We start from the raw sequence: 54,578 nt of genomic DNA, 5'->3' as shown, positions 1-54,578 counted from the left end.
CTGTGAGCGTTGCACGGAACCGAACGGCTTTGAGACGTTGTCGGCAATAAAGCTTAATCGAAGGTTAACCAAGCGAAACCCAGACTCACCCACGCTACGCCAAGCCTTTGCTTTGCATATCCAAGGTTGGCTGAGCTAAGCAGCCGTCATTTTTTTTTTTTCGATAATTGATGCAGATGTTACGGGCGTTCTGATAGAATAGCGACGTACAGTACGCTAGAACTTGTCCCACCGGACCGGTCATCAGAAGTATATGTGGACGTGATCCGACGATACAAGTGCATCGTTGTAGTTAAAGTCGTGTCTCGCGTGCGGCGCTTGTTGCAGGATGAACATTGCAATCTCAAATCCGTCAACGACGTGGCAGCACTACTTCGGAACATGCTTAATGAAGTCCCCCCGCCAGTATTTCAAGGAAGTACAGAGTGTGTTGTCAGGATCATCTTGGTGATGCCGTTCTCTTCTAGTGAAGCGGAAGGATCATTCAGTGCCTTGAGAAGACTGGAAACATGGCTGCGTAGTGCAATGAGGGAGAGACGCCTCGACTGCATGGCATTGGCACAAATTAATCAAGACATTGTTGACCTCATAATATTGACAGACTTAACGAAAAACTTTGTCAGCGCGTGCAAGGACCATGCTCTCGTTTTTGGACCCTCTAAAAATGTCGAAAGCTCTCTTTACCGCTTCGCAGCAGGAACCAAACACGATCGCAACGAAAATGGCCCCACGGGAAGGCTTCTCGCACTGCATTGTTCGAAAAAATCGCCTTCTCCACAACTCCCACTTTTGAGAGACCATTAGATTGGTATTCCACAGTAAAGTTGATCGAAGCTTCTAGGGAGCACCTCCTAGGTAATCTTTACCTATATTGTACTGAATATTTCTTATTCATCTTTATTGAACGCCTGCAGCAGCACAGTGCAGCTACATGAGGTGTGAACCCATGCTAGTTTTTTTTTCGAAGCAGGATAGTAATTTTGATTGATTGATTGATTGTAGGGTTTAACGCGCCGACGCAACGCAGGCGATGAGGCGCGCCGTAGTGGAGGGCTTCGGATTAATTTTGACCACCTGGGGATCTTTAACGTGCGCCGAAATCTCATACATACGGGCATTTTTGCTTTAGGATAGTAATTTTAACAATATTGAAAATAAAATCTATATTTATAAAAACAAAATGGCCGTCATGGAACATGTGTTTCCCCCCTCGTTATTGTTCTGGAATTACGCCCCTGTTCACAACAATTCTCAAAGGCAGTTGAAAGTTTCCGCATTCACACGCCATGTTTTGGTGTCGCCGCTGCTGCCCAGTTTCGTTCTTATATCACTTGGCAAAAACAAAAACATTTTAATTTCAGGCCAAAAAACACCTTCGCGAGCGATAAATTTGATTATAACCTACGCACACGAGCCCAACATGCACAATAGAAGCAGTTATATTTCTGTTTGTTTGTTTTTTTTGCACCGACGGTTGAAAGCACCAAATTACTTTGTAATCGTAGAACGAGTGATAGTAAACAAAAACAAAAGAAAAATTATGAAGAGCGTGCTCTTTAAAAACCAAGTTTCACTGGAAAATAATTATTTTTGCAAATACGGCACGCAGAAACTGCGTGCGAGAGTACAAACGTCCGCGTTTCAGAGGCCTTTGAAAAACGTAGTGTAGCAGCTCAAATGACATTCGATTCAAAGGTCTTCGGAACGCTCGTGTAGCACGGGTATCAAGTGTCATTGGTGGTGCTCCTCAAATGGCATTTCAACCAGATGCCTTTGAAAAACGCCTTGTAGCAGTTGAAATGTAGATAATTCAAACAAAATCCTCGAACTTCCTCGACTCCTTCAATTCGAACTTCGGATAATTTAAACATCATCCTCGGGTCCCTTCGAGTTGGAATTTTCGCGAGTCTTATATATGTGTTTTTTATTCTTTAGAGCGACGGCCATTTTCTTGACCGAACAACAACGACGACGTTTTTTTCGCAGAATGGGGCACATAAAGCTCTCACCTTAAAATCTTCCAATAGATGGTTTCGGATATCGTGGCAACTGCTTCTCGAATTCTGCCCGCGATGCCTTAGGTGTCCGCGTGTGATGGTTGCGGAATGTCACGAGGCACCCCATTCTGTCATACAGAAGTCGTCCGTTCCTGCATTTCTGTAACGGAATGAAAGCCACATAAGGAACGAATTATGCCGGACACTGACAGAAAAGAAGAAGCATCCGCTCGAGCAATACATCTATACACAACCGCCGCCTGAATATCTTCCGTTGCGCAACAACGACTCTTCCCGAAAACAGCAGGTGTTGATGCACGGATGAGCTGTGGCCTTGGAATCCACTTTCGAACAGCCCGTCGTTCGCGCGCCACTTATTTTAGCACGCAACGGTTCTCCGCGGCGGTGTCGTTGCAGCGCGAACGCGCATGCTTCACTGAGAAGCTCTACTTGTTAGTATGCAACGACGCCCCCAACACACACCGCCAGCAGACGACGAAAAAAAGAGCAGACGACACGCAGGGAGACTGTTAGCAGAAGCCGCGCAGACGATGCGCGCACACACAAAAGCGTACGATACAAGCAGACAATACACGCAAGTACGCTAAAAAAAGCAAGCGAAAGAAAAATGCAATGTGCAACCAAGCGTGTTAGCTCTGCCGCCCGCGGCGTGAAGCCGTCATTAGGCCCGAACGACGAGGCAGTGCAACTTCGCTGGGCGGGAAACTTGAATGAATACAGGATGAGTGCGGGCGCGGCGGAGTGGAGGATTGAGCTGGCAAGGGGTGAAAGCTTATGACCCTTGGTGGCCCGAGTAAATTACTCCGGACAGTTTGGGCTGGCCGCATATATGGGTCACCGTGGGAACATCAACAGTCGCGGTCAGGCTTGAGCGAATTTCGAGCGAAGGTGGTGGTGGCACAACTTACCCGCTGCGGAGAAAGGGGTCGTCTGCGACAGCTCTTCCACGAATACAAGACAAGATGATCTCTGGGCCGTGTAAATGGGTATCATGCGTCAGCACATGAGTTGCGAGACTGCTTCCCTGAGGGTTCCGGCGAACCATTAGGAAACGAGATTACGTCCTCCTCACTGTGTGTTCCAAAATGGATGCAGCCGTAGTTTTAATGCGGTTAAAAAATGCAGGCTTTCCGCACCCATTGTGCGATGACGTTGCAGCGTCAACACGTTCGTGCAATGCCGGCTAAATGACTAGAATGCCGTTTAATTGTCGACTGAAAGGGACAAGACATTAAACAGCGAATTCGCCTTCGAGGCGATTTAGCACACGTATCAGATCATTTGTATACATCCGTAACGGACACTTCGAGTCATTAAAGGATTTTGCTTCGTCATACTCTTCAGGTGGCCTCTTTGTTTGAATGGCTGGTCGCGTGATGATACAACATGTACGAAGGTTACAGACGTTTTTCCCGCGCCTCGCAAACAAGCATTTTAACGCGTTTTCTTTTTTTCTTTTATTTTGCGGTTTCGGACCTCTGTGCTTTATACAATGTTGCTAAATGTCTCCTATTCATAATCATCATTCCTTCATCACCAATGGGTTGTTCACCATCGCGTTGCGGATCTGGTTACGACGCAGCGAGCTTGATCCTTGGCGGAGTTTTCCTCTCGTATTGAAGAGACCCAAATAAAAGTCCGGCGTTGGCTAGTTGGCTCATTGTTAATGTCAAGGTTCCAGCGCATATCAGACGATATATGATTCAGTAGAAACATCTATACGCACAGCACACACAGGTTTTTTGCGCTGCAACTTTCCCGCTCACCCGGGGAGTGGAGGCAAAGGTGCAAATTAATCCGCAGCCGTCCACCCTGACCCAGCTGTACTTGTTCATGCACAACCGTTCAGCAGCGGAAATTCAGCTTGCCGTCTTCCACACACGGCGCCGAAAGTGTCATGGTCTCCCGACCGCATAAACACACACCGCGCACGCGTATTACGAAGTCGACGTATACGCCAGACACGCGCCCCGCTGTTCCAATTATAGCTTTTACGGCCCGTGGCGCTTTTGTCGCTTCCTCTACTTATCGCAGGGCGACATATGTGTCGGTATAGCGCGTGCTGTCCGATCAGCCGAAACAAGTGAAGGTGCGCGTATGCAACTCCGCCGCCACATGTGTTGTCTATGCCAAGCTGCTCGCCTTGTCGCGCACGGAGGGGGCATTGTACTGTGGTACACACAGAACGGATAGATACGTATGAGCAGTCACAACTGCGGCGCTTCCGTAGGTTCACCTCCGAGCCGTTGTATTGGGGGCGTTCATTAAGGCGAGAAACACTTGTTGGCAACGAAAAAAAAAAGGGCTTTATTGCGGACATTGTAGCTGCAGACGATATGCCAACACATGGCGCGGTTTATGGGTGTCGGGGGGAAATTGAGCGCAGCTGTGGTGGCGTCGTCAGTAATTGACTCGCGCCCTGAGTCCTGACCCCTGACATTCTATTTGTAGATGCAAAGTACGTATGCGGGGGGACAGCGCGCTCTCTGTCAGAGAACATTGTGCAATTTCAAACTGCACAAAATTGCATTTTGTCAACCGGCTCTTCTGGAGCGTGGACGAGGTCAGGGGTTCGACTCGAGGCCGCTATTGCCACGTTTCGACGACGTTAGAGTGTTTGCAGCATAGCTCGGATTATTCCGTGGTTACGCAAACGAACATACGCGCAAAAAACTGCGACTTGACTTGACTTGACTTCTACAAAATAAAACTTCTATATTCTATAAAAAAAATAGGAAAATGAATTGATTAAGGGGTGTGCGAAAGATTAACCTTAAAACTTGCGCAAGCTAGGTATACGCTTTGGATGAGTTTGTGATTCAAAAACTGTATCCGTTTAGTGTGGTTGAGAAAACGCGAAGCTTTCTTCCATGCAACCTCAGTGTAAGCCCAAAATCCAAACTTCTTCGACCGTGCCGATTGGCGCAGTCGTATAGACGTCGGCTTCCTAACGGGAGGGAGGGACCCAGGTTCGAATCCTACCACAGGAAGTGTGTTTTTTTTTTCCCGAGGCGCTTGATGTGCCTTTGTTTATCAGTATTGTTCTGTGAATCCCCTTGCCTAAAGTTGGCTTTCCTGCAGGGCGGTTTACTCGGACGACCGACGTTATCAATCAGGCATAGAAAGCTTCGCTTTAAAACCGACGTGCTTAGCGCTCGACACTGTTTCGAACGTGAAGGTCGGTAAAGCTTGATGTCGTTGGTGTAACATATGCTTTTGAAGGGAAGTTGCACTTGGTATACTCACAGAGAGGGGACACAGGAGAAGAAAAAAAAAGTACACTTTCTCCCTCCCTCTCTCTCTCTCTCTCTCTCTCTCTCTCTCTCTCTCTCTCTCTCTCTCTCTCTCTCTCTCTCTCTCTCTCTCTCTCTCTCTCTCTCATTTTCAATCCTTTGGTTACACATGGTTGGAGTTGTGGTCGCCAAGGGTATCTAAAATCCTCTTTAATGATCGTCGGTAAAATTCTGATTGCGGCCTTTGCAAACCCGCCAATTTGGAGCCCCAGAAGATACGGCATGGCTTGGATGAAACGACCATCGGGTGGGGCCGGCACCCGTCCTGTTTTTCTTAGAGAACTCGTGTAGCTTTGTCCCTATGTTAATGTTCGCTAGCACCATGGATTTCCTTAGAATTGATAACGAAATAAAAATTGGCGCTTTCGAAACGGACAAAACCGTTAGAATTCAAATCACACCAGTTTATTATTTCCAACAACGTTGTTGGGGTGTCGCCAAGATGAAAAGCGGTTAGCCACGGTTTGAAGACGCCTTAGACTCCCAAAAATTTGACACTACTTGGTGAGCCAAATAAAGAAAACATTCCGTAAAGTGAATCTTACATCGTCTCGGGTTTTTTGCATGGGTAACACTCAACCCCCCATGGAATGTATAGACCTTTCTCTTTTTGCCACGTTTTTACTGGAAGGACGTCCGCGTGAAGTTTAAAAAAGAACGTTTTAACTCATGGAGGCACTGCCATTCTCTTTACTCGTTTAACTTCGTCCTGTCCAGGCCCTGCACGGTACATGGATCTGTACATCGGCACCAGCAAACAATATCCGCAAGGTCATGGTACAGACTTTTGCGCGACACGCTTGACAAGTATTCCAGCGTGAAGCGGGCCCGTGAAAACTTTGTTGCCAGAACCACCTCATGAAAATATCCTCTGGGTGCACCAAAAGTAAAAACGCAGAAGAAACAACAGCCTCATCTGACACACAGTGCGCAAGAAAAGATCATTCACGTCACGCAGAAACAAAAACCGATTGACAACTTGTCGCAAAAACAAATGCGAGAGAGAAAGACCCCCGACGCGCACCCGCCGAAACAAGTTCGTGCGGCTCGTTTGTTCCCACGCGGACCCCCATATAAACACTGCAAACAGCCTGTACGTTCTTGCGCGAACAGTGAAGTACCTGAAGAACGTACCAGAGTTTGCTCAGAAAAAACACATTACACACTGAGGCCCTGGCAAACATTGAAAGGCCAGTGCCTTTCCATTTCTCGGTTTTTTCTCGAAGTTAAACAGCGTGCCTGTGCCAATATGGATCACTATCAACATAATTTTCCAACGGAACCCCCCTCCCACAAAAACGGTCGTAGCCCAGTGGGTAAGACGACTGGCACTAACTCTGTCTAGCTGGCCTACCACACGCAGCCTCGAATCGTGCTGGTGCCTGTGTGATTTTTTTGCGATTGTGAATGCTATGCGCACGGACGCGGACGGACATTGTGAGGTCCTAAGGTGCTCCGAACCTAATAAAATAAAACAAATGTGAGCGGCCTCTCGTCAGACAAAGTAAGTAAGAAACATTGTAATGTATATTTAACACGCAGAAAAATACTACATGACACGTCAACACCATTTGACCCGGAGGCCGCGAAGATACTTTAAAAAACCTTCCGGCCTCTGAAACTGCAGAAGTGTAGAGGCCCTTTTGTTCGTGGACACTGTGAAAAACTCCATCCTGCGCAGTGCTGTGAATAGCCACGAAATGAAGATTACATCCTTCATCAAATAAATAAAGACGCAAGCCTGTTTTGTCAAGTAAACTTGGGTTCTGTTGTAATTGCACGATCTCATCTTCCCGTTAATTGAGCTTGAAATGAAACGAGGAGAAAGGTAAGATTTACCTTGCTTTTAGTGGGTTGGAAGCCTAAAAAATGCATTTTTATGTGAAGTATTTTTGCGCGAGCCAGATTTTCGATTTGTTAGAGCCGAATATCGGATATAGCGAACTTATTTGCGGTCTCGATATTACTTCGTCGTAACGAGGCTCGACTGCAGCCTCAATGGTATAAAAAATACAACAGGGTAATGAAAACGGTCAACACACAATGTTTAGGTAAATTTTCAAATTAATTTGCACTTAAATGGCTGATGCTGGCTCACAGATTAGGAAACAAAAAGAGTAAACACCAGCAAATACGAGCACAACGCAAATAAACACATGTACTCAAGTTTCTAATCATCAAAGCAAATGATCGAGGTTGACGTAATGACGCAAAAATAATTACCCCAAGTTAATCATTACAAAATATTCCCGCATAGCATTGCACGTACACGCATCGCAGTTGGATCAAAGTTTGCCGTGTATGGTTTAGAGATGATAACGGGTGAAAAAAAAAACACAAAAAACTTAGAAAAAACGGATTCTTCAGCTTTTTTTTTCAGCCAGGATAACACTGAAAAAAAAAAAAGAGCTTCTCCGGGGAAATTTGTTGTGATGCGACCAAACCGCGCTGAGGGAAACGCTTTCTGAAATCAATCCCTTGACGTGGAATCGCGCACATATTTTAAGAGATGGAGCTCTCAAAATCTGTAACAAATATGTAGCAAATGTATTATTGCCAGTGTTGACGAGAAAATTAAGCGGGTACTTAAGTCTCTCAAGAAATCCGAAGGCGAAAGCCAGCGATTAGCGAAGACTTCTTCACTGCTGCATCGTATTTACGCTGCCTTCCCGTTCACCTGTCATGCGGCACGCATTCAAATAATTTCCATCCAGGCTCGGTACCGGGTTAGCGCTGTAGTTACCGCGCTTGGCTGAGGCTTTGGCGACCCAGGGTTCAAATCCCATTCGCGCCCAAATTAGTTTCTATGCATATTTTATTTACTTATGTTCTTTTCACAATAGCCCTAATTTAGTTTCATTCGTGTAGTCTCCGGTAACTACGGTCACTTCTCACGTTTAATGATATTTGTATGAAAAAAAAAAAACAAAGAAAAATGTGTTTTTTTACGTCCCTCATAATTTCATGAAAAATTTCATGTCTAGTTTTGTCTAGGGTTTGCAGTACGTAGCCTGGAACCGACCACCTATCACCGCCAAGTTTGTGATAATCACTTTCTGAACATTAAACTCTGAAGCCGTTCTAAGAAATCTTTTAAACATTTCACTCGAAAAGGAAAGTGAAGGAACTAGACGGAAGTAATAAATATGCCTTACACTAGTTATTTTATCCACAATAAAAAACGTAGCCAGGAACCAACCGCCTATCACCGCCATGTTCGTGATAATCACTTTTTTGAATATTCAAGCCTGAAGCCGTAATAAATGCTTTAAATATTTCATTCGAAAAGGAAAATGAAGAAAGTAGACGAAAAGTATAATAAATATGCTTTACGCTAAGTATTTTATGCATAATAACAGCTGTGTCGATTCCGTGCATAAAAGCAAAACTGCGTGCATATTTCCAAGAGAAGGCGTGCCCCAGACAAGCATATACATCAGTTTATGCGCGAAGAAATGTAACAAGGCGTGATAGATAGAGATCCAGCTTCGGAAATGTCGACACCGTGATAGTGCATCTGTCACAGACGATAATGATCTAGTCACTGACTCGACATGACACATGTTACATGTTACATCAGCAAAAAAAAAAAAAAAGTGGCGCCTAGACTCTTATATTGGTTGAGAATGTCAAAAGACGCGTCCCTCAGTCGTTCATGAATTTGAGCTTCGTTTTCGACCCTAAGAAGGTTGCTTTAGGCTTACTAGAGCATTAATTTTCAGGTCGTTAGATTCTGGACCAAGTAAGAATCTTGTCTAGTTCTCCTTGAAACACTTATTCCAAATTCCAACCAAAAAACTTCTTCCAAATTCCAACCGTAAACAAACAAGCTAGTATCTAATATTGCAGCGCTAAAAAGAAAAAGTACACGGACGGAAACAGGATGACAAGGACAGTCTTGAAAACATGCCAACACGCTCAATTTCCTGCGTTAAAACGTAGTGAATGAAGAATATAAAAGTTTATTTTTAATTCTTTATTATTTCCTATGGTGTTAAAATACATTGAAGTTAGTACACAGACAATGGTCCCATAGTCAACAGACTGCAACGGGACCCTTGATTAATTGCTACAAAATAAAAAAAATGCACTGAAAGCAGCAAAACCAAACAAACAGTAACTAAAAAGAATGAACACAGCTTAGGGAGCGCTAAAGTACTATAAGAAAAAGCGAAGAACTCGGTTTAACAAGATAACCGTATCATCTGCGCTTAACTGCTAATCTTAACAATCTTTTGAACACATGCGTTAAAAAGGAGAGGCCCAAATACGCTGCCCTGAGGAATACCGCGTAAAATTGATTGGTAAGACGAAACACTATCGTCGATAGAGACTCGTAGAATTCTATCAGAGAGAGGATACAAGCAGCGAGTGAGCAACCCGGCGTACGAACGCCATGTAATAACACAATTAGCTTAACAACATCTCAGCAATGAAATGTCTTGCTTTAGTCGGTTAATATCTTGACTGTCATACCTTGCTCTTCTCAATGTTCTCAATTAAGAGTTTTTCTGCCTAATAGCATAGAAGTGATGTCTGTGTACATTTCCGCTCCTGAAAGCACTGAAACAACAGAAAACATTTTCCTTTCTCCCTTTTTAAAATACCAGTAACCTCTTTCCTTTTCATAAAAGAGGGTGAACAACAGGCAGCCAAGAACTAGTTTAAAAATAAACACAAGGCAAGGGGTGATCACCTCAGTTACATGTTTTGCAGGCTTTTCTTCGATGCCAGTGGCATTGGGGGTATTTTTTCAGCCCATGAATATGCCACAAACTTCACTTGATCTGTTGATTGCTGCGGAATAGTCTATTGAAGTGGTAGTCAATTGATGAGAGAAGAAAACCACCATGATGGTTTCCCCTGGTACGTGGCTAACTGAACCCGTGAAGTATTTTGTTTTCTCTGTCATTGAAGTGAGTTGGATTTCCTTTGCGTCTGTGCGATTCAATGTCTGGTTAGCAGCTTTCCATAGCCGGTCGGATCGCTCCTTTGACACATCAGAAAAAAAAATTGCCAAAGTAAACTGATTTCTTGAAGCACACTGGGATGGTGGTGGTGGTGGTGGTACAGTGAGATGGCTCACTGTACCATGGGAGCCTTACCGAAAGAAACTATGTGGTTTTTGTAGGGAAAAAGAAATATTTAAATATTAGAATGGATTAGCAGTAGATGACTGAAGAACTAAAAGTGAGGAGAATATAGAAAGAAGTAAAAAAGTTGTTGTTGTAGTCCTTTATTATTTATGGAAGGCCATGAAAAAGGTAAAAAAAAACAACACCGATAATTGAAAATTAGGAGGTAAGAATAACGAAGAGAGAATGTGGTACAGACGAAGCAGTGAGCTAGGTGCGCGTAGGCTTGACAGGGGAATCCAGCAGGGCCAACTGATATCTAACACAGCAGAGGGCCTGATTCTAGGATGAATGAGTGGAACGCACGGCAAAGATCCCCGTGGCAGAATCCCAGTTCTTTCGCCCCGATTGACAAAATCAGTGCAGCAGACAGTGGGAGGTTTAGCCGGTTGCATGTGCTTTCTGAGTACCTTCGTATTATAGAGGAGAACCGTTGGCAGGAGAAGAATAAATAGTCGATCGTTTCTGGTTCATTGCAGAATGCGCATAGCGGCGACGGGGCCAGACTACAGCGGTGCAAGTTATAGTTTAAATTTGGCACGCGACAGCGAAAGATTTCGCAAGCTCTCGACTGGCTTATGTTCAATTCCATGAGTACCGGAGGTGCTCGAGCTCAGAGTCTTCGTAAACAGAATCCGGCATACTTCGAAGTAAGCAGAGTGGTGGTGGTGGTGGTGGTGATTTATTAACAAAGGAGGGAAGAGAAAAGGCCTGGGGATATTGTTGAACTCAACGGGGAGTTCACCCTCATACGACCCAGTCCAGGGAAGTAAGCAGAGTCCTTCGTCAGTCCTTCGTCCTGAAAAGCTTTTTTTTTTTTCAATTATCATTGTCATCAAATTGCGGAATAATCCAAAATTTCATGCTTCCGCACTGGGTGTCTTCGGACTTTTTTGTTATCCATCAAGAAGTCCAAGGCGGTTATTAAAGATACGGTCCTTTCGTCCTTTCGTGCCCTTCCGAGAAGAGCTTCGCCTTTATGTGGGCTTGAATCGCCCCACTACGTTAGGCTGCACCTGCTTCCATTCGGCCGAGTAACGCTGAGTCATTCGTGAGTAATGAGGGATGAGTCAGATGCTGTTCCGGTCCAACGTCGCCGTTAAAGGTTCATGCTAAATAGCACACGGCACACACCACACAGGGGGCAGAAAGACGACACGGACGTTCCTTTTAGCAGACGACCCCCAAGAGGGGGTTATAAGTTGCGAACCCTCCGCTGCACCTGCTTCAAAAAATAGAGCGCGACTTGGACAACGACAGTAAAGAAGGACGACGGGACAAGCGTTGTCCAAGTCGCGCTCAATTTTTTGAATCATAATGCACCAAATTTCCCAGCAGATTTGCTTAATGCACCTGCTTCATTTGGTCAAGTCATTGCGAATCATTTGGTGAGTCACTGGTGAATCATGAGGCATGAGTCATATACTGTCCCGGTCCAACGTCAACATTGGACGAGCATACGACACTCCACAGAGGGGGCACAAAGGAGGGAAGGACGTTTCCCTTAGCAGACGACCTCAAAAAGATAAGGGGGGGGGGGCAATTTGTGGCGAGCATGTGCGGCCTTTCGCGATAAGCTTTCCCTCTTCTTCTTTGTTCGCGGCCTTGGAGGGCGATAAGCGGGAAGTCGAAGAGACACAGAGCGCGACAATGTAAAAAAGAAAAAGACGATCCACTTGACAGCAAGGCAGAAATGGGAGCGTGTTGACAGGTTGAAAAAAGAAAGGGGAGATTCCTTTTCTTCAGCGGCCGCTTGGTAACCGTCAGCAAATGAGTCATCTTAGACTCTGGACTGCCCTCATCTTAACATATGCTGGGAAAGGACATCCCAGAGTTATGCTGAAAGTGATTAAAAAAACTTGGAAGATAAAAGGAAAGGCTTAGTAGGGTTGCGCTTTCTTTTTTTGTCTTTCCTGCGGGGGGGTGGGGGGGGGGACGGGGGGGTTAAGGGGGGCAGACTGGATAAGTGCGGAAAGATTTGTATGAGTCAGCTGATGCGGATGACAGAGACAGGACGCATGGGTGACCTCTTATATGTGGCCAAGAGTTCCAACTTAAGAGCTATAGATAAAATGAGTGGACGCGTTTGTGCATGAAGGAATATTATCTTATGGAGAAAAATAAAATACTGCACAGGACTGCAGGGAACAGAGATGTGATACTCACGTTGGCGAGCCGACGTACATCCTCCTTGTTTGAAACTTGTTTGCCAACCTGAGTCATGATCAAGCAAGATAAGAGTGGATGTTTTTCACGAATGACGCTAATCTTTGATTAGTTCCGCCTTTAGCACTTTTCGTAACGGTATCTACTACACGTGCAGTATAGGTCACAATTTCCTAGACCACTTCAAAAATTCCTGCGCCAGAAAGAAGCCACTGATTAAACCGTGACCGAATTATTTTATATGACAGTAGCACTAGCAGTGTTTTGAAGTTTTTGTAGCCTATTCTATTTGGCATGGCCCATAAGCATTTGACAAACTGTACATCGGTAACGCAAATGTCCACAAAAGAAGATTTTAAAGCAATTTGAATTGCGTTCAAATGCTGTGATAAAGTACAGCAACACCATAGACCGCGCAGTTTGCGCTGCGTCATTATTTTATTTCTTAGCATGCTTTATACAAATTAATGGTTTTGTTGACCTCCATAAAATCAATCAATAATTGGGGCACGACTTCAAGAGGTTAGGAAGCGTACCCCTCGCCCCACGGTGCTGACACTCACCACAACAATGATGATATCGCTTGCACAAATTAATAAAACCTCGTCTTCCCGCTTCGTTAACTACCGTTTCGTAGACGCTATGCAAAATGGGCGCCGCTTCTTGTGAGAAACAAACTTCTCCTGAGGGGATAGTGTCATTTGTACGTCGTTGCATCGCTTCACCCCCTCCTTGCTTTGCACAGTCGCAGTGTTTTAGGACGCAGCTGTGGTGCCGTTCCGAGGTTTTTCTGCTTACGTCCCCCCTTCCTTTCGCGTTATATGTCTAACTGTACTTCCTTTGCGCCACCGCTAAGGAGGGATCGACCGCTCTTCGTCCTCTCCTAACCATGGTGTTAGCTAACACCATCCTCCGAACTCAACGCGCCGTTTCTGTTGCGGGCCGTCCGCTTTGCGGAGCGCCGCTAACTGCCGTACGCGTACGCTCTGCCACCATGACGCGGACTTTCGGATTGCCTGTTCCGAGGAAAAAAAGTATTCGGACTAGAATTATCACCGGTTTCTTCTTCTTCAATGTTTCTCAGAGTTGTGGGCTGCGATGCGTTCGTCCGCGCAGCAAGTGTTGTGCCAGGACTGAGACCTCAGTTACACCCCCCCTCTTGTTTTCCCCTTCTGTGGACATGAGTTAGCTGTACTTTGTTTGACCCCATTACCTCTTCATCAGCGTTGCAGTTAGCCGATTCAAAGTCCCGCGCCCGTTTCCCATCCCCCCACTCTTCCGACGTTTTTAAAGACGATAGTCTTTCTTGGGATACTTAAACCCAGAAATTTTGGTCTGTCTGTATGTCTGTCTGTCTGTGATTCGATTCAGCCACCAGGCCAAGGTAAAACAAAATCTGCGCAATAGTTTTATATACTCACAGCCAAATCTAAACGTCTAAGTCCGGTATCAATGTTCATACTTGTCAACATTGTTGAACAAGAACAAGACATTACGCAAACATAAGGCAGAACATTAATACATAGGTGATATTTGCAGTGTTCCTTTATTAAAAAATTCATGGATGCTTGGTTTTTGCGATAGCAAATGATATTCAACATCTACTGCAGTGAACCGTCGCCTGCTGTTGCCCGCGCTCCTGGAGGCATTTGAGAAATCACACGGCAACAGCAAAGAAAGGTTTAACTAGATAGGCTCCACGTTCTGCTTGGAACGCACGTGGAGTAGGACATAGAGTGAGAAACTTCATGGAGTAGGGCAACGCGGTTCTATAAACGTTGAAGTATAGGGCGACTCGATTCACATGCGTCTCCGCCGTACTGCAGCGCTGGAATCGAGGAACCCGGCCTGTAGCAGTTGAAGCCGGTAAATTTAAATTGACTTGAGCAAACCTTTAGTGTTTTTACCTTGGAAGGAGCGCGACGGAAGAGGAACAGCATGAGAGGTGAGGGGGAAAGCAAATGGAGGCATTTACTAGGCAAATGTCGACAAAGACTATCGTGCTTTGTCGACATTTGCAACGAAAGGAGCAGATACGCGGCCTTTTTTTTTCTCCTTAGTTTTTCTTTATCCTCTTCCTCAGCTTCTGTTGCAACTGTCGTATAGTTAGTTACCAGATTTGTAAATTTTCCCCTCTAGTTTGTATTTCTCGAGTGATCTCCTTGACGAGAGCGACGACAAAAGAAAGCCCTCGCATCCAACGTGTATATGAGGGTTTCGTAACCAGCGCACAAGCATCTCTGATTAAGACAGTTCCACTCTCGAAACTTTTGGGATAAATTAGAATAATGAGTTAACCGCGAAGTTTTTTTTATTTTTTCACTTATAAGTGCATAAGCCTCATTGCACAGCTCCGTCTTCATAGAATATATATATATATATATATATATTGCGAGGCGGTTTAATCACTAACGGGCGAGAGGCGGGAATCAGCACAGTCTGTTCCAGGTGAACAGACGCACAGAGATGATGATAGCTGGATGCTTCCGCCGCATACCCGAGCAGGGATTGGCCGATCGAGGTCCGTTGATCCTTTCACATCTCTTCATTACAATATATATATATATATATATATATATATATATATATATATATATATATATATATATATATATATATATATATATATATATATATATATATATATATATATATATATATATATATATATATATATATATATATATATATATACGGTCATAAAATGCTTTAGAAGTGAAGGCACAGTGTGCGAGCTAGGCACTTTCGCAAGCCCAGGCAGCTACTTTTTTTTTCTCTTTTTTTCTCAATAACTTTGAGCATTTCTCAAAGAGCAAGCAAAGCGTCGCCTTCGTGGGCAGCTATAAAAAGCACCCTGCGCTACTGTTAGACCATCCGAGCGCCGCCCGTGTTTGAGTTAGATCAAATCTTGAAGATTCCACGCCGGCGGCTAATGGTGTCCGGAGTCCTTGAGGGCCAGATAGAGCACGCACGCATCTCTTTCCCTGTGCTCATAAACGCTTGTTTTGTTTTTCCCACGGACGAGAATGCGAAAAGATAACCAAAAGCAGGAATACGGCTTGTCGGTACAGCAGGTTGTTTGTTATTTGAAAAACGCGCGCAAACGAAAATAAATGGAGGAATGAACTCTAGAAGGAGAGTTGATGTGGGTCAGTTGGCGCCCGCTTGAACGCAAAATAGCGCACGGAAAACGAAAGCGACAAAATAGAAGATACGCTACGCATCACTGAAGATAACTGAAGGCAAATATGCCGAAGAAAAGGGCGCGAACTACAAACCGTTTATATCAGTGGCTTGGCAATAGCGTTTATCTTTAATTTGGTTTGATAGTGAATAAAAGAATTTCAAGGTGCAGTCGACGACCGATTATTCGGACCCTTAAGGGACCGCGAACATGTCGAAAAATCAGGCAGTCCGAAAGAGCAAATGTTCCCCCAGAAAGCTCAATGCCCTGGTGCCGGTAAAATGTCCTAATAATCAAGCATGTCCGAAAAATTAGGCGTCCGAAAAGCCGGTCGTCAAACTGTATTAGAAAAAGCGCGGTTAAAAACCATAACACGAGCTTCGAAAAAAAAAAAAAGTTAAAAGACGAAAGTTTTTTTTTGTTTATTCAGTTTGGATAGTGTGGTTTGAGGCAAAACACTCATGAGAATCACCGGGTGGTCTAAATTTATCTGTTGCGCTCCACTACGGCGCGCCTGATAGCAAAGGTGTAGCTCTGGCCCGTATAACACCACCAAAAAATTTTTCAACGCCTGCTTGGACGTGTTCTTTCTTTCTACGACCTAAAAAACTAAAGTAAATAACATTTCCAGAAATTAAAAAAATAAAAACTGGGACTTTGTAAGCCATTTGTGTATCTAACGAGGAATGCTTATTCACTATTGGTGAAGGGACCAGGCCGATCCAGTTTTTTTTTTTATAAACGGGTGAGGGCAAGAGTTCCAGTAACATGAATATCACAGAGGTCAAATCTCACAGATAAGCCTCATACGCCCTTGGAATCTCATTCTGAGCAGTGATTACTTTCGCGAGTTAACCGTTAGCGTGGTGACTGGACACACGTGAACACCGGCACGCCCACTCCGTGTCTAGCGTTCCGTGCGCCCACGTGTTTCCAAAACAACCCAGTCGCATGCGGACGTTCCCCTACGGCTTACGTCATCGGCTGAGCATTCCGTACGAGCCAGCGCGATCCGGTCTGGTCGTAGCCCCAGATTTTTCCCCGTTTGCTCTCTCTCCTTTACATCGCCTACGCGATTCCCCGGAGCCAACTCAAGCGTCGGTGACGTCAGGAGAACTTCTGACTAAGGTCGTCTGCTCGCATGAGCGGTGCAGACGGTCGGCTTCAGGTTAGCCCTTAGCAGACGACAAAATACCCGGGGGCTGGTAATCCCGGTATCATGGTGCTGGGCGCGATGAACTTTCATCGCTTGCAAACATTGCCGCAGCATGTGAAAGACATGCTATGCTGTAACCACGTGTAATAATACGCTGCGGTAAACCTTTTGGGACAGAGGGATAAGGAACACCTCAATGAGGTGAAAGCACTAAACCGGGTGAGCAACCGCGCTCCCATAAACGACAACGGAAACAGAATCATGTTATCGCTTGTGGACGAAACCGAGAAGACACGGAATAAACTAACAGGGATTAATACTAACGGCTTCTGAATTACAAATTTATTCAAGCATCCAAATTTGTAGCTTCACAGTGCAAAATAATTAAAAAAAGAGCGCCCTGAAGAGCGCTAAGGAAACGAGGTATGTGAGCAGAAGGTTTGTAAATGTAGGCGGGAGTTAAGATCAGCCCACGACTAGCCTGCTGGAGGTGTTTTCGATGATTGATGGACGCCTGTCTTCAATTACCTCGGAGAAAACGCGTTTCCGCGGCGCTGCCATTGACGTCAACGCTATTTCCTAACGGATATGAGACGGCAATTGTCGAAAGGGGAATAGCAAATTGAAAGAACGACAGCGCTGCTCCGAAAGAACGGAGAGAGAAACAGAGAGAGAGAGGGCGGCGGAGAGACAAAATAAGCAAACCTCCTAAACGGCCGTTACGTTGGGCCGGCGCGTTCGCAGACCACGCGCATTTTTGAATCCGGCGCGTGACGGCGAATGCTACCCGACAGCCCCCGCGCAGGATTTGACGCACCCTCAGACAGGGCGCGAGGAGTGGCTTGACAAATTACGTCACATTGCTCCCGCGTAGCGATTGGTCGGGCCCGGAACATCACGTGCGCGTGCGTCACGCTCGCTCCGAGTTTCGGCGGGAGAACTGGCGAAACGATATCATTCCGCTAGCTGCAGTGGCGGAGGCTGCCCGAGACTGAACCGATGCCGGCCTGCCGCGACTGTCCGCTCACGCCGTTCGTTTCTCGTCGACAGCAGGTCGCAGTACCGAGGACGCCTGTCCGCGAGGTCGACGACGTCCACATGGATTCGAACCTCCTCCGCCTGTCTCCCAAGACGCTCTTCCGAGAGGTTGACGTGAGCATGGAGTCCGATCCGCGACTCGACTCCTCGCCGCCGTCGTCGAGCGATCTCAACAGTTCGACCGATTCGGGCGTCGTGCGCTCGCTGGAACGCTCGCCGACGGTTCCGGTGCAGAAAGTCATGCCCGTGCCCCGGCAGGACACGCCGCCGTACAAGCGGATCCGAGCCCTGCGACTGTTCGGGTCGCCGCAGACTCCGAAGACTCTGCTGCAACGCGCCGAGGCGCCGAGCACCTTGCATGTGACCCGACAGCGAATCTACGTTCCGCCCCCGACACCGGCCGTCGTGGCCAACGTGAACCCGTTCACCGCTCTGCAAACACCGACGCCCGAGCCGCGGCCCAAGCGAGCTCGGAAGTGCTTCAGTATGCTGAGGTGAGTACGACACACGAGCGAGTACTACGGGTCAATCAGTGCTGTGTGCCGACCTTTTCGCGTTTAACGCAAAGCTCATGTGCATACGTTTCGCGATCTGCATACATTCCCAATCGCCGCGTTGGTTCGGGGCGCGAGTGAAAAATTACTGGGTTTCGAGATGGGCGTTTCTACCCTGCTTTCACCCCCCCCCTCCCCCCCCCCCACACACACTTTCCCCGAACCCCCACTTTTTATGCTTTCGAACATACAGCCTCGTGTGACTTGTACTGTTTTGCTGTTTTGTTTATACAGTAAGTACCCTGTGCTACGTCAACACCATTATCAACGGCCCCGTTTTCTTTTTCTTCAGGTGGTAATGACAACCTGTCGCCGCATCCTTCCGAATGTTTTCATGCAAGCGCAGATGTCGCGTGGCCATTTGCATCTGTGTTCCAACGCGATTCGTTTCGGAGATTTTCAGCTCGCGTCAGTGCAGCGCGCGCACCACGCCGCAACCGTTTCTTCGGCGGCTTCCGCGAGGCGAACGTCGGTACGCTCTGCGGCAGGTTGCAACAAGACGTTTGACAGCACTGCCGGCTCCTCTCTCGGTCACCTGTTCGCGGCTGGCCGGTCAAGCAAAGACGTCTCGTTTTGCACGGGGACGCCACGTCTGTTTCCAAGGCCACCACCTCAAACGAGAAAGAGTGGAGAAAGAAAAGTGTGCCGCCGGAGACGCTTGGTTGACCCCAGCAAAACACCCCCTCTCTTATTTGTCTGTCGCTTTCATTCTGTCGTTCTTTTTCTTTGCGCGGGCTTGAAGGGATTGACTTGGCTAGACTTGTTTACGGCCGCGGTTCCCTCTTGTTGCTGCTCCGTGCGTAGGATTCGGCCAAATTTGACGGGGACGGCGCGCTGTTTCTTTCGTGCTGTGTTTTGGCAGTTTGTGTGGTGCGCTGTTTTCTATACGCACGAGTGCGGAAAGTGTGGTATTTGCTTTTTTTTCGTGTAATAACGCGACCCCCACACAATAAAAGGACAACTGAAAAATGTGCTCTGTAGCAGACTATTTCAAACGAAGGCGCGCATTTCAAGTTCCGGAGTGCGAATGCACTTACGTTGGGGGTGTCACTATAAGTGGAGACCGCGCTGCGTGCAAGCTTGTGTACAGATTTTACACTAAACATCTGACACATGTTCCAGTTGTTACGGCGCGATAACGTGAATCGTCAACGACGTGAATCATCGACGGGGTGTATGTAAAGACAGATGCTTGAGATTCCACGCTCAGTCCTTATTCGCAATAACGGCTAACATCTCTCCCGATTAAGAGTGCTTTTCTGTGATAAGCGCACTTGTGTTTGTCGCACACTTAGATCGCGATTTATGCCATCACACACATCGCAGTTTCATTGCTTGAACACGTTTCAAGTATAAGATTGCAGTTGGTCTGGTCCCTGTCGTCGGTGAAATTTTTGTTTGGTTTTGTACCGCTATTAAAGCTGTAGTATGGGCAAACAACAAACACTGCCTCTCCACTGAGCACTGAATGTTTTTAAGGTCCTGATCAGTGGAGCCCAAATCGCCGAACGGGTGAATTTTAAAGCCACAAGATGCTGCATTTTACAATGCACATGGGAAGTTTCTCAAATCTACTTTCTTTTAGTATTTCGTAAAATCTCGTGATGACACAATTTATGTCAAAATTCTATTGGGTTTCAAATCCAAGAAACTATTTGAAACGGTTCAGTTGTCACGGCAAGCTTTTTGTGGAACAATGTATTTATTATCGAGCGAATGGGTTACTCTTCTTGGAAGGCAGTTACGGCCGATGATTTTTAGACGGCACTCTAAAATGTTAGATCATGCATCTGATAAGCCACTGTCCGCGCCAATAAAATGAAGCAATCGAACCTCGCGGCAGATTAGACGTAACGCAAAGCAATGGACGCCCTCTCTGACACGGTGATAAAAAACGTAGCGGAGGCTATTATGATACCAGTCCAATCTGATAAGGCAGCAGTCTGATGTGATTGATTTCAAGTCTTCGTCACGCCGAAAAAAAATATCGGAATAAGCTTGTGGAACTGTTTGTAACTTTGGAAACAAATACGAATCGCTTGAAGCCGCTTAATTATAATTGAGATATTTTAAGGTAACCCATTTCAAATTATCGAGACGATGTGATATCCTAGTAGGTAATCTTGCAATCAAGGAGTACTAGTCTAAGCAGGGTACGGCCCTCTCTGGTTTGCAAGGTCGAGGGTTGCGTTGCCGCTTAACCGCTCACTATAAATGGTTTAGCCGCATTCTGCGCAGAGCTGGATATAAGCGAGATAAACATTACTAGCACTGTTTACAATGCCGCCGAAGGAGTACAAGAAGCGACTGCATTCGGTACTGCGCAGCAATGTAGGGATGTTCGAATCCTTGAGTGTACCTATTTCTTCCAAGCTGAATGCGACGCTTATTCTAGAACTGTCATTCGTTCTCCTTTTCTTAAGCTCCTTGAGACGTTCATTGTTTCTCGCTATCACTCCTTTGCGCAAACCGCTTGTGAAACTTCCGATCTCGATGAAGGGCACGCACGTACACCTTCGGGCGTCGCGTTTCGTGATGTTATCAGGACAGGCTGGTGGAGCACTTGAGACAAAAGCGACGCCTTCGACCTTGCCTTCCGTACTTGAGGGATTCTGCGAAAATGGAGGCTGTCACGAGCGCGTCCATCATTGGAAACATCTTTCCCGCTGTCGAGTACGTCGTCTATCCAGGAATAAAATAGTTTGCGTTCGAGGCTAACTGGAAGGCTCTCGTCCACGTTGAAGCTAAAAATTGCGCTCACTGTTTTTAAATGCGGGATCATTTCTACGCCGACTCGACGGGGAAGCCCGTCTGTAACGCTTGTGTCGCACTTTCGCTGCATACGAACCATTTATAGCATATATAAAGCCTGAATTAACAGCATCTTAATGAAAAGGCTATAAATACTGATAAAAAGCTATCGATGGTATAAATGTGTAAATGCTTTATGTAAATACAAGGCCCTAAGCTTTTCGTACCTTGGTGTCAGACTCCTTATATTCCGAAAAAGTCTTCTGAGCACTGAATTTGTGTTTCGTATTGAAGCCGGCTTCAAAGGGGATCGGTGCCTGGCTGTTTCTAGGGGTGCAGGGGTTCTTACGGAGGTAAATATAAAGCTCCAGGGCCTTCATATTTTTTCGTATGGTCACTTACATTGCCCCAGAAAAACTCTTAGCAGGAAAGCGGTGGTGTATTAATGCTCGTTATATCGCGCTCTGCAGGGATACATGGGGTCTTTGAAGGGCGTTTAATTAAACATTCGTACTTTGCTGTCAAATTGCTTATATTGTCCCCTTGAAAGGTGTCTTCCCAGCGATGCACGTGGGTACAGTGGTGAAGTCGACTCTAACACTATTCGGAAGTTAACTTCAAGGCTGTCGAGGGGACGCAAAGAAGATTAGAATGCTGGTGGACGAAAAGCAGAGAGGGGAATATTGCCTAGGACAGTTACCACCTGTAACAGGGAAAAGAAAGTATTTCGGGCCTAATAAGCTTTAGGGCCTGCCATAAGCAGCGCTAGTATTAAACCAAGAGTGTAAAACATGGTTATATTAGTCCTTTTTGGTAAGATGACATGTCATCACCCCGCTTCAAAGGGGAAACCAATAGGAATCATCATCATCGGTACGGGGTGGCGTAAGCGTGCGTTCGACAATTTTTACTGGCCAGGGTGTGTAGTGTGCGTTGTCTACAACGCATACCCGGTCTTGTTGTCTGATACGAAGTCTTTGAAGCGTGTTGTCGTCTGCGCGGTGCGTCGAACCGCGCGGCGCGTCGAACTCTCTGAAAGCGGCGCGGCGCTTTTGATTCACGAGTGGCGAATATTGCTAGATTAACAGGCGACAACTGTAACTTAAAAAAAAATTTAATTGGGGGGGGGGGGGGGGGGCGAAGCTGCATCTTTGCTATTAGGCGTGCCGTAGTTGTGGACCCGGATTTATTTCGACCACTTGGGGATCTTTAATGTGCGTCTAAATCTTGTAACACGAAAGTTTAAATTTCGTTTTTCACCTCCGAAAAACGGCCACCATGCCAGGTACCGAAACCGCGTCGTTGGGCTTAGCAGCAGGACACATTAGCCACTGAGTCACTGCGGCGGATATTATTCAACTTAAACGGCCTTTTATATGGCGACACTATATCGTTATGATTTAAGGTTATTAAGCATTTACAATACGCCGACTCGAGCCTTTTCCATAGTACTTGCGTTGTATTAGTGAGCCGTCCAGACGAGTGTCAAACATTTCACGTTGTTTCCGTAATCCTTGCACAATAACCATTAAGACGGATTATACAGTTCATTATAACTGGACTCGACAGAATTAGGCAGTCGTGTCTTCGCGTTCGGGTTATGGGAGCACACTATATTTGCATGTTTTACTTCATAGCTTGGGCTATTATTACGGTACTCTGTAAGCAATACCCGTCGTTTTTACTTTTTTTTCCCTTTGAGGAAATGATTGAGGGAAAACTAATTTCAAAAACAAGGAAAACAGCTAATTTTAGTCCGAAACGGTGGCTTCTTTCCTGCCTTGTCGTACGAACCATCGGCGACCAAAAAATACCCTCAATACACCTGATTCAGCCTCGGTTGACATTGCACCTTATTCTGAAAATAAAAAGGGCTGCGTCGATTACTCTTGAATGCGGCTGTTGCCCTTTTACGGACGCGCACGGTAGTTCCTCCTTGCGACCGCGTACGGTGTCGTCACGGCTCCGACCGAGCCCTTGTACCTCGAAAGGGGGAAAAGATAAGTGCCGTCACCGCGGTCATGCCCGGACGTGCGTCGGTTTGCCGCGGGGCTTTCCTTGTGCGGTTTCTGCGCACTTTTTTCGGTTTCCTTTTGGTGGGGTCGTTGTTTCCTCTGTTCAGCAACTGCGTGGATGAATACACTGTGCGGACTAACGTTATTTCGAACGGTGACGTGGGTTCAGACTGACGTTTGTCGATATCCGCGCCTTTAAAGGGGCCATAAAGACAAAATACAACTGCGTTTAATTAGAAACAACTAGCCTTTCGTAACTCGCACAACTCATAAAAATGCCCCCCCCCCCCTCTCTCTCTCCCATCCGGAAGACAAAATAATGTTGAAAACGTTCACATATCGTTTTACACGACTCCAACGCCACGCAATAGGGACAATAATTATAAGCAGTTATCAGTTTTAAAACTGCACGTTAGCATTTAAATGATACGATTAAATGAAACTAGTGGCCCGTTTTGCGACGGTGGCATTGGTCGACGGCAACCAATCGCGCAAACAAATCCCTGTGACGTCATAAGAACCCGGCGAGACCTTTTCATCGCCACAGCCGCATCATTTTCTTAACACGCGTAGCGTAGTTGGAAGTTTGCGTTAAAATCGAACTCATTGTCACTGGGTCAACACACTCTGGAATGAACCATGTGTCCATGCGGTCTAAATTTGGAATAAACCAAACTTGTATTATATCTTCGTGGCCGCTCTAGCTGAATTAAAGTCAGCAGAGAATAAGGCAGAAGGCCTGTTCCAGCCACAACGATCCACGGCCGGTCGATTCACAATGCTAGAACTGACATGAGTGATATTTTTAATTAGTTAAAGCTAACGGGACTTATACAGCCCCGAACGTTGCACCGCTGGACGGGAATAAGGAGCGCGGTGCAGATTTTTATTGGTAATTTCAGGCAGCGCAGTATTACGCACCCCGCCCCGGTGGCTCAATGGCTAAGGCGTTGTGCTGCTGCTCAGACGGAGGAGAAAAGCGAAAACGCCCCGTGTGGTCGAGATTTCGGTGCACGTTAAAGAAACCCAGGTGGTTAAAATTAATCCCTAGCCCTTTACTACTGCGTGCCCCACAGCCCAGGTGTATCTTCGGTTTCGGTGCTTTAAACCTCAGAATCAACATCAGCATTGTTACGCAGTTTTAACGACGTTAAGCAGTTTTTTTATTGTGTTATTTAACTGTTATGGAAAAGCAAATGACGGGTTGGGGGAACGGCCATTTATAAGAGGGCTATTTTTTTTTTTTGTTAAATTGGGAGCACATATTACATTCCCCAACTTGCGTACTTTTGCATAACACGTCTTCGGGTCGTCCCTCCCCGCACTGTTTTTTTAGCGATAATGGCAAACCATAAATGCCTACCAGCTCTATGTACACAGTTTACCCTTTTTCTAAGCATATTCTTTCGTTCCGCAATGAAGGTACGGCGTGCGTACAGCAGAAAGTAAACAACGAATATTCTCCGCGAAATTGTATCACACGGTAATACAATAACCGTTCGTTTTTAGCGAAGTAACCGCTTCATCTTATTTGCCCCGTTCTGCAGCTCGCTCCATTCTGGTCAATCTGGTCAAAGTTTTACATTTTTTTTTTTTGTTCGGCGATGGCATTCGACAAATTTTGCTATGCATGGTTGCTCCCAGGTGTTTGGCGCTCTTCTAGAGTAAGTGTCTCAATCATCTATGCAGGAAAGCTGCTTGCTACGGCTCAGTTGAACCGTAAAGCCGCTACACGCACTCACGCCCTGAGGGCCCCAATAGCCCTCTTCCGAACCCATTGTTCGCCCTACTCTGTTTACAAATGCGTCAGCGACTCGGCGGATGCGTGCCGCGATTGAAGTATCGCGTACAGTGCGGCACGTTGTCATCACGTATGCGGCGTGCAACACTCTGCTCATAAGGCTTACTCCCCGCCGTGGTCAAGCCGCAAGCTTTCCATTCTTTTCCGGCAGACGACGAACATCTTTTTCACGTTGAGCAGACGACCGGAAAAAAACTGCGTATGTGCACCTGCTGCCGCCTCGTTTGTAGAGCTTCCCCCTTTTTTTTTTTTCTTATGCTTTTGTGTTTTCGTTTTTCTTTCGAACGCAGCTGTGTACCGCAGTTCTCTACTGCAAAAAGAAGTAATAAACGAGCCGTTTTCTTCTTCCACCTGCATTTATGAATCCTCCTGTTATGATGGGCGGGCGGCGGTTTAGCAGGTGCAGCTAGCTGGCGGCGTCTTCTGCTTGTGCCGTCTGCTGCCGTACGCCGTTGAGCTTGTGTGAGTCGGGGCTGTTTGTAAAATCGCAACTCGATTCTTCTGTCGGAATCGTATTTCGTCTCTGCTCGCTCGCGGGAAGAACCACCTGTACTTACAAAATTTACCGGCAAGACCAACGGCCTTTTTATTGTCAGCATTTTGCATTGTCTGACCGTCTGACCTGTATGAAAAACGCTTGGCGCCGTCGGACAGAACGGGGCGTTCAACTGCTCTTGTTCTGTCGTTGCTGCTTTCGAGAGCAAAAACACGGGAGTGCAGTGGGACGTTGCGCTGAGACATTTCGGCAGATTTGCGTATGGCAATTGTCGAAACAAAACTGTCGGATGTTCCGTGTGATTCAGCCCTGTGGTATCGGAACAATTTTATACGCTCGAGTCATTCTTTCGAGCGTGCATTTTCTGCACTAAAACATTAGATAAGCCAACGGTTGCTTTTTTTACGGCGATGATAAGTGACTGTTTAGGTCGCGGTGCGCATTCCTCGAGTATTTTGGACATTGTGACACGGGTCATCTTAGCAGTAGCGTTATGAGCAACATCTGTCGGATGTCAGTAATTCCTTGCAGGCGAAGAACGTCTCCTCTGGGAAATGCGACGTTTCAGTCATTAAAGCTACGGGGAAACAAAGTGAAAAGGCCTGTAACCCCTAACAAACAAAAATGCGCCACTTTTGTTAACAACACAACGCGGATTTATGCTCTCGTCACGACAACCACTTAACGGATCAGGTCACCTGCGCTCTCGTGTGCGTAGTACGTTATACGAGTGAATTCCACGTTTTCCTCTGTCCGCTCGTAAAGTTTATTGGCTGCCGAGTCCACCGGCCAAAGGTCCTCTTCCGAGAGAATGGACAGACCTGCTCCGCCAAATGTGGGGAAATCGTGACTTTTCGCGGACGGCGGTTCTTTACGACCAATATAAAAAGGGGGTCTTTTGTTTCACGGCGGCGCGTACGTGCTCAGCTCGCCTCGGGAGGCGGACGCTGGAGGAATTAGAGCAGAGTCGTACGATCGTATACAATGATGACTGCGAGCAACAGCCCTTTGCCGCCGCCTGGCTTAACGGTCATTTTCGTCTGCGCGGCTCGGTTTTTTGTGCGCATGCGTATCATGCCTTTTTGAATCGTGGCCGTTAGGAATGCATCCTTTGTTGTGACGTAACTTAGTTCTCGGTATGTGGCGAGGCTCTCAAAGCTGAGGTTATCATGCCTGCAGTGTTGGGATTCTTCGCGTGTTTTATGCCCGTCGTCCTTGGCTGTGTATACAGCTGAATGCGATGGCTCTGGCATTTATCATAATGTCTGGCATTGGCATGCGCAGGGAGGAAAGGGGGGGGGGGGGAGAGACGAGAGGAGATGGACGAGGCCACCATCACGTAATGACCTTTTGTCTCGCAAGCTACGCACCAACCGTATGTGGCATCGATATACAGTCAAACCCGGTTATAGCGAACTGCAATATGCGCCACGATTAGTTCGATATAGCCGAACCCGCCTATAACGAATTTATTGTTACGAGTTCGCAATACGCGGGAATCCCCGCATGCAGAAACGAACAAAATAAAGTATGTCATTACCATCACAAAACAATCGATGTGTTGCAAATGATAAAACTACTTTCCGCCTTAACGCCGTAACTGCCTACTTCCAGAAAAAGCGGTGATTTTTGTTTTCCCTTTTGTTTTGGCAGCGTCAACTACCACGGCCTTCTTTACATGAGACATTGTGTGCTTCCAGTTCGAGTCCGTGTCCTTCAATATCGAAGAAACATTGGCGGAGGAAATCGGCTGCCGAAAGCACTAGCGTCGGACGGTTTTCATTCGCGACATCCTCTGCCTCCTCGGTGCTTTTCATCATCATTGCGATGGTGCTGCTGACTGTGCCCGCGTCCGAGGGGCTTACAGCGACGGCAACGTCGCCGTCGACACTCAGGAAATCTTTGAAGGACACTCCTTTCGTCACAGCATCGGGAAGGTTGGCGAGCTGCCGTCTTGGTCCGGACTCACTGACTGGGCGGGTTTCATCGTGAGTCCCGCGCGTCGGAAACAGTTACGGAAAGTGTCGGGCTGCATGTCGCTCCACATGAGGCGCAATGTCTCAGTTGCGGCCTTTGCTCAGTACTCACGGCCAATCAGCATCTCAATCGCTGCTCCGAGGCCATGCATTTTGGGCGGCCTTTCTAGGCACGCCGAGTTCGATATATCAGATGTGAACTTCGTTATAAGGTAGATGTTTCGCGTGTATTTTCGTAACTGAATTGTTTTTGTTCGATATATAGCATAATTCGCTCTATCCGGGTTCGTTATAGCCGGGTTTGACTGTATGCCCTCACAACGAAAATCAGCCATTTCGAAGTTTCACTGAAAAAAAAAAGACTAAACAATCGAAAAGTTTAGATGATAACGGCATCATCCCGGAGTTTTCTTTTTAATAATTTCTTGCTTTGGCTTTTTTTCGCGTTTTGTTGGCTGTTTCCTTTGTGATTAATAAGTCTTCTTGTACGGATTCATACTAACGCCAACCTATGGTAGTAAGCGCAATGGTCGGTTTTGCGGGTAGTAAAAATTGACAAGCGCGCCGATATACCGTAGTCACGAGGTGTTACAGTCGCAATGATCGATACATACGTAATAGGTTACAACGTGACCAGTCCTTTCCTGATCGGTTGGCAACGTCGCCAGATCCACTTGCTGAGGCCTTCCAACAACTTTCTCCGCGACATTTTAAAGTAGCACTCACAAAAGTGCTTCCTGGTCGATTAAATCTGCGACGTCTTTTCCTTTCACACAAAAGACTTCTTTGTATTTGCTGGCGGTACAACACGAATAAGTTTCCGTAGATTACTCTCATTCCGTAGTCATTGCGTGTAGAGAGAGAGACAAAATTTTGCTTATCAAGAATCAAGTCGCATAATTTCTAACCCGTAGTTAAATATATTTTTTGAAATAGTTAGAACCGGTTAGTGATCGGCAGCTTGAGCCCGGATGATTCTTGTCAACACTTTTCTTGGCTCAGGACGAAAAACGTTAGGTTGCAAGTCTGTGCCGGTAATTGTCAACGGTCCGACAAGCAGGTCTATCTTGCTGCGGCTGACCGAGCGATACCTGCATGCATAATGGAGCGCGAAAGAAGCCCTGTGTACACGCTTACAAATACTCCGGTCTCCTGACCCCAGGTGGGCATAGCGCTCTTCGGACACGGTTTCCGCCACGTATTCTTCCGGTACGGATCGCGCAGCCGCTTGCCGCATCTGCATCCGGTCAGCTGAGATTTGTTTGCTGCGTGGTGGTCCGTTGGTCGTTTTGGGGGCATGTCCCCCTCCCCCCGCCTTCCACAACGATCCCACCCCCCCGCACTCTTCCCCTACTTCGGTCCGATGCGCGTACTAGCTTGTTGACTACTGCTGGCGTTAGCTTTCATAGCCCGCGTTTACCCGAGCAGACGGCGCTTTTGATTGATCTGCTGCTTTATAGCTCACGAAAATCAAGGTGTAAGGGTCGTGCCGATGTTTCGAATTTCGCGCTAAATCCCCGAGTCGGGAAGCGTAAAATATGCGCGGGGAAATGACTCCACTCAAAATCGCTGTACTTCATTAAAAAAAAAATCCTCACTCCGTTATAAGCGGTATTTTGTTGTAAGAGGGTATAATTTTCTGCCATGCGCTGGAATGGGGCCATGAAAAACTTTGAATAAAGGGAGAATGACAATACAGCGATTTCGTTATAACGGCGGTTTATTGTACTGTAAATGGCTAACGGCCCACGCGCTTAGCGGCGCGGTTTAAAAGGAGCCATGAAAACAAAATAAACTTCATTCGGTTTGTAAGAAAACTGCTGCCATTGTTGTCGGGACAGAAGTCTTTTCAACGAGCTAAACTTGTGTTTCCTCTTCATGCCCGATTAAATTTGCCGCTGCTTGTGTCTTGATCGTCTGCTAAGCTGCTCGTCTTCCCTCTTTCGTTTCGTGTCGTCTGCGCCGCCGCTGTGGGCTGCAGCCGACGCGAGCCACGGTTCGTTGGTCCAGGCCACGTGCCCGGCGCGTGCCTCCAGTTTCCTGTTGTTCACCCAGGTGGTGCTGTACCGTGTGGGTGTTCATTGTGCCGCGGACATCGTGGGGGGCGGAGGCTCAGGGCTAGTGACCTTGGGGCGCGCGGTGGGCGACGTCCCGTCTTTTGTCAACAGCCTCCTTGAAGAAGATGTGCTTCAAACGGTCGCCGCCGCTCGCGCGGCGGGAGGCTGTCTTTTTCTCGACAAAACAGCGCCTTGTGCCCGTGGTGCTAACGTCTTTCCTTCGCTCGCGGGCGGTTTATTTTTGTCCTATTTATCTTTCAACTTGTGCAACTACTGAAGTGTGTGATATATCGACCGTTTGCAATGCCTGCGACTTTGTATTTTAAATTTTAAAGCGATTCCATGCTGCGCGAGGAACAGTGTATTTGCTTTGCGGGGAAGGGGGGGGGGGGTAGGGATCTTATACTCACTTTTTTAACTTTAGACCAAATAAGGTTCATCATCATCAGGTTGCTTGGGCAGACGGGGCACTACTTCTTAGTTGCCGACTGCATTGTATCGGGAGTTCATTTGTCCTACACAGCTCAAAATAGGTACCTCGTAGATAGACAAATTTGGGCTGTTTTACGCGCTGAAGCTACACCTAAATCTACACCCTCCACTAATGTTGACCACCTGGGGACCTTAACGTGCGCTGAAATCTCCACATGGGCGTTTTCGTTTGTCGCCTCTATCCCCGTGCGCAAACGCCATATTCTTTGTAATCTCCCATTCATAAATCATTACGTGGCCGTTGTCAAACTGCGAAAGCGCAGATCAGATTTGATTTCCGATAACCTGCGGCAACGCGTCTGATGTCCAAAATCGATCTAAATGTCTTTTGGTCTAAATAATCTCGTAGCCGTTTACTACGGCGCGCTTAGCACATATAAGGCGTTACTTTGGTGTTCGTTCGACATACTCCATTAAAGAGGCGCGCCGGTCTCTGTTTTCGTGAAGCGGCACCCAATTCACGTGCCGACAGACTGTCGTCTGCGCATGGATGCGTCCGTTACAGTCGTTAGCGGCAGGCGACGGCTGTCTTCCCGTTTCGCTGTGCTCGAGGTCACGGCGATTCAGACGGTCTTGCATGAGACGCCACGTCCGACAACTGTTTGTAGTCCCCGTCAGGCGCCATTTACTAAACTCTTGCGGGTAAGGAGACCCGGCATAGAAAAAAAAAATCGCTGAAATGATACGTGAGCCGAATAGCAGACGACTTCCGCTTTTTTCAACGCAGCAGACGATGCAGTAGAACCAGTTCCATTGTGCCGGTTATTATAACCGCGCGCTTCTTTGTACTTTCGCGTGTGCCAAATGTCGTTTCTACATGGTCGAGTCCGTTAGATTCGTTTACGCTTGGCGGCTGTCTTTTCCGCTTCGGCGACCTTGGACTTACCCGACGTCGCGGCTAGGCCAGTTAGGAGACGACAGTGGAACGAGTGAAAAATCTTCTGTTGCGCTAGGAAATGTTTCATACTGAATAAAATGTCTTGAAAAACGTTGAAAATAACGGTTTATATGTTCCACAATATTTTTTTACCTGAAAAGCTAGGCCATTAAGCGGTCGACCGATCCGTAATGTGGCCGTTTAAATAGAGGCGAAAACGCTCGTGTCGAGATTTCGGTGCACGTTAAAAATCATCTGTTGTTCTAGAAATTTTTTTTTAGACAGGATAAAATGCCTTGCACAAGTTAAAAAGAACGATTTATATGTTCCATAACATTTTTTGTGCTGAAAGCTAGGCTAGTTAGCGGACGACCGTGGAACTCGTGAGGAATCTTCTGTGGGTGTAGAAAAATGTTTTATATGGGCCAGAATGTCTTGCAAGATGTTGTACAAATTTTTTGTTACATCTTTATCAATATTTTTTTAGTTGAGAAAATAAAATACGGATGAGGACTGCTTGACGACGCTGTCCTAAACGCGGTCCGAAAGTTCGACCGAAAATCGTACATGGCTTGCTATTAGTCGCTAGTATTGTGCTCCATAATACGGCCATTAAAATGGAGGCGAAAACGCTCACGTGTCGAGATTTCAGTGCACGTTAAAATACCCTGCTCCCCAGGTTGTCAAAATTAATCCGGAACTCTCCGATACGGCGTGCGAAACCCCCGTAATTTCTCTTTAACCTGGTCGTTAATTGGTGGCAACTTTTGAGTGCCTCTGCTACCAGTTACGTAACACCAATAACGGTCGCCGACGCACCCCTTGTAAGGCGAAGACACCGGGGTTAAAGGTCAAAGCATCTTTCGCGGACCGTTAAAGCCCGGGGGGCTGTTCGCACAGTAAATTCAAAAGACGCCATATTAAGATGTTGACAATAGTACACACAGCAGCCCTTCCCGTCCTTCTGGCTACCGTTTCCCAATAATACGCTTTTTTTCCCTTCCCTTTCGTTCTGCGGCGTGCACCGATCCTTTTCCCGTACAATGCCTAACGGTCTCCGCCGGCGGAGTCGATCTTGAGGTGACCCCCACCACGGCCTCCTCCATCCCGGTCGCCGTAACGCATCTGCTGGCTTTTTATTTTTTTCGTTTGTGTCGCTCGCGTCTAACCGTCCACCGACGGCGACTAAACAAAAGTTGGCGCGCGGGAAACCGGTGTCTGCGTCGGCACGCGCCATTTTTCTCCTCTCTCTCGAATTTCTCTTCCCTCTACCGTTGAAGTCGGTGCCGCCGAAAGCGCCACCTAGCGGAACCGCCATCAACTCCCCTTCCCTCCTCTCAGGCGCTTTCCATTAGCGCTGCGGACAGCTGTCGCTCGTCTCCCTCTCCCGGTCTCTCGTGTCGCGTTCCCGCACACACCCGTCGCCGAAAACAGTTAACAGCTGGGGCGACAAGAGAGAGAAAAAAGATCAAATGTTCAAAAGAAGCGCGGAGGGGTGGCCAAGTGGCATGCGAACGGTTTGGGCGCCGTAGCACGCAACCGCCTGTTGCTGCTGCTGCCGCAGGCCCGTTTTTCGGCCACGGCCTTGTGTGACGGAATGTCCGCGATGTCGCCCCGCCGTTTGGCATGGCTGCCCGCCCGCTCGCGTGCCGCGGCCGGTCCCGTTTTGGACCATGCTTTCTCACTGACACGCATCTGTCTCCCGAGAACGCCTTCAGACGATTTTCTAGCGCGTTTTTTTTTCTCCGCTTATTATGGCCGGAGTGGATTAAAGTCGTCTTAGAGGTAGATTCCCAGTGAAGAGTAGCTATATAATTGACTATTGCTTTATGTAATTTTGTAATATTTCTGTAAGCTGTGTCATCATCATTATCAGCGTTAGCTCAGTGGCAGGTCCTCATGGCGCCTCATTAAAGCCACCACCAAACTTTGTGCTTTCTATTCTCCTCTTGCCCACGGCGGCCGCTTTTCTGATGGAGGCGAAAAGCAAAAACAGCCCGTGTGTACGAGATTTCGGTGCACGTTAAAGATCCCCGGGTGGTCAAAATTAATCCGGAGCCCTCCACTATGGCGCGCCTCATCGTCTGCGTTGCGTCGGCGCGTTAAACCCCACAATCAATCCTCCTCTTGCTTCTTCACCAAGAGCCACTCGGGATTCAGCTGCACTGGATAGGCTATTAAATGCTTTAAAAAATTTTCTTCTGCAGAGCTAATTACAGGACCTGCCATGGTGGCTCTGTTAACGCCCAAAGGTGGCCACTTTTAAGACGGTGGTGTGGTGGCCACTTTTAAGACGGAGGCAGAAAGGGGAAACGCCCGTGTATAGAAATTTCGGCACATTTTGAAAATACCGAAGTGGTAAAAATTAATCCGGAGGAGCCCCCCACTACGGTGCACATTATAACTGAGGTGTAGTTTCGGCGCATTAAACGCCGCAATCAATTGGAGCTTGTTACATCAGTTATCTGCTGTTGCAGTGGCGTGTCGTAGTAAGGAAGTAAACAGTATTGTAGTTAACAAGCAACTGCACTGTAGCAACTGTGCTGCTTGTTCTCGTACAGGACGCCGGAGAACGATGCTGCCCTGGATGATATCCTCGATGACCAAGAGGCTGAGAGAGAGAATTTTGTCAAGGTGATCAGCGTTTTTCAACATTTCTCTTGTTTCAGCTTTCCCGTGTTCCTTGCACTGCTATGCCAGATTATTGCCTTGGCAGATAAGAAAAAACGTGCTGTGTGCAAGAGTGCTGTTTGCTGCTTGTTCAGTTACGCTAAGAGTTTTATAAGCAGCTTTCTTTGCATCCTCACCAGAAACAGTTAGCATGCATGCTATTTTGTGTCTGCTGTGCTTCTAAAAGGGGTGACCTTTAGCAGGAGGGGCTTTTAGGACAACTTTTAGGAAGGGGGGTCCTTTGGGCGCTCTTTTTGAAGGGCAGTCTAGTTGATGGTTCACTCTGAGTTGAATAGACGAAACCGTGATACATTATATGCAGTTCTTGCCTTTGAGGGGTGAGCACAACATAAACTTGGACTTTTTTGTCTAGATTTGCACATGTGCAACACCTAAAACATGGTTACATCTTACAAATAAGGTGTTTGAACATTTTTGTTTGGGGGGCTAGGAATACTGGACTAATCACCGAGTCTTCAGCTACTACCTGTGTTGTCCGTTTTGTACTACTAAGTTCCACCCTCCCACGTTGTGAGGACATTGGGCTCCCTGGTGTGGGCACACTGCGTTTTGCAGCCCATGCAGGCCTCAATCCCTTCAAAGTATATGCTGATAAATTGTTATATTAACTACAACGAAATAGCATCGCAGGCATTGATTCAAACTTTCAAGCCAAGTGTAGTGATAGTAGTTCTTGAGCTGCAGCCAGTGAAGGCTGATGCAGAGTGCACCGTGACACCAACTTCATCAAGTTCCCCATCTGAAAATGTGTTTTGGTGAAGTAGGAAAGGGCATAAGTTAGAGGAGCAGAGAAAAAGGGACACTTATCGTTTTAGTCTTCAGGGAGATCGTAAGAGCTTTGATCCATCCCTTCAAAATGTATTTCGTTCAAAATGTGTTGCGAAGACGTCGTTGATGAGCCGAGCCAACTCTCTAATCCCCTCCGCAGACGCAGCGCATCCTGCGCATGTCGCCGGGCCATTCCCGCTACGAGTCTGAGTTTGTGGAGCTGGAGGAAGTTGGGAACGGCGAGTTCGGCAGCGTGTTCAAGTGCCTGCATCGGCTGGACGGGTGTGTCTACGCCATCAAGAAGTCGCGCAAGCCCATGCGGGGAACCCAGGACGAGTGAGCCCCTCCTTCTCCTCCCTTTATTCTCATTTGCTTAGAGCTTTTGGTTCATTTTGGTTTGGTTCATTGAAAATTAGTTTCAGTTAACAGGAGTTCCGTTTACTGAGAGAGACGTGCAGAAATGCATATTTATGTGCATACACATTCTATTACCATTTGATGGAACTCTAAGCACTCGAAGGTGCGTTTGGCTGATACAGTTGAACCCCTTTATAAGAGACACGTACTGGGGAGCAGTTTCTGTCTCTTATACGAGATGTCTCTTATAAGCAGGGTACCATGTTTTCACTTACTAATCAGACCCTAGTTCAATGTGGGCACCCTATGACTAAAACAAGCTCAAAAGAATTCTACAGCATGTTTCAAAAGATTCATTCTAATTTATGTTTTGCCCCCAGAATTTATGAAACAGTTCTGAATCTGTTTGCTTCATGACTGTATTTACACTGTATATTTTACAACCGATTCTGCAAGCTTTTTTTTCTTTCCTCGTTTGGGGAAGATGAATCGTACATGTTGAGTTCACAAGTCTGATGAATAGGCGGAGCGCACAGCTTCTTCCGCTGTGTGCTCAGGCTATTCATTATGCTTGCAGGACTCAACATCTGCGATGCTTTTTGATTGGGAGCTATGCCAGTGGAAGAACCCGCATGTGCGATCGCACTCCATCCAATGGATGGCAGTAAGCTTCAACCACTTCTGTAAGTTGCATTTCCATTGGCAGGGCTTCTCATCGTCATTTCATAGCTGACTGAACCACTGTGTGTTTGCTGAAGTTCTAATAAATAGAGACTGCAGGCGTGTGTCGTCCACCTGTGCTTCCAGGATGGAAGCAACTGCAATTAGTGACTGGTGGCACTGCGTCTGAAGTTAAAATGTCTATTACAAGCGAGATTATTAATTAAAGTTCAAGGATGACTTGTCCCTTATAACCAATCTTCTACATCCGATGTCTGTTATAAAAGAGGTCGATTTAATGGGAAATATAGGGCAGCCAACCATGTGGGTCAATAGTGTCTCTTATACCCATTTGTCTCTTACATCAGTGTCTCTTATAACGAGGTTCAGCTGTAGTTCTTCAGAAAGCAAGAAAACTGCAAAAGGCTAAATAAATCACAGCATTCCCAAAGTTTATTGTGAATGCTCATGGCAATGGGTCTGACAAGAAGTTCTATTTTCGATTCCGTTTACGCGGTGACGAGGAAATTTTAGTTCCGATTACCGAAAGGTTTTTTTTTTATTATTATTATATGAATACAAAACCAACCACCTTACAGGCTACTGTTCCGTTTAAGCGGCAATTCTGTTTAAGCGATTTGCGTTTATTGAGATTCTACTGTATAATTGAAAGTAACTCTTGCTGAAATAACTCGCCTACAATCGCTCGCCTTGCCGTCCTGAAAGAGTGAAACTGAGTGTGGCCCCACATTTCTTTTCCTCGTCGACAGGAAACAAGCGTTGAACGAGGTGTATGCCCACGCAGTCCTTGGCCAGCATCCGCACGTGGTGCGCTACTACTCGGCCTGGGCGGAGGACGATCACATGATCATCCAGAACGAGTTTTGCAATGGTAGGTGGACCCCGGGATTGTGCAACGTCTGTCACTACGCATAGGTGCAGATGTGTTCTTCCACATTGTACGACCACAATCAGTTGTGAAGTGTTGGAAAAAAAGGCGTGTTTAACTTCACCCATTAGTGCACGCATCAAATGACCCCCAGGCCTCGTTCACACAGCCGTCACCATCTCCGTCACGGCACTGTCGCGTCAAAAAACCGCGACGGAGACGTAACGGAGTAGCGGTCGTACTGGAGTTCTCCATCAGAGTACAGGGTCGTTTGCCCAGTGATCGGTTAAGCCTAGAATTGAGCGTGCTTAATCTAAAAAGTAAAGAAAATGTCGATGTGTATACGATACAACGCAACTATAATTGCTGTAATGCAAAAATAAATAATGGCTTACATTTTTACTTTGCAAACCGTGTGCTCCCTTTTCGCTAAATTTAGCCGTAAAAATTTAGGTTTTCTGATTGGCTCGTTTACCGCGAGGCGCGGTCCTGTCGCATTGACGGAATGGAACCGTAGAGCTCTGTTGCCGTCGCATAGTATTCGGCGAGAAATTGCCCGAGAAGCCATCGCCCATAGCGGAAGACGGTGACTTGACGGTGACGGGGGAAAAAACGGCTGTGTGAATGATACCTCACATTGCGACACACACGGTGAAGTATCTCAGGACTGCTGCGAAGCGGCAAAAGTTAAACAGGTCCTTTTAATAGCATCAGTATTTCCGTTTGGGCGCAATGCGGAAACCTGTCTGTCTGTCTGTAATGCTTGGTGGGTCGCACCTTTTATGAAAGTTCTATTGGTTATAAGTCCTTAAACCTTCATGTTTTCATATAATACTGCTTATGTTGCCTCTTGAAAAAAGCCTTTCCAGCTATGCATTTGTGTATAGTAGATAACTGTAAAGACCCGCCGCGGTGGCTCAGTGGCTGCTGAGCACGAGGTCACGGGTTCGATTCTCGGCCGTGGCGGCCGCTTTTCTGATGGAGGTGAAAAGCAAAAGCGCCTGTGTTTACGAGATTTCGACGCACGTTCAAGATCCCCAGGTGGTTAAAATTAATCCGGAGCCCTCCACTACGGCGCGCCTCATTGCCTGCACTGTGTCGGCACGTTAAACCCTACAATCAACCAGTTAACTATAAAGGGACCCGGATTATAGCACTTTATATGCAACCATGGGGTGTTATGGCGGCATTTGATTAAAACGCCCTACGGCCTTTGTACTTCAATATAAGACAGCTCTAGGTCGAATTTCCTCCAGAAAAATGTTTCCACAGCAGTGCATACGTGTAAGCTGTGAAGCCAGCATTAAAGGGGCTCGGTGATTAGCAACACGTGCTATGCATTTACTTGGCAGATTCACCGTTGGGAGTGTTCGCAATTTTTTTTTTTTTTGTTCTGCTATTACGTTGTAAACATCGGAAGGCGGGAAATGAAGAAAGGGTCGAGTACCAATCCAGGCGCATTTTTGTGTTCTCCAACGTCCACGTGTGCTTCGTGCGAGGGATCAAGGGGACAATGGAAGGGTGCAGTTTCAACCGCCCGGGCTCTGCTTGTGGGGCATGTGGTCTGAGTAGGACTGTCTCCCTCTTGCAGAAGGCAGCCTGGCAGACGCCATCCAGCGCAACGAAAAGGAGGGCAAGAAGTTTTCCGAGATGGAGCTCCGACGCATCCTGCTCCACGTCGCCGAGGGACTCCGCTACATCCACTCGCAGAACTTGGTCCATATGGACATCAAGCCAGGTCGGTGGGCTTTGCCGAGCCGATCGTCGCATTCTTTGGTCCCCGAAATCGTCCTCCTGTAAATAGTGGCTGGCTGTGAAGCTTGTTACTAGTATTATTGGCCTTTTTAGGCTTGCTGAATTGCATGCACACATGTTCAAAAAACATAACTGCTATAATATCCACGCTACATGTGCACGAAAAATGACATTAAGTGCTTAAGGCCTTAAGTTTTAATGCCATTAATTCGCTGCTACACGCAAAAATCTAATGCCGTTCGCTCTAGTGTCATTTTGCATTTGAGTTCTACACAATTCGTTCGCTTTTACAAACGCCTTAAATCTGGCTACTCTCGAGTGCGATGTGCACGGAATGGAGCCAACAAAACTCTCAGCACCAGAGTATTGACGTGGAATGGTAGCTGAACTTCAAAATAGGACGGTTTTTGTGCCCTCTTGGTGGCGAAGTTCTGAAAAAGACGAAGTTCACCAAAACAGCGGCAAAAGGCAACGTCATGTTACTTATTAATTGCGAATATTTCGGATTTGGCTACTGCTCGCAGGCGACTGCAGCTGCTGAAGTCATTTTTAGAAACGGCTCGCACCATTTGTTTCGAAAACAGTCGTTTTCTTTCACAAAAACATTTTTAACCCTTCTAAGAAGTTTTTCTCCGCTTTAAAGACTTCTAAAATATGAGTCCATTTCTCTTTTTGGGCATTATCACCGTCATGCCTAACACATTTAATGCCTTCGCATTTTGGCGTGTAGCACGAACCGCCCAAATAATGTCATTCGGTTCCTTAAGGCCTTAAAGGAGCCATGAAGAGAAAATACAACTTCGTTTAATTTGAAAGAACTAGGATTCAGCATCTCACTCAGCTCCATTAGAGCCACAAAAGATGTTTTTAACAAAAAAAAAAAAAAGCAAGAAGTATTTAAAAACTTTCAAATTTTGCGCCATAGTGACGTGTTATGAGCAAGAATGACGTCATACGGGCCAACAATAACATAATTTTCAGTGTGTTCACTGCACGTTAGCATTCAAGTGATGCGGTCGAACGGAATTAGAGGCCCCATTACAGACGTCCAGTCATGTGTCGTCGCGACAGATCAGTTAGGCGGCCGCCAATCGCACAAACAAGGTTCCGTGACGTCATAGAAAAGTTGGGGGAAATTGGCTAGGGGGTCGCGACTGCTTCACACGTCTTCTTTAATCTCTCAGTTATTTGTTCGAAGATTTCGATGATATTGGTATCATTGTTATCGGGACTAAGCAGTCTTTCTAATAAACCCAACTTGTGTTTTGTCTTCATGGCTCCTTTAAGCACTTAATGTCATTTTTTGTACATGTGTGGCTCTGAGTATGGCTCCTCATATCTGCTGCATGTCATGTGGTGAAATGGACGGTCGTTCTGTGCCCTTGCTCCGCAGGAAACATCTTCGTCGCACGAGTGCCGGTCACCGCACTTTCGGACATTGCGGATGACGGATTCGACTCTGGGACAGAGGGACCCACGGAAGAAGTGGTCTACAAGATCGGTATGTGGCCACGTGCATGTGTGCACTTGTAACAGTGCTCAATGTCTGTGGGGGCTTGTGTGCTTGAGTGCGTGTGTTTGTGTGCGCGTGTTTGAACCCGCCACGGTGGCTCAGTGGCTGAGGCGTTGTGCTGTGCTGCTGAGCCCAAGGATTATGGGATCGATTCGCGGCTGTGGTGGACACTTTTCAGATTGAGGCAAAAGGCGGAAATGGACGTGTCTTCGAGTTTTCGGCGCACGTTTTGTTTTATTCAAAAGATTACGTCGTTAGAATAGCACAGACACCACTTTTAGCTCGAACTTCATTCAAGCTATATAATTAGGAAAAAAGGGAACGGCCATGCGACCCACCAGCTAATTTCCTGCACTAGAACCTATGATGTCATGTGCCCAGCTGTGAGATCGGCTACAGCTGGCAAAATCCAACGCCAATTAGGCAGGGCTTATAAACTTGCAGAATGAGCTATTTGCACTTAAATTTAATGCATATAGCTGTAAGAATGGTGGCGTAAACAATGAAAGTTAACAAACGAACGCGCAAACACCGAAGCACTTAGTGCGGCACTTTGCCGGCTGACTCCGCCTAACACAGCGATCGGACGCGTTGGGCTTGTCTACACAAGACTGACCAACTGATGTGAGCACTTACATGACCATGTTTGTCAAGTCATAGCTTATGTTTTAGGAAACGGTTGGTATGAACCCTAATAAAAATATGACAGGTATAGAGGTCTGGCCAGAAGCAAAGTGCAAACACTGGTACTTAAGCGGTATTACAGTGCCATCTATGAACGTGGGTGATAAACAAGATAACCAATCAGCCGTCTGTGAGATTGTAGCAGCCCTGGTCTATCTTTAGATTTAAGGCCCTGCCCTGCATGCCCCACTGTCGACGCCACAAAACACACGATTTAGCCGGATAACTGCAATTTTGGCTTAAAATGGCTTTGGCTTAATTTTGGCTTAAATCTCTCAGTGAATAAAGCATCGTTTGCTGCCGGACAAGCACTGTAGGCACTATAAAGCACCAAATCTTTTGGATAAAACCAACTTTTATTTTGGCTGCATGGCTCCTTTAAAAGTCTCCAGATGGTCAAATCTAATGTGGAGCCCTCTGCTATGGAACCCTCATAGCCCAGGCTCGTTAGACACCCAAAATTAGGATTATAATTTTGTATGTGTGTGTGTGCGAGCTTCTCACCACCTGTACTGGCTTCAGCCAGGACCAAGAGGAGTATTTTTAAATGATAAGCGAGGCATTCACAGGGTCAGTCTTTAGCTTCTGTGATGGATGTAAGGTGTAGCCTCAAAGAGACATCGGTAACCGAAGCAGGCAGTTGGACAAGTCTGCATATTCCCATAGTGAAAGTGCAGGGAAAGGTGAAATGGAGGGAGGTGCAGGGTTGTCTCTGTGTCAACAGTGAAGACATAATGGGGATGTGTTGTCACTTTGTGTGAAGCCCAGTGAAACAGCAGTGGATGTGGAACTATGTCTACTTTATCCGAAACGAGACTGAAACGAGCTCAGTATGGCTCAACAACTGGAAATTCGGGCAGTCGGAGGAAATGAGCCACTCGGGATTTCTGGAGCTTTAAGTTTTCCCCTAATACCTGCAGTTTTTTCCCTTTCGAGGATTTGCTATAAGTGCTTTGCCTGAGAGGCAGTCTGTTTCGTTCAACTGCTCGCATGTGCACGTGCTCTGTTCAGGTGACTTGGGTCACGTGACCTCAACCAAGAACCCCCAGGTGGAGGAGGGTGACTGCCGCTACCTCTCCAAAGAAGTCCTCCGTGAAGACTACTCTAATTTGCCCAAGGCCGACATCTTTGCACTGGGGCTTACGGTGTTTGAAGCGGTGAGTGGTAGCCCAGTTTATTGCATTTGACTAACGCAACTTGACGCAGATACTCAAAATTATGTATGAGATGCTACGCAATACTGTGGTATCATGATATAGTTTAGCTCTATGTGTAACGGGGAAGCTTTCAGCCGGTCAAACTCGAAGTTGTGTGCCCTTTCCTCCCGGCGACATGCATATTAGTTGGGAACAAAACACCCAAGTCCCTGCACTGAAAAATAACACAAAGTGAACATTTCAGTAAGACATGTGGCGTATTTTCTCTCCTTTTGTCTTTTCATCTGTGATGTTGTGAATCCTACAAAGATTCTGTGATGTTACAGAGAAATTGCTGGAAAGTGGATGTGGAGCTGCCACTGCCTCGTCTGTTTTCCTTAATATTGCGATAATTTGTTAGAAGTTTGCGATAAAATTTGTATCACAGTCGATGGGACAAACGAGTCTGTTTAGCGAACCACACTCGTATATGGCCACTTTAACTGAGCGAAGGGGGAAGTGTTTTCAAAGCCAGCATCAAAGCTGGTTTCTTGCATTGACGGAAAAAAAAAAAAATGCTGTACAACTGGCCGTAGTGCTGGCTCATTTCATTAGTGCTGGTTTTTTTCTCTAGCTGCATTGCAAAGCATACAGGTCAGAACTGTACAGGTTTTGTCGGTGTCATGACTGGACAGAAACAAAATTTACCAGTACACCAGTGAGACCGAAATTGTTTAAATGTTGCTGTAAATGCCTTGCCTCTCGATGCAATCTGCAACCGCTGCAGCTTGTTCGTTTTGCATCGAAAAGGACTAAGTCTTTTTCTGCCCAGTTATTCAATCTGAATCAGAAGTGAGGGCTGTGACTGTACAGCTACCACACTTCACACTTTGCAAATGTGGTTTGCCAATCTTTTTTCGTTTCATCTCTCGCAGGGCGGAGGGGGCCCCCTGCCTAAGAACGGGGACGACTGGCTGGCGATTCGCAAAGGCCAACTTCCGTCTCTCAACCACTGTTCTGTGGAGTTCAACCAACTGCTCACGGTAAGCGCTGCCTCCTTAGCAGTTTCTCTCCTTGCAGGCAGAAACAATGCGCATCTTAAAGTTGTCCCCTCTGTTCTTGTAAGCTTCATTGCGCTCCCTGGGTGCTTTCCTTCGTAGTCTCGAGTCGAAGTTCTTGGTGGGTGAGGCAGGTTCACCTGCTTTCGGCTTTCGGATTGCATTGTTCGAACTATGAGGTGTGCAGGACTAGCAAAGGTTTGCCACGAAACTTTGGTTCTAATCCGGAAATAGAAGTGAAAAATAATAATGCAGCGAAGTGAACTGTCGTAAAAGCTGAAAATCACGGGCCATCTACATTAACGTGAAACTTGGGGAGGGCCGAAGCATGCAGTGTATCAGTGTATTCTTGGTGCCTTGGCGTTTTCGCCAACAGAGATGAAACCGTTGTGTAGTAGAGGTATACAGCTTTGCTGTAAGAGTCTCTTGTCTTTGAAGCACGAAGCTCTCTAGCGCGAGGCGTAAGCGAGTGTCCCGGTGTTTTTTTAGCATGCGTTACGGTCTGGTGCGAGGCGTAAACGAGTTTCCTGGTGTTTTAGTGCCATGACTACATGAGACGACGATTACGACGACGACAGGAGACGCCAACAGCCCCAGGCCCTTCGTCCCTTAGTGGCTGGGGCTGTTGGTTACAAAATGATTAATTACAAAATGATCCAAGCTACAAAATGATCCAGAATGGTACCATCTTACTGCCCCGAGTTGTTCTCTAAACTGTGTAAGAATAAACGTTACTCTATGATAGGTGTGGCTTCAGCGACTATTTGGACCCAAGTGCTAGATTGATGCAGTTGATTGAATAGATTGATTGATTGGTTGATTTACTGATTGCAGGAGATGATCCAGAAGCTGCCAGAGAAGCGCCCCTCGGCCAGTTCCCTCCTCCACCACCCGGTGTTGGTCCCCAACGCGAGCAAGTCACGGGCACAGCTGCGAAAGGAACTGAACGCCGAGCGCTTCAAGAACGAGCTGCTCTCCAGGTTCGTCTTCAAGAAATGTGGTATTTTTTAGAAAAAGTTGTTAGTGCCGCCTAACCTAGGAGGTGGGCGATTGGTCGATTACTTTCAACCATGCGTTAACCGCTGTATCTTTTTAACCAATTAGTAATCGGTTGAGGTTGCGGCAGCAAAGTGAAACTGCGGGTGTTCAAGTCGCGCGTTCAACTCGCAGTTGAGCGTGCGTTCCCAAAAATATTGGCCTGCAGAGCTGCAAAAGCTTCCTATGAATGTCTGAAATTTTTTCAGTTTTTCGTTGGTAGTGCTGGGACGGTAGCAACATGCATAAAACACGAAACATTGTTTTGTCGCATTTTCTTCTAATATCCGACACAACCGATTCATCGGCGATCATTTGATCAATGAAAGCCTGTGAGCTAATCGGACTAAAATGTTCAATGAACACCGAGCCCTTTCCTTAACTGCAATCTTGTGTAACTGCTATTAAAAAAAAAAAAAAACCTTTTACATAACATATCATAGCATAGCGAACTGACATAGCGTAGCATGGATGACATCTACGAGTGTCGTCACTCTCCTAGTTGAGGTTAAACGATGTCATAACTGCTTCATTTGATTAGTCATTGTGCACAATTTCTTTCAGTTTCCTGTCTCTAGTTGTGTAACAGCAGCGTTGAAAAGTTCAATTTTTTATTTTGCAAGTGCATCGCTTAGCAAGGCTGGGTTTGTTGAAATCCTATCGTTTGAGGGCTTTGTACAGGTTACCCCCATCTCAAAGATAACAGGCCTAACCCCCATGTAATTCATGATCGAATACTTACTGTCAGCTGTTCTTAACTATCGGTGGTGTTAATTTGTTCTTGCTTTTTTTTTTTTTTTGCCACGCCACATAGCTGACATCTCAAGATCTATTGGGATAACTCACTGATGGGAAAATGTTACGTTGATGACCCTGCTGGAGTCATTACTGGCATTACTTGCTGCTCTAATGAAAGGCTCATTATTAGGGACAGAACCCCCGAATAATTTTTTTTCCCTCTGTACTGCCTACCAATCTGTCACTGCCTCTGTATTTCTTAGGGTGGGGCACGAAGAGAGTTGTAAGGAACACCTGGGCTTATCGGACTCGCATTTTATCGCAGGAAGCTCGAAGAGGCCTCCTTGTGCCTCCAAGCTCTGCCCATCGTGAACCCGTCTGCGCCGCAGAGCGGTCGTGCCCACCGACTGATCGGCAAGAAGTCCAACCGGAGCCACAGTGTGACCAACTTCTGACCGCTGCCACCATTCCATAACCACGCCCACATTCCCTCTCCCCCTTTTAGCCGTCAGGAAAAAGACAGGCACCTTCTTTTTTTTCATTGTGCACCATCGCAGGTTTTCAGTTTTAACTTCTTTTTGTCTCTCATCTTTTCATCCCATTGTTCTTATGTGTACCTGCTGTTTGCGTGTTGTTGGACGGGGCTGTCTCGTTGCCAGCCGAGCCAAGCTAAAGCCGAAGCCGTGTGGGCACGATTGGGGCTTGTGTCGGATTGCCCCACCCTGGCTTTCCAGTGTTGTAGTCTATGCCGGATCTCAGTGGTTGAACCCGCCTTAGTTTGTGGAGGAACGGGGTGGCTTTGTTCCTTCAAAAGAAAGTTATATATATCTAGACCTATATATATATGTATATTTCTGTCCACCTTCCAAGTATGAAAGTTTGATACAGAGAGATGTGTATATTCTTGAAGGAAGTGACTGTCAGAAAGTGCCTTTGTGTGAGGAGACTGTGCCATAAGTTATTTTTAGTCATTCTTTCACTTGTTTTTAGATCAGTTTTTTTAATTTTTTTGCGACGGGGCGTATATGCTCTTTGTAAATAGAGAATCATCGACATCTTTTATCTTGTGACAGCTATGAATCATACGCAGTTTCATCCTGAATCATTGCAGAGAATAAATTTTATCGGTGATTACTACCTTGCTGTGTTGTCCTCACTCCAAGCATTCAGGTGTGTTCCAGACTGCCGTGACCTTGCATGCTTGACTCCTGTAGTGTTTCTGTAGCATATCCGTTCGCAAAACCTGTTTTCACGTTTGTGGCATTTTTATGATGCTACTACACGTGATGCATTTGCATTCTTAGCCCTCAATGTATCGATGTGGGCCAGCTTCTTACCGGGTACCATTCTTTGGTTAGTAATTTAGTCATTTTCGATTCCCGGCAGAATTTTATGTACACGCAAGAACATGTTTTTTCAGGCCAGCTGGAATAAGCAGGTCTATATAGTGCTTCAGGGAAAAGCTTGTAAATGAGGCCTCTGGAAAGTTTGAGCTCAAGACGCTGAATATATAATTACTACAGAACTGGACCAATGAAAAAAACGAAGATGACTCGAAGATAACTCAAGACATCAACGAGGCCAACTTGGAGCAATGACTTCGAGCATGAATAACAGGGTGAGTAAAATTGTGGAAAATGAAAAACGTGCGACTATTTGCTGCGTAAGGAGATAGGTCGCACACAGCTGCCAGTGCAGACAGATCAGCAACGGTCGTTGCCTTCACTGACTCGAATCTATGTTAAATGTTCACAGAATTACTGTGTACACGACAGAACCGTTGTATGTGACACCGAGCTCAATCGAAGGATTACTGACACCAAAGTTCGATTTCTAAAAAATGATATGGCTCGGTTCATAGACACCGAGATGCCTTCATGCTGTTACGGATATGAAACGTCATTTGGTACCAATTTTAAGCAGGTATTATTGCCCAGAAATGGTGCCGCTCAGCTGCTTTGTGATGTAAACCGCACCTAGGGAAGGTGTGTGATGCAGAAGCTTCAAGCCAGTCAAACTTGGAGCTGTCTGTCCCTTCCCTCTAAGCAAGTGACACGCACTTGCGGCGTCTTTTGTCCTGGTTCACTCTGCCAGCCCCAACATTGAACGATTGTTGTTTGAACTAGTGGGGAAGCAGTGTCGTAAAAGGTTGCTCTGGATGCTTTTGCCAATGACAAGGGTGGCGGCTTGTTTGGACAGAAAAGAAATCGGGACTGATGCCGTGAATGGCGTTGGGGACAATTCTTTCGTGCATTATATTTTATGGGGTAGTACAGACGCACCGGGCCTGATAGAAAGGCCCTCACTCAACTTCAGTCAATAATGGGAGGTGTTCTTTGAGGATATCCAGAGGGAACATGTGACCATTCAACACCAACATACTCAGTTGGTGCAAGTGCCTGGATCATTAACGTGTGCTGCACCAAGCCGTTGACACATTGCCTACGAGATCACACCACACCAGTCTTTATCTGCACAGCCACACACAGATAATGCTCACGTGACCTCGCTGAGCCAACACTCCCTGAAGATCCGACAGCCTTACACGAGTTTTGAAATTACGTGCCGAGTTACATTGATTCGAAATACATGACAGCGCTTCTGTTGGGCTAGCCGGTTTGTACAAATGCAAGCAATTGCAATGACCACTCACAAAACCCACAACATGCATTGGTTGTCTGATGAATCCACGCATTATTGCACCTGGCTGATCAATTATGTGTAGTGCCCGCAATCTCGAAATTGTGCTGCTTGTGCTAATATTAATCATTAAAACTCTTGTTAGAGTTTGCAACTACAGTATGGTGGTGCGTTGTCCCTGGGTGATTCTCAGTTTGGCACGGTTATGGTTGTGTTGAAGGTGGTTGAATAAGCAGACATTCACACAGTACGCGATTTGTTTCACCTTGAATATGCATGTTTCTGTTGGCTGAACAGCCAAACGAGGCAGTGCACTATACAGCACTATTAACGTTTCTGCCAGAAAGAAAGAAAGATGCGCCCGAATCTCTTTTGCCAGCTATGCATTGTTTCAGTTATCAGACTCTCTGCGCATGCGCAGGCGTTGCCTAGCAACGGAGACGCGCTCTCCTCTTTCTTGCTGCCTCGGGACATTCTTTCGGTCGGGTTGGCTTCGAATACAAGAAGGAATTTTTGTGACTCGGCTAAAGCGCTAAAGAAAAAAGAAAAGCAGCGGGGGAAGAGCTGATAAACATTACATGGAGCTGGCCAATCTATGCACCCATTTAACCAGTTCACAGAGGTGCAAAGCCGGTTCCGCCATCCTGCATAGTTGGCGGAACCAGACCTGCACTTTTTTTCGTCTGCTTCTGCACCTCCTCGTCTGTTTACGAGATCCCGCACGCCCGAAATCCAGCTCGGGCACGTAGTGTCACAAAGTCTCCCTAAATTCTCAACTCAGGCATATAAAGCGGGAAACATATATGCAAAACGCATATGTTTTTGAGCTCCCTGACACTTGCTGGTACGACAAAAAGGCGCGCCGCACAGAGCATGAAGATAAAGGGAAGGTTGCGGCGTTGAAAGGCAGCTTTATGCGCAAAGTGTTGGGTACAAGTGCAACACTGTGATTTTAAAGTTTGCTTTTGGGATTTGATCAAAATATTTTATAGATAAATGTTTTGGCGTATCTTTGGCGCAAAAAAGAATGACAGCAGTATCATCATCATCAATTAAATTTTGCTTTCAGCGGCGTTAGTGGCGCTAGAGTGAACTAGAACAGCGGCTTGTTGTGCCCGCGCTTGTCTGCGCGTTGCTGCGCGCTCGTTGTGCTTTTTATTCACCTGCCGAAGGAGCCGCGCACTGGAGCCAGCGAAGTTTCAAGTGCCTTCCACTACTCAACGAGGTAAGCCCTGTTCGAACCGAACGCTGGGTTATTCTCCCGCTACTCTTGTGATGCCTTTCTTCGTCCACCCATGTGCTCCCCTTCATGGCGACATCTCAACCGCACAAGCTATCCGTCTGACTTTCTTGCGTGCACTGACATGCCGTCGCATGCGGGGAAAGCTTACTGGGTGCCAAATTGGGCTTCTTAAATCATCACCAGGTTCGACTGTTCGTTCGAGAGAGCAAGGAGTGCAGTGGACCAAACGCGTATTGCAGGACTTGTTTGCTCGAGCGTTGCGCCCCTTCCAACCTCGCTTTTGAAAACAGCAGCCTGCGCGCAGGTATAAAAAAAAACATTTATGCGTTTATGCGGTGACAAAAGCGTTTATGCTGTGCCAAGCGAATTGCTACCACGTCGGCTACACGCTGCGTCCATTACGGAGTAGATTGCAAAGGTTATTAGCGGTCGGTACTAGCTCTGAATGGCGTCTGTAAAGTTTTAGGGTTCAGAAAAGAAGTCATTCAAATACGAACAACCGGGCGCGTTGCTCAGTAGGAATGAGTGACAAGAGTTCGTATCTAACCATTGTATGTTAAGACCATCATTCGGCGTGAGCGCATTTGGGCCTAGCCGCGTTTCGGGACCCCTTCACGCTATCCGCAGTCTGTCTACGCCGACAAGGCAAGCGAGCGGCGTCGCCTCGTAGGCAAACTCTTAAACGTTCCGCGGCACTTTTATTTGCCGGGCTCTGTGCACGAATAGTAAAGAAACAATGTAATGACGTCCGCGGTTTTTATCGTACTCGGCGACAGTTTTCTAAACGGCGGCGTTTACATGGACTGCGATCTGTCAGAAGCGCGTCTTGTCAATGTTTGCCGACAAGACAAGCGCGCAGCGTCGCTTGCATGGGCAAACTCGTTCCAAGAGACTTCTTTTGTTTGTTAGTTTTTGTTCTATTACCAGGCTTTTGGCACGAACTCAAAGATACAATGTAATGACGTGCATGATTTGCACCCCTACGCAGTGACGAAGTGCTTAATATGGTTGCGATCTCAGCCGATCTGTCAGAAGCCATGATGGCCGCGTTCAACGTAACGTTGGGCCGCGTTTACATAGGTGCGATTCGTCAAAAGCGCAACTCTCTGACGCACCGCTTCTGTCGCTCCCTTGTAAACGCGTAGCCGCGTGAACGGGCACCACAAGCACTATAATCTTGCCATACCAGGTTGGACGCAAACTGCGCATGCGCGGCTCGGTGTGCGCAGCATGCGAAAACCACGCGCTCCGTTGTCCTTAGTTGAATGTAATTGATAGTACAAGCAGGCGTGTGCAGTTCTATGCTTGCTGTATTGTGCAGTGATGACTAAATGATGACCCTTTAAATTTAAATCATGGCAACTGCCATCTCGCCAGCGTGAGCAGCTTTGCTATGCTGTTTATCTCTTTTTCAGGTACGACTCGTATTTCGTTTTTGATAATGTGTCGAAGGTAACTGTGGCTGTGACAGCTCTATCTGTGTCCCCTCCAGTTGCTTTCTGTGTCTAATCCGATACTCCACTAGCTTTCTGCCAATCTCATCGCAGACCAGTTAACGCTTCCCTCAGCTGTAAAACATTGTGCCTGTGGAGCATGAACTTACTTACCCTCATTTTCGGGCTGAGTGAATACGTTGGCATTCTGTTACCAAGTGCTTGAGCTAGCATCTGCGCCTTTTCCACAGCATACACATGCCTCATCGCGTGATGAGTATTTGCCCCCATAGGCGCTTGTCCCAAAGCGGCCAGCTCAGGCCTCAAAAAGCAACACACTCCCTTTTGTGTTATCGTAAGAATTAACTTTCCTGTTCCATCGTTTGCCTGCTTTATAGACTCCCAGGGACTTTCTTGTTCCTGTCCTTTCCACCTGCCTAACTGTTTCCACTTCCTTCACTGTCTTTTTAATTGCCCCTGATATTCCTTCTTCCCCCACTTTGTAATCTGTCATTGGCTTTCTCGTCCTCATTTGGTGTCCATGCTTTTCAAAGGTGGAGGTACCTGTGCCCAATTTTCGCTCATTTCTTCTTATGCAAGTTCCCTAATGTCCCTTCAAAATGTATTTTACTTTGTGCTTCCCTGGCTTCAAAAGAGGTCAAGCCCATATCATCCTGTACTGCCTCATTCGTTGTTTCACCACAAGCTTCTTTCTATGCTGGCGTGCAATTTTAAAAATACAGCAGGAGTTGTTCCTGCACCTCATCATCACAGCCATCTGTTCCTCCGTGTGGTGCAAAGATCGCGTTACTGCAAGCTTTTAAAGCGAAGCGTTTTGCCTCTAGAGGTAAAACCTCTCTGTCGCGATCGTTGGCTCATTGTCGTACCGATTGAGCTACGAGCCCACGCGGAGACGGGGGAGATAGGCAGTGTACTCACCCTGCACATCTGCAGGTTTACCCCCTGCATTCTCACTGACTGCCACGTGATAGCGTCATGCGACCTCTCGCACCAATGTGGGCTCCGCCCACGGCCACGTGTAGTGGCTGTGGTGCACCTTGCGCATGCGCTAGGAGTTACAAAAATTAAAGGAAGCTCACACCAACGTATGGCATCGCACTTCTTCCTCCATCTCTGCTGCCGATCTCCTTGCCTCCCATGGTGGCGTCAGAGACGGAGAAGTGCGATGCCATACGTTGGTGTAAGCTTCCTTTAATTTTATAAAAAAAGAGCTATTCATGTGCTTCACCAGTTCAGCTCATCCAACCATTGTTTATGAATCATACATTGATTTAACACTTCACTTGTGTCTGGTTTCACTCGTAGAGTGATGTGTGTGAATCCAAGTGACATCGCATGGGTAATCGTTGTGGGTGTCGCTTACAGCTTTGCTTTCCAACCACCTCCACAGGGTGGATTGGCGTGCATTTTTTTTTTTTAATGCGGTGTGAATCGTTTCCGTGATTTTTTGGCTTAATCTACTTACAAACTACTGCAGCGATGACAAACAACGTGAGAAAGAGCAGATGTCATGCATTAAGCACAACATTCCTTCGAAAAATGCGCGTGTACATTGATGTTGAACTACATGATCTGTTCCCATTCTCGACTTGCACTGACTACAGTGGTAATCGGTCAACTGCCTGCTGGCCCGACAGGATGTCTGTCAGTATAAGGGAATGCCCTCTTCTGGACACTCCTGAAACAACAGGGGTGGGAAAGGGGGGCTAGCAGACGCTCCAGGTGGCATTGAATACTTAGGTACACAGAGAGTGCAACGTTCTGATGTCACACACAAACTGCTATGTAGTCAACTGCATTAATAGTTACTAGAGTAGCTTGGTGTGAACAAAGTTGTTTCAATTTTCGACACAGCCAAACCTTTGAGATGAGTAATTAGAATGGATATGCCGCGTGAAGTGAGGAGTTTACATCTTCATTCTGAGTGTGTCCGTGTTGGAAAGATGAGTGTGTATCTTTTTTTTTTTTTAACTAGTGCCGGAGGCTTCAAATGGCTGCCTTTGAAAGGAACACGCATGTGCAGTGCCAATTTAGTTGGTTGTAAATCGTCGGATTCAATATCTCCGACAAATGGGCCTATGATATCGCAGTAGCTGCTTCCATCATACATAGTGCGCCTTTCGACTACGGATGAAAACATACTTCGTTGACTGCCCAAGGTTCTACTCCTCGGGTGCTTTACAGGAGTAGCGGTTCTGGTGAGCAAAGGGGGGTGTGGGTAGTTTCGTGAGCATGTGGTCTTCATTGTGCTGGTGATAGACACAGATGGTTTAGTCAGCTGATCTTTATTGACCGTTTCGTTTCAGCACCTGGAGTCCTGTGAAGGGCTCTCCCAGAGTGCGGCCCTTTCGGTCCACATCTTCAAGCCCAACGTTGAACGCTGCAGCGGGTTGGCCAAGCGCCTTTGAAACCTTTGGCTTCAGGGTCCATTCGCCTTCATAGGTGAGCAGTTGTTTCGTTGTCTTTTGGCTGCCTTCTCGTGGGCAGTTGCTGCATGTGCTAGATCAAGGCCACACGTGGCCGTAGCCGGCCCAGCGCTCTTCTTCACAACTTTTCTGGGTGGGAGCATTTATCTTGATGCTGTGAAAGTACAGAACACCTAGAGTGAGTGACAGGCATATGGTAGTCTTGTAGCAGGAGCGCCGCTTGAGGCTCGAAACGTGCACTGGTTCATGCTTCTCCAGGGGTTTTCAAAGCTGGTGCCACGAACTGCGTGCTGGGCTAAGAGCTAGACAGGCATGAAACATGCGGTCTGCGATTTCTTTTTCTGTTTCTCTTGTGGGCCTTTCATGAATGGGGCCCATGTCTGGAACGGTCGCCGTGCTGTACCTGCCCCCAGTGGCTCAGTGGCTAAGGCGCTGTGCTGCTGAGCCCAAAGATGCGGGTTCGATTGCCGGCCATGGCGGCTGCTTTTTGTGATGGAGGCGAAAAGCAAAAACGCCCGTGTGTTCGAGATTTCAAGATTCCCAGGTGGTCAAAATTAATCCGGAGCCCTCCACTACGGCGCGCCTCATCGCCTCTGTCTTAAGCCTCATAATCACTCAATCAACACTCAATCAATCGCCATGCTGCGAGACACTGGGATGTACGTGTGTTGTCTTCATTCTGCGTGTGAAACAGCGTGGAATGAGGCTCAAGTGTACACCAGACTGGATCTCGGGACATCGTTGGCTTGGCTCCGAGTTACCTATGAACTTTACGACAGTAATGCTGTGTTTGATGTTACCGTTTGTTGTTCTCATTTTGTGCGGTTGGGAAGATGCTGCAAATTGTAATAAGGAGGAAGAGGAAAGGAAGGAGAGTTAGTGAGCCGTCATCACTGTACGATGTTCCATCGCGCCCCCCCAAACGGCGGCTCTCCATTTTGGTGTCTCCCGCCGCTCATGCCTTGGCCTTCTTGACACAGGAGTGCAAGCCTTCACAGATGTGGTGCACATGAGCCTTATTCTGTCGTAGCAGCCCAGTGCTGGAGCGTTATTAGGCTGTTCCAGAAGTTTGCTCGTGAGCGAAACGCTAGCAAGTTTCTTCAGCCACCGGAGGACGAACCCGTTCTTGACGTCTGTTTTACAGGTCGGAGAAACCGCAGAGGTGAAGAGGCGCAGGCAAGTCTGCCGTAGCGTGAGAAATGGATTTGACCGAAGACGAGCCGTCCATTGGCTGTGGCCGCGGCGGCCGGGGAGCGCTGCTCGCTGCCGCCCTGAAGAAGCAGACCAGGCGTCCGGGCACCGTCTCTTCGGATGAGTCCGGCCAGGCCAGCCCAGCGAGCCCTGCCGAGGTTGGGGCTGTTGCATCCCACAGCCCGTCGTCGCTGTCTGCCTCAAGCGGGAGCTCGGCCGTGGCCACCCCGACGCCTTTCCCCGGACGGGGCATCGCGGCCCTGCAGGGACTTGGTCTGGGCCGGGCGGCACCCATGGAGCACGCGGCCAAGCCCAGCATGGTTCCGGGTGGCCGGGGCATGCTGACGGCACTGGGGCGGAGCATGCTGCACACTCCGGTCGGCCGGGGGATGCTCTCTCAGCTGCAGCCGCAGCCAGGGCAGCAGCCGCAGCCAGGGCAGCAGCCACAGCCGCCAGCACAGCCACCCCAGCACGTGGAGCCCCCACAGCGTCCGCCCGTTCCACAGCAGCATGTGCCGCCACCAGCTCCTCAACCAGCCCAAGGCGCTGTCGCGCGTCCGCAACGGAGCACGGAGCCGCCAGTGGCCCGGATGGCCGAGATGAGCATCAAGAAGTACCGGGGAAAGTCCGGCAAGCAGGTGCCGCTGGAGGTGAACTACGTGCGGCTGGGCACCCGGCAGGGCATGGGCGTGTTCGAGTACCACGTCGATTTCGTGCCGGTCATCGACTCCAAGCGCACCCGCTTCCAGCTGCTGGGCAGCGACCCGGTGATCGCGGCCATCGGCCGCACCCGCCTCTTCGACGGCTCCAAGCTGTACCTGCCCCACCAGCTGCGGGAGGTGGTGACCAGCGTCCCCACGGTGCTGGCGACCGACGGCACGGCCGTGATGGTGCACATCAAGTTTGTCAAGCTGACTCCGCCGTCTCAGTGCGTGCACCTGTACAATGTGCTCTTCAAGAAGATCATGCACTGCCTGCAGCTGACGCAGATCGGCCGCAACTACTTCGACCGCAAGGGGGCCGTCGTGGTGCCGCAGCACAAGTTGGAGGTGTGGCCCGGCTACGTGCAGTCGGTGGCCGAGTACGAGGGCGGACTCCTGCTCAACTGCGACGTGTCCTTCAAGGTGCTGCGCACGGTCACTGCCCGCGAGGTGCTCTTTGACGTGTACAACACGTACCCGCGGGAGTACAAGGCCAAGGCGGTGCAGGCCATTGTGGGGTCCATCGTCATGACGCGGTACAACTACCGCACCTACCGGGTGGACGACATTGCGTGGGACCTCAAGCCGGCGTCCAAATTCATGTTCCACTCGGGCGAGGAGATCAGCTAC

At 47.3% G+C, this 54,578-nt stretch overlaps 2 protein-coding genes across 2 annotated transcripts in view; both read left to right on the top strand.

Annotated features, from left to right (window-relative positions):
* Nucleotides 1-17,880: 17,880 nt before the first annotated feature.
* LOC144142583 (wee1-like protein kinase 1-B) lies at nucleotides 17,881-45,431 on the top strand. Its single transcript, XM_077674181.1, has 10 exons — nucleotides 17,881-18,484; nucleotides 33,571-33,643; nucleotides 34,629-34,804; nucleotides 36,256-36,377; nucleotides 37,966-38,112; nucleotides 39,523-39,630; nucleotides 41,338-41,483; nucleotides 42,398-42,505; nucleotides 43,355-43,500; nucleotides 44,619-45,431. The coding sequence occupies exons 1-10, from the start codon at nucleotides 17,952-17,954 to the stop codon at nucleotides 44,746-44,748; spliced, it is 1,689 nt and encodes a 562-aa protein (XP_077530307.1). The 5' UTR covers nucleotides 17,881-17,951; the 3' UTR covers nucleotides 44,749-45,431.
* A 2,569-nt stretch (nucleotides 45,432-48,000) lies between these two features.
* The window catches only part of LOC144142582 (piwi-like protein 1), a 10,342-nt gene continuing 3,764 nt past the window's right edge, over nucleotides 48,001-54,578 (top strand). The window contains exons 1-3 of the mRNA XM_077674180.1: nucleotides 48,001-48,158; nucleotides 51,937-52,072; nucleotides 53,201-54,568. Coding sequence (XP_077530306.1) covers nucleotides 53,256-54,568 — 1,313 coding nt within the window. The 5' untranslated portion in view covers nucleotides 48,001-48,158; nucleotides 51,937-52,072; nucleotides 53,201-53,255. The remainder of the gene's footprint in view (nucleotides 48,159-51,936; nucleotides 52,073-53,200; nucleotides 54,569-54,578) is intronic.

Source organism: Haemaphysalis longicornis, unplaced genomic scaffold (genome assembly GCF_048455015.1).
Source record: "Haemaphysalis longicornis isolate Haplotype H1 unplaced genomic scaffold, Haemaphysalis longicornis Haplotype H1 scaffold_6, whole genome shotgun sequence".
Taxonomy (NCBI): Eukaryota; Metazoa; Arthropoda; class Arachnida; order Ixodida; family Ixodidae; genus Haemaphysalis; species Haemaphysalis longicornis.
Note: the sequence above shows the minus strand (reverse complement) of the source record. Positions and strands in the feature narration are given on the sequence as shown.

What these genes read in the sequence shown, in the direction of transcription:
- LOC144142583 (XM_077674181.1), top strand. Translation starts at nt 17,952, where the DNA reads ATGCCGGCCTGCCGCGACTGTCCGCTCACGCCGTTCGTTTCTCGTCGA. An exon ending in AGAAGTGGTCTACAAGATCG is followed by an intron (nt 39,631 to 41,337) that starts GTATGTGGCCAC and finishes TGCTCTGTTCAG; the next exon opens with GTGACTTGGGTCACGTGACC. An exon ending in GGCTTACGGTGTTTGAAGCG is followed by an intron (nt 41,484 to 42,397) that starts GTGAGTGGTAGC and finishes CATCTCTCGCAG; the next exon opens with GGCGGAGGGGGCCCCCTGCC.